The sequence below is a fragment of the Chanodichthys erythropterus genome, chromosome 17 (genome assembly GCF_024489055.1).
Source record: "Chanodichthys erythropterus isolate Z2021 chromosome 17, ASM2448905v1, whole genome shotgun sequence".
Classification (NCBI taxonomy): Eukaryota; Metazoa; Chordata; class Actinopteri; order Cypriniformes; family Xenocyprididae; genus Chanodichthys; species Chanodichthys erythropterus.
The window spans coordinates 8,478,954-8,538,217 of NC_090237.1; the positions used below are offsets into that span (position 1 = coordinate 8,478,954).

General features: G+C 39.2%; 5 protein-coding genes and 2 non-coding genes across 11 annotated transcripts; 6 read left to right on the forward strand and 1 right to left on the reverse strand.

The window, feature by feature from the left end:
- Positions 1–11,704: 11,704 nt before the first annotated feature.
- Positions 11,705–12,655, forward strand: or95a1 (odorant receptor, family 95, subfamily A, member 1). The gene has a single exon (XM_067366055.1). The coding sequence runs from the start codon at positions 11,705–11,707 to the stop codon at positions 12,653–12,655; it is 951 nt and encodes a 316-aa protein (XP_067222156.1).
- A 9,504-nt stretch (positions 12,656–22,159) lies between these two features.
- Positions 22,160–22,846, forward strand: LOC137005242 (odorant receptor 131-2-like). Its single transcript, XM_067366059.1, has one exon. The coding sequence runs from the start codon at positions 22,160–22,162 to the stop codon at positions 22,844–22,846; it is 687 nt and encodes a 228-aa protein (XP_067222160.1).
- Positions 22,847–26,277: 3,431 nt separating this feature from the next.
- p4ha3 (prolyl 4-hydroxylase, alpha polypeptide III) lies at positions 26,278–39,358 on the forward strand. Its single transcript, XM_067365877.1, has 13 exons — positions 26,278–26,459; positions 26,957–27,111; positions 27,244–27,467; positions 28,077–28,220; positions 30,086–30,137; positions 30,324–30,487; positions 33,491–33,667; positions 34,549–34,613; positions 35,053–35,212; positions 36,399–36,461; positions 36,630–36,698; positions 37,181–37,277; positions 39,238–39,358. Exons 1-13 carry the CDS (start codon positions 26,278–26,280, stop codon positions 39,306–39,308), a joined length of 1,623 nt encoding a protein of 540 aa, XP_067221978.1. The 3' UTR covers positions 39,309–39,358.
- A 1,312-nt stretch (positions 39,359–40,670) lies between these two features.
- Positions 40,671–40,760, forward strand: trnar-ucu (transfer RNA arginine (anticodon UCU)). Its single transcript is given in 2 exon segments — positions 40,671–40,707; positions 40,725–40,760. It is a non-coding gene; the product is annotated as a tRNA-Arg (tRNA).
- A 470-nt stretch (positions 40,761–41,230) lies between these two features.
- trnat-agu (transfer RNA threonine (anticodon AGU)) lies at positions 41,231–41,304 on the forward strand. Its single transcript has one exon. It is a non-coding gene; the product is annotated as a tRNA-Thr (tRNA).
- A 2,308-nt stretch (positions 41,305–43,612) lies between these two features.
- Positions 43,613–50,989, reverse strand: pnkp (polynucleotide kinase 3'-phosphatase). 2 transcript variants are annotated; one of them, XM_067365069.1, is made up of 17 exons: positions 50,868–50,989; positions 50,718–50,764; positions 50,354–50,608; positions 48,659–48,922; positions 48,494–48,573; positions 48,361–48,418; positions 48,151–48,258; positions 47,091–47,162; positions 46,743–46,791; positions 46,291–46,361; positions 45,944–46,036; positions 45,160–45,256; positions 45,009–45,070; positions 44,742–44,851; positions 44,571–44,658; positions 44,051–44,118; positions 43,613–43,940 (listed from the first exon to the last, which is right to left on the reverse strand). In XM_067365069.1, exons 1-17 carry the CDS (start codon positions 50,986–50,988, stop codon positions 43,820–43,822), a joined length of 1,764 nt encoding a protein of 587 aa, XP_067221170.1. In that variant the 5' UTR covers position 50,989; the 3' UTR covers positions 43,613–43,819. The 2 variants fall into 2 exon arrangements, with proteins under 2 accessions (XP_067221170.1, XP_067221171.1); XM_067365070.1 differs by lacking the exon at positions 47,091–47,162.
- LOC137004589 (TRPM8 channel-associated factor homolog) lies at positions 50,779–58,049 on the forward strand. 4 transcript variants are annotated; one of them, XM_067365068.1, is made up of 8 exons: positions 50,779–51,037; positions 53,144–53,769; positions 53,850–54,841; positions 54,936–55,030; positions 55,514–55,727; positions 55,822–56,061; positions 56,177–56,514; positions 56,771–58,049. In XM_067365068.1, the coding sequence occupies exons 2-8, from the start codon at positions 53,153–53,155 to the stop codon at positions 57,011–57,013; spliced, it is 2,739 nt and encodes a 912-aa protein (XP_067221169.1). In that variant the 5' UTR covers positions 50,779–51,037; positions 53,144–53,152; the 3' UTR covers positions 57,014–58,049. The 4 variants fall into 4 exon arrangements, with proteins under 4 accessions (XP_067221169.1, XP_067221166.1, XP_067221167.1 ...); XM_067365065.1 differs by having other exon boundaries at positions 53,016–53,769; positions 56,771–58,048; XM_067365066.1 differs by having other exon boundaries at positions 50,906–51,037; positions 53,141–53,769.
- The last annotated feature ends 1,215 nt before the right edge of the window (positions 58,050–59,264 follow it).

The window sequence follows — 59,264 nt, forward strand, 5'->3', positions numbered from 1 at the left end:
TCAGGGTCCATGCGTACTCCCTCAGTCGACACGATGTATCCTAGGAAAGGGACAGACTGTGCATGAAAAACGCATTTCTCCGCCTTGACAAAAAGCCCATTCACTAGCAACCTCTGAAGCACTCGTCGAATGTGCTGTACGTGTTCCTGGAGAGATGAGGAAAAAATCAATATGTCGTCCAGGTAGACATATAAGAACTGATCGACCATATCTCTCAGCACGTCATTGACGAGTGCCTGGAAGACCGCTGGGGATTTGGAAAGCCCGAACGGCATGACCAAATATTCAAAGTGCCCCCTAGGGGTGTTAAAGGCGGTCTTCCATTCATCACCCTCCCTGATGCGGACCAAATGATAAGCATTTCTTAAATCCAATTTCGTGAAGACGGATGCTCCCTGCAACCTCTCGAAGGCTGAAGACATTAACGGCAAAGGATAGGTATTCTTTACTGTAATGTTGTTCAACCCCCGGTAATCAATACAAGGTCGCAGGGAACCATCCTTCTTCCCCACAAAAAAGAACCCCGCCCCCGCTGGAGAAGAGGAATGGCGAATGAACCCGGCTGCTAGTGAATCAGAAATATATTTCTCCATAGCCTCTCTTTCGGGAACCGAAAGTGAATATAACTTGCCTTTAGGCGGAGACTTCCCTGGTACTAGATCTATGGCACAGTCGTAAGGACGATGCGGAGGAAGAGAAGCAGCCCTGGACTTACTGAACACCTCCTTCAGGTCCTGGTACTCAACGGGCACGGTAGACAGATCCACTGCTTCCTCCTGTAAGACAGAACCAGAAACAGACGAACAAGCAGAGACAAGACAAGACTTATGACACTCCTCACTCCAGGCCACGATGCAGTTCTGGACCCAGTCTACCCGGGGGTTGTGTCTGGTGAACCAAGGATGACCAAGGATGACGGGGGTGTGAGGGGAATCAAAAATAAAAAATTTAATCCGTTCAGAATGGTTGCCAGCGGTGATCAGGGTGATATCTTCAGTAATGTGAGAAATGGTGGGAAGACTCTGTCCATTGAGTGCGTGAACAGCGATTCTGTCGGTGAGTGGTCTGAAAGGGATGTGGAACTTGGTGGCGAAAGATTGGTCCATGAAGTTACCTTCTGCCCCGGAATCCAGAAGTGCGTTGCAGTTGTGAAGGTGATGTGACCATCCCAATCTCACCGGGAGGAGGGTGGATGTGGTTGAGGACTTTCCAGCGGAGATCCCACCCGACAGTAGCCTCAAACTTACTGCCGGGCTTGCCCTTTTAACGGGCAGTTGTAAACGAAATGTCCCGCCTTGCCACAATATAAACAAAGTCCTTGGGACCTCCGCCTCTCCCGCTCCTCCCGGGAAAGCCGAGCTCGACCTACCTGCATGGGCTCATGATCTTGAATGGGACTGATCGTGTCCCCGCCGCTGGACCTCCGGACTTCCTCACTCTTGTGGGCTGGACTTCTCCGCTCGGCCCTGGTCAGCCGAGCATCCACCCGGAGCGCCAGGTCAACGAGACCATTAAACGTGGTGGGGAGGTCCAACGCGTAGATCTCCCTTTGAACACGATCAGCCAACCCATGCAGGAACATGTCCCACTGCGCCTCCTCGTTCCAGTGACACTCTGCCGCCAAAGTACGAAATTCGATGGAATAATCAGACACCGACTTCTCTCCTTGGCGTAGTTCCGCCAACTGTCTGGCGGCTTCTCTCCCCGCGACTGAGCGGTCGAACACTCTCTTCATTTCTGCGGAGAGTGACTGGAACGAGGTACAGCAGGGGTCTTGGTTCTCCCACACCGCCGTTCCCCAGAGCGATGCCTTCCCCGTCAGAAGCGTCAGTATGAAAGCCACTTTGCTTAGTTCGGTGCTGAAAGTGCGGGGCTGCAGAGCAAAGTGCATGGTACAATGTGTCAGAAAAGCTCTACAAAATCCTGGTTCACCTGAATAAGCTTCGGGCACTGGAAGACGAGGCTCCGAAGCGGCGACGCTCGCTGGTGTGGGTTGGGAAACGGCCGGTGTGGGCGGCGCAGCGGGAAAACGAAGCAGCTGGACTTGCTGGGTGAGCTCGGATACCTGCGCCACGAGAGCCTGCACGGCTCTTCCCGTCTCGTTAAGATTACTCTCCTGTGACTCCATTCGACGAATGCTTCTGTTGACGAAATCCTCCAGTGAAGACTGCTGAGTGCTTGCTGCTTCCGCTCTTTGGTCAGATCGTTCTGTCATGATTGACTACAGGAAGCAAATGCAAGTGACGTCGTTTATTCAACAACAAGCAGTAACATAAACACAGTCAATGAAAACGGGCAGGCTTCAGGTGGCGCAGGGACTGAGATGGTCGGCTGGGGACGTGACGTGGTGACAGAAGAGTGGCGGTGAGATGATTCCAGGTTCCAGACAGTAGACAAGGCACGAAGACAGTAATCCACAGATAGACGACGAACAACTGGGACTCCGGTCAGGAACAGACAAGACAACCACAAACAGGACACCAAACAACGATCTGACAAGGAGAGATGAACGAGGTGAGTATAAAAAGACTGAGGTGATGAGCAGCAGGTGGGGAGAATAATGAGTGGCAGCTGGGTCCACTGATCACCCACGTGGCCTGGGCACACCCACAAACACACTCGCACACAAACACAAACACACCCACTGCTGTCATAACACAAAGCACGCGACAAGAAGGAAACAATGCATCTGCGAACCGTGACAGATTAGGGTTGGAGCTAAACTCTACAGGACAGTGGCCCTCCAGGGCCAAAGTTGCCCATCCCTGATATAGATCAATAGCATCAAGACCCTTTACATTTTCGACCAACTGTGGGATGCGAGAAGGTGCATGGTATCTTCAGAGAATCGTTAAAGGCATGCCAATATGAAAACAAAGCAAAAACTTGGAATTTTAGGTCCTGTTTACACCTGGTATTATAGATGAGTAGATGAGAAAGATGAGAAAGACACATTCCCGTTTACACCTGGTATATTTATCCATTACTTTTGTCCACTTTCAACCATTTCTGTCCTGATTTCTTCAAGGGGAGGGTTTATGGGCAGGTAACTGTATGGGGTGTTTCAGATCTTTCGATCTAATGAACAAAATAAGCTTGCCCAATTTACATATGAATAGACGGTGGATAAACATACTTAGAGCAGCGGCTTTTGTTTCTGCTCTGATAGCCACAAGCCCACACCGAATGCGGTGAGTGTGTGTTAGAAATCAGGAATGGTGAGAGAGCATTGTTCTTGGTATATTTTTTGTCTTCAAACCAAACTTGGTTCTCCAGCCAACAAAGTTTAAATCCCATCTGGTTAGAGCGATATCCGTAATGTTTATGCATTAGGTCAGTAACGGAGAGTAGGCGGTCTTTTGTGGCTGTTTGAACACATTTAACCACAAGAGTGTTTACACAAAGAAAGCAATCCGGTCTAATGAGTTTTCGACTACCTCTGGAAGTGGTCGAAAGTGGACAAGCTCAAAACGTTTTAGACCCCATTTACAGCTGTATTTATCGTCATTCACTTGTGATCCAATCGATCAAAACACATCTCTAGGTGTAAACTGTTACGGTTGCTGGTGTAAAGAGGAGGCAGATCACGGATTTCCACAAACATACGATACTTTAATACAAACGAAGGCAGAGTACACCACACAAACTCTAACAAAACAGAGAACGGACCAGGAGTGCAGGGAGTGAATGCAATATATGGGGAGTGCTGACAATAGAGTCCAGGTGCAGGTGATGAGTGCTGATGAGGAGCTGACGAGGGAAGTGAGTGCAGGTGTGGAAACAGGAGGATACTGGGAAACGGAGTCCAGGGGAACAAGGGATCTGTAACAGTACCTCCCCCTCCCAGTAGGCGCGTCCTCGCTCCGTAGATGTAACAACCGGGAGGGGGGCGGGCACCCTGGAGACCTCAAACCGGAGCAGGGGGATGAGTAGACTGGAGTGGAGGTCTCCAGGGCGGGCTCAAAAGCCATGGCGGGTCAGGAGCCGAAGGTGACCATGGCGGGTCAGGTGCGGCGGGCAGCCATGGCGGGTCAGGTGCAGCGGGCAGACATGGCGGGTCAGGTGCAGCGGGCAGACATGGCGGGTCAGGTGCAGCGGGCAGACATGGCGGGTCAGGTGCAGCGGGCCGCCATGGTGGGTCAGGAGCTGAAGTCCTCACGCCGTCAAGCCCAGTCGGCGCAGAAGGACCGGCGGGAGATGGCGGAACCAAAGGCTCTGCCGACCGAAGCGCAGCCGGGACTCCAGAAGGCCGCAGTGAAAGCAGTAGGACAGCCAACAAAAAGAACACCGGGGGAAGCCAACTGAAATTGAGGGACGGAGTGACGGAGCGGAGACGGAGGACTGTAGTCCAGAGGGAAGGGCAGGCTGACGAGTGCACAAGGTGTGAGTGGAGGCAGGATGGATACTGGTGACGCTGGTGGACTGATGGGTAACGGTGGAGCAGAGGGAGGTTGGAGCCGAGGTGTAGGTAATCGGCCAGAGGTCCGAGGTGGAGATCTGGGCGAGGGGGCTTGAGGTGGAGGTTCCGTGTAAACAAAAATGGATGGAGGTAGGAGAGGGAGGCAGGGAGGGAAAACAGTCTTAGAGCTGGCGGGTTCAGAAACACAGTTCATAGGGGCAGTAAGCTCGGCGGCGGCTGGAGCGGCTGACTCGGCGGCGGCTGAGACTGGCGCTGCTTGCTCGGCGGCGGAGACTGGAACGGCTTGCTCGGCGGAGACTGGAGCGGCTTGCTCGGCGGCGGAGACTGGCGCGGCTTGCTCGGCGGCGGAGACTGGCGCGGCTTGCTCGGCGGCGGACACTGGCGCGGCTTGCTCGGCGGCGGAGACTGGCGCGGCTTGCTCGGCGGCGGAGACTGGCGCGGCTTGCTCGGCGGCGGAGACTGGCGCGGCTTGCTCGGCGGCGGAGACTGGCGCGGCTTGCTCGGCGGCGGAGACTGGCGCTGCTTGCTCGGCGGCGGAGACTGGCGCTGCTTGCTCGGCGGCGGAGACTGGCGCTGCTTGCTCGGCGGCGGAGATTGGAGAACTTTGCTCGGCGGAGATTGGAGAACTTTGCTCGGCGGAGACTGGAGAACTTTGCTCGGCGGAGACTGGAGCGGCTTGCTCGGCGGCGGAGACTGGCGCGGCTTGCTCGGCGGCGGAGACTGGCGCGGCTTGCTCGGCGGCGGAGACTGGCGCTGCTTGCTCGGCGGCGGAGGCTGGCGCGGCGTGCTCGGCGGAGACTGGCGCGGCTTGCTCTGCGGCGGAGACTGGCGCTGCTTGCTCGGCGGCGGAGACTGGCGCTGCTTGCTCGGCGGCGGAGACTGGCGCTGCTTGCTCGGCGGCGGAGACTGGCGCTGCTTGCTCGGCGGCGGAGACTGGAGAACTTTGCTCGGCGGAGACTGGAGAACTTTGCTCGGCGGAGACTGGAGAACTTTGCTCGGCGGAGACTGGAGAACTTTGCTCGGCGGAGACTGGAGAACTTTGCTCGGCGGAGACTGGAGAACTTTGCTCGGCGGAGACTGGAGAACTTTGCTCGGCGGAGACTGGAGAACTTTGCCCGGCGGAGACTGGAGAACTTGGCTCGGCGGAGACTGGAGAACTTGGCTCGGCGGAGACTGGAGAACTTGGCTCGGCGGAGACTGGAGAACTTGGCTCGGCCCAGAAGTCTATCAGCCAGGCCGCATCACTGGGCGGCTTGTGTGAGGCTGGAAGAGGTGCCCAGTCCATCCCTTCATACATAATTAAAATGCCCGTAAGGACGGGAGCGGGCTCTGGAGATACTGGAGCGGGCTCTGGAGATACTGGAGCGGGCTCTGGAGACACTGGAGCGGGCTCTGGAGATACTGGAGCGGGCTCTGGAGATACTGGAGCGGGCTCTGGAGACACTGGAGCGGGCTCTGGAGACACTGGAGCGGGCTCTGGAGATACTGGAGCGGGCTCTGGAGACACTGGAGCGGGCTCTGGAGACACTGGAGCGGGCCCTGGAGATACTGGAGCGGGCCCTGGAGAGACTGGAACGGGCTCTGGAGAGACTGGAGCCGCTTTCTTCCTCCTCCTCCGCTTACTGGGCCCAGTAGGGGAATGTGGGTCCAGCATGGGGCAGGCAGGGAGTTTGCTGGAGGGGTATGCGGAGGAAGACGGAGGTTGACTGACTGGCCCGGCCAACCGTGTTTCTGGACGGACGGGACAACAATACTTATCCTGAACCCTATCCACGAAGAATTTGGAGCCATTTAAACACAAAATTAAATTGATAGTTTCTCTTAAGGAGAAACAAAAAACAGGTTCATCAAAACGGATAGTGTCGTCATCCAATCCATCCAAAAACAGGGAGATCAAAACTGCTTCAGGCCAGTCAGACAAATAAGCGATCTCAACGAACTCCTCCACATACCTCTCCAGCGAACGACCTACCTGCAGGAGCCCGATAAGGCGATCGCTGGCTGTCAGGGTGAGAGGCGTTGGAGGAGCAGGAGCCAAGGAGCTGGAGGAAGTCTCCATTTTTTTTTCTTGTGAAAATCCAACGTTATGGTCCGTTCTTCTGTTACGGTTGCTGGTGTAAAGAGGAGGCAGATCAAGGATTTCCACAAACATACGATACTTTAATACAAACGAAGGCAGAATACACCACACAAACTCTAACAAAACAGAGAACGGACCAGGAGTGCAGGGAGTGAGTGCAATATATGGGGAGTGCTGACAATAGAGTCCAGGTGCAGGTGATGAGTGCTGATGAGGAGCTGACGAGGGAAGTGAGTGCAGGTGTGGAAACAGGAGGATACTGGGAAATGGAGTCCAGGGGAACAAGGGATCTGTAACATAAACAGGGCCTTAGTCAGTTTAGAAATTCTGCTCTGAAGTCTAAAAAAAATGTATCTGGGAAAAAGTTCCAGATTAAAAAAAAAAAAAAAGAATGAATAAATAAAATAAATGAAAATAAATCTAGCTCTATATTGATGTGTAAAGGCTTTATTTTCTGTAAAGTTGTTGATTTAAATTAAAATATGCATGTTAAAACTAAAAGGAACAAAGATTTAATATGTTTAGCTAATATAACTAAGTTTAATACTTTCATCATTACATCTCACATAGCTCTAAGAGAGTAGCAGCACTTCTAGTTGACATAAAACATGCAGACAGCTCTTTTTCAACCCCCCTAACTCCTATAGATGTTCTTTATGATAAAGCTTGCTGTTTACTGTTTGTTGTTCAATGTTTCCCTCTTCTCTCCACATTTAAGGTCAATGCACTTCAGAAAACAAGAAGTTGTGAGATACGTGTCTCACTGGCCTCATGACTGACGCATATGACACTGCAGATCAAGCTGTCAATGTACTTTCGTCTCTGATTTCTTTCTCTGCTGCACTGCAGAACAAACAATATGGTAAAATAAGGCAGAGCACCAGAGGTCACAGTCAATAATTGATAGCTCTGTTAATGAATGGCCATGTGAAACATAAAAACATTCTGAGTACGCTCTTCTAGGAGTGAATATTACACAAGTTATATAACAGATTATTAAAAAAGAAAAAGAAAAATACTTGACCACAAAATAACTTTATTAAAGATAATGCAATAATTTATCAATACTTATTTAATAAATAGAAAATAAATGTTTTAAAGTAATGAATTATTTCCTTATAGTTTAGATTATAGATTATAGTTTTGCCATAGGGTTTTGTTAACCAGATGAAGAATTAGGTCTACATATAAATCAGTGGATTCAATATTTATAAAAATTACAACACACACACACACACACACACTGGTTTCCATGTTTTATGGGGAATTTCCATAGACGTAATGATTTTTATACTGTACAAACTGTCTATTCTATCCCCAAACCCTAAACCTACTCATCACAGAAAACTTTCTGCATTTTTACATTTTAAAAAAAAATATTTTTGTATGGTTTATGAGATGTTTTCCTCATGGGGACCAAAAGATGTTCCCATGGGCAAAAATTACTATCCTCGTGGGGACATTAAAGACTACCAGATACATACACACACACATACAGGGGTTGGACAATGAAACTGAAACACTGGCCACTGGCCAGTAGTGTTTCACGCATATATTTAATTAAGGTTGGAGCTAAACTCTGCAGGACAATGGCCCAGAGATTAGACTTTGGGTGAGATCAGCAAATCAGGCTAATACATGACGACTAAATCATCAAAAAGAAACCATCACCATCTGGTCAGTGCTTCTTCACGCAACTTTTACTCTAACAAATGTGCTTCAGATACACACAGCTACAGCAACCAGAGAAACATTAAAGTTAAGAAGACAAAGGTCAAGAGCCCAACTAATGCAAGCACTTACCTCCATAACAGTGACTTAAAACTTTATTATTTTCAATGAAACAGCACTAAGGCTTTCTGGAGGCTAAGTGAGGGCTGCCCGTGCAGGGCCAGCGTAAGGGGCCAACGTTTTGCCAGCCCTAAGTGGGCCTGTAAAGGGCCAGTGCAGGCTTGTTTGCAGAGATGTGACTAGGACAGCAAGTCTTTGTGGTGTATGGAGAGCCACAGTATTCAGAGTAATGTCGGCATACCACCAAGCAAGATGAACCACATCCAACAGGAGTAACTGTCAATGGAAGAGGAAGCTGTCTGAAAGGGATGCCCAGGTACTAACCCAGATTGTATCCAAAAAACATAAAACCACAGCTGCCCAACTCACTGCAGAATTAAATGTGCACCTTGATTTTCCTGCTTCTGCCAAAAGTGTTTGTCAATATTCATGCTCGGGCTGCGATAGTCAAACCTTTGGCCACTCATGCCAATGCCAAATGTCTGTTTTAATGGTGTCAACAGTGCAAATCTTGGTTTGATTAACTCAAATGCAAAGTTTCCCATGGTCTGCACAGTCACCAAATCTAAATATTTTTGGGGCATTTTGGAGGAGCATGTCAGAAAACATTTTCCTCCACCAGCATTACATAGTGACCTGCAAGTAGCTCAAAATCCCTTTGGCCACTCTGCAGGAATTGTATCTGTCATTCCCAAGACAAACTGATGCTGTATTGGCCGCAAAAGGAGAGCCTACTCCATAAAAATTGTTTTAGTTTCATTGTCCAACCCGTGTGTGGGTGTGTATATATATATATATATATATATATATATATATATATATATATATCTCAATAATTTTGCAATAGCAATTGCTATCCAGTCACAATTAGTTCTTTTTATGAGTCTTTCGGGTTTTTGAGTCGTTCCTTAATCACGTGACATACCCATACGCTATGCTGTGTGACCCAAGCACATTATATTTATTAGTAAATAACATTAACTCTCCAGTTTTGTTTGAGTTTGTGTTACAACTGTTAAAGCTGAAGTTATTATAACCTTGATGTCTTAAACTAACATTAATAATTCAAATTCAAAATGTTATTTGCTTTTAATTTATGTCATTATGTCCTTTTTGAGCAATCTTCTTATACATATATTTCAGACAGGACCACTTTGTCAAGTTACTGAGTTTATTGAACACAATTATCTTTGGCGGTATGGTTCCTTACGGGGGTTCTTGCTCCAAAATTAATTGGACATACAAGAGCTTTAACATTAACCCCCCGGAACCATCAGCTTGGAAAACACAGACAATTAAGACACTAGTAATGTCTTTAAGAGTGAACGTGGTATCATGTAGATATGGCAGTAGGACGTCTATACTGTAGCTTGGTTATGAGGATGAGTGTCTCTCAGCAGTGAGGTCCATGCCGGCCGGGACTTGAAGCCTTATTGACTTAAAGGTAGTGATCTGGAACAAAGAAAACGACAACCAGAAGGTTCACTGTAATATGTTCTTGCTTATAATGGGGAGGGAGGGAGGGTTGCGAGCAGTTTGAGCATACTTACCGAGCAGCAATGCCACGTATATATGTCCCGTGTCTAATAGGAGAATGGTAATGATTGGAGCGATTTGACAGCTGACCGCGTCAGCTGGTCGCGGCACTATGCCTACGTGGCCTGACTGAACTAACGCTGCGCTCGATTAGACTAATATTTCAAGTCTGACTAGGAAAAGCAATTATTATAACAGCAAACTCAAAATTGGAGTAAAAATGAACAAACTAGGCTATAAATACTTTGTATTGTAGGCTTGGATTATTATATTATTATATAGCCTAGTGTTTATTTACAGATAGACAGTCAAAAAGATAAATTAATCAACACTTTATTTATAACAGGGCTTTATTTATTTATAATAACACACCACAGATCCTCAAGAAACAGTAACAAAAACAGTGACAGAAATGTCAGAAATAGCGTATGGGTCTGTCACGTGATTAAGGAACGACTCAAAACCCGAAAGACTCATGAAGAGAACTAATCAATTCTCTTTCCGGCTCAGAATGCATTGGTTTAGTGCATGGGTCTGTCACGTGTTTAAGGAACGACTCAAAAACCCGAAAGACTCATGAGATGAACTAATCAATTCTCTTTCCGGCTCAGAATGCATTGGTTTAGCATGGGACTGCCTGTCACGTCATTAAGGAATGACTTAAACCCGAAGACTTGTCAGACAAGAGGTGAGGTGAGCTTAATCAGCTTGTCATAAACTGAAGACCCAGGTAATGAATTAATCATTTCTGAATCTTATAGCATTGTAGTTTTGTATTGTTTGTAGTGGGATCAACGTTTGCATAAGTAGTAGATGTGTTGGGGAAGTAACACATAACATTTTAATTACATTTTGCTAAAATGAACGAAATGAATGAAATTATTCGAAAAAAGATTCGTTCATTTTGTTGAACGAGACTCAAAAGTCCGAGTCAGTAAAATGATCCGAACTTCCCATCACTATTATCAATTAGCTTCATTATTTTCCTCTCAAATAATGTTTCAAGCCCAAAAATAAACAAAACTACAGAGAAAACAGTTGTTTAAACCAATTTACCATAGTTATTTGACCATTAAAACATACAGAATACATACATTTTCCAAAAATGCCTGCAATTGCTGAAAAGCAAACAATTTAACAAAAGTCAAGGGTCAAGAGCCCAACTAAAGCAAATGCTGATCACCATGACGGTGACCAAGACATCAACATCTGAACCCTGTTAATTCTTAATAAGAAGTTCCGTAGACGTGAGACAGATATAAAGTCACAGCAGGTGTTCGAATGTTTAAAAGAATGTTTCAGGAACATCATATCATTCCTAGAATGTTGAATTTTAAATCAAAATTAAGTTTAAAGAACGTTCGAGGAACATCATACCTTTAAAACACTTTCCTCTAATGTCAAAAAAACGACATTTTTTACGTTCCCAGAACCAACACTGAATATTTGGAGAACGTTCTTATAACAAAATCGTGTTAGCTGCGTAACTTGACTTGTTTTGTTTGGATTGTTTGGTTAATTGCTGTAATGATGCTTTGTGTTCATATAGCGTAAAATTAAGCCATCCTATGGGAAAACAAATCCCATTCTTTTGTCATGAAGCAAATCTTCAGCGATATAAAAGTGGACTACCCATCTCTGATCATCTTTTAATTTCTCTTCCAACAGAGGCAGTGTGGTGAGTGAACAAGCGTGTGAAGTTTATTTTGTGAATAGAAATCAGATGCAGATTATTCAATTAATCACACATTCGATTAGATTGCATTGTACGATTACCTATCGTTTTCATTTTCCACATTCTAAACTAAATCAGTGTGACTTTGCAAACTTCCTTTCAGCCTTTGTAACATCAGCAGTGTTGCAAAACGCTCGAAAACATGCAGAATCTGACAGAACTCCCAGGCAACACGACATCCAGCAATAACCTCTCCGTCATTGTGAAGGTGTGTGTGGTGATCCCACTCTTCATTGCCTTCCTGTTCTTCATCCTCCTGACATTGTACACCTTTGCATCTCACAGGCAGTTCTTTGACAGCTCCCGTTATATCCTCTTCACCTACATGCTGATGAACGACACCCTGCAGCTGCTCTCCTCCGTATCCCTCTTCTTGCTAGCAATGGGCGGGGTGCAGTTTGCCATCGTCTACTGTGCTCCACTGCTGTTTGTGTCCACTGCTACCTTCCTAAACACCCCACTCATCCTTTCCACCATGTCACTGGAGCGCTACGTGGCCATTTTCTACCCGCTTCACCGTCCTGCCATCTGGAGACCGGAATGGATTTGGATCATCATATTAAGTCTGTGGATCATCAGCTGCATCCTGCCCACTGTCGACTTTGTCTTGATGCGGCTCAATCCGGGTGTAGATATCCATTCGACCCCTGTGCTCTGCAAGACCACTGTGCTCAGTGCTTCTCCTATTCAAGCTCTGTTCAAAGTGAGCCTCAATGGGATCTTCTTCGCAGTGGTCGCTGTGGTCATCCTCTTTACGTACATTCGGATCCTGCTGGAGACCCGTCAGATGCGGCAGGACCGAGTGTCAGTAAGCAAGGCTCTGCACACAGTGCTGCTTCATGGGCTCCAGTTGCTCCTCAGCATGATGGCTTTCTCACAACCTATCGCAGAACTCTTACTTGTCCAGCGTGTCAGCTTGTCTCAAGCAGATATGTCTTTTATCTACTATTTCTGCTTCATTCTGCTTCCTCGCTTTCTGAGCCCGCTCATTTACGGCCTTAGAGACGAGAGCCTTAGAAGCTATATGAAGAAAGCCATGCCTTGTTTTGGTGCACGTATTGACCCACATAAAGACGTCAAAATGACTAAATAAGATTGCAAGAACAATGGGTTTGTTTGTTATTGCTTTTGTAAGAGTGAAAGATAGAACTGTCATTGTGCATTCTGTTTTATATTTGACACGTACACCATCAAAAACCAAAGTTTAATATTTCGCCACTTTGGAATTATAAGGTTCTATCTGCATTCTGAGCAGTTCTGAGATATTGAGCTTCAAAGTTTTTGCATTCCATACTCCTTTGTAGATAGAACCTTTTTTTCTAAAAAAAAAAAAAAAAAAAAATAGCAAAATGTATGCAGCTTAAAAAATACATCACATAATGTAAATAAGTTTTCACAATATAATAATATGTGAATAATTTAATTTTGACAAAAATGTCAGATAGAACCTTATAATTCCAAGGTGTCGATTTTAAGATTTGATGCATAAACATATTTTAAAAAATGTCTAAAAATATAATCTGTTAAACCAATGTTTGCTCACTAACAGAAGATTTCAAATGTATTTTTTTCTCCACAGAGATGAGAATAATTATATTAGGATCTTGAGGTCATATTTATTTAAGATTTATCCCCTTTAACTGATGAAAATTGTTTTCTATAAATGCATCTTTTAATGAATAGATATTGAATTCTATGAAAATATGTAATTCAGAATTACATTTATAATAAAAATAAATAATAATGGAACAAAATATGTGGGTTTACAATTGCACTAATGTTTAAAAGTTTTTGAAAGAAGTGTCTTATGCTTACCAAAACTGCATTTATTTGATCAAAAATACAGTACAAACAGTTATATTGTGATACTGTTTTTTTATTTTAATATATTTTAAAATGTAATTAATTTGTGTGAATTTTTTTTAGCAGACTTTACTCCAGTTTTAGTGTCACATGATCCTTCAGAAGTCATTATAATATGCTGATTTGCTGCTCAAGAAATATTTATTAATATTTTTAATGTTGGAAACGGTTTTGCTGCTTAATATTTTTGTAGAAACAGTGATAATGTGTTTCAGGAATCTCTGATTAATAGAAAGTTTAAAAAAAAGGCATTTATTTCAAATAGAAATCCATTGTAACATTATAAATGTCTGTACTGTCAATTTCAATAATTTCCTTAAAAAAAAAAAATCACACTGACCCCAAAATTATGAAAGGTAGTGTATAGTGTATATAATCTGCAAATATATGTGTGTAAAAAAATGTGTACACAGTCTGGTGAGAATGTTTGGGCGATATTTTAAATTTCCTTATCTATGAAGATATGGAGGCTGTTTTATTCATACAAACTTATATCTGTAAAAATAATTCTGACCATTTATGATTCTCAATGTTGTTTAACATGCAGGTTTTAAAACAACAACCATTAACCACTCTTGTCTTTTTAAAAAAAGAAAAATTTAAACGGACAACCTACTTTGAATTTTGAGAATAATATCTACATTTTCTGTAAAATGTATCCTACATATTTTTTATTTATCCTATACATACACAACGTCTTATATATATATATATATATATATATATATATATATATATATATATATATATATATATATATATATATATATATATATATATGAGATTATAATTAGCACATCCCTATCATAGTGCATAGCAAATAGATGTCACAATCATGCTGGGCTCTTCCACACTCTACAGAATTACAGTCGCTGGAATTGTAATCACACACACTCATCACAGCCCATCAATATACTCAGCACTCAGCACAGGATTCATTTCGTTATCCTGTCAAGTTAGTTATATCCTGGTCTCGTCTGCTTCCCAGTGTAGTTTTGTCATCTTCGTCCAACCTGCAAAAGATAAGACTGTATTACTTCCCATCACATTATTCTGAAACCCTGACAGCAACCTAGTGTTGGCCAAGATCCGGCCCACATCTGGTCTGTGTGTAATCCACATGTACCATTATGTGGGCCAGATCTGAGCCACACTATGTTGCTGTCTGGGAAAGTCTCTACTCACCTGCTATTGTGTCTGTTCCTGCCGTTCCTACAATAAACTTACCATTTGTTGATTTTACATGTTATCATCTTTGTGTCTATGCCATACCTTGACAATAGTATACAAAAAGCACAACATTTCTGCAGTTTACATCTATGCATGCTTTTCAGCCCAACTATTGGCTTGACATATTGGCTCACCAGCCAATATGGCTTTCCAAAGTTACTAGCCACTCAGCATTTTCACTGGCCATAATTTTGACATCAATACCATGGGGAAAAACTGCCATATAGATATTTTTAATATTATCTCATAATTTGGCAGCAGGTATATTTGGGTGCTGTCACTTTAAGACCTGAAGCACGGATCCATAATAGTGTTACACATGTTTTCTTTTAAAGTAGTTTTACATTCACTTAAAACATAACTGACTGTATTTATGGAATTTTGACATTATTTTATGTGTATTTGACTGTTTAAACAAAATAAGCAGCGAAAAAGAACTCAATTTGGTACTGAGAGGCGGCTTTATGTGCGCGCACTTTGAGTGTGAGCACAAAATCTGCAGAAATTACTATATTTATACACCATCAATATTCATCCAGAGCAAATGAGACGAGTGAGTGAGGGGAGGCGGGTTTGTGTGTCATCTCTCTTTCGGAGAGATGAGAGAGCGAGAAAGCGCAGCTGGAATTGTGTTTCTATTCTGAGGAATATATCTGTTTTAGATATTTCATCGACAACATTTTTTTGACAACATTACATTGCACTTAATTTATTATTTCATATGCCTTTTTAAAAGACTACAATTGAAAAATGTATATTATATATAAAATTCAACCAGTCAAAGTGGCTAGTAGGAGTGATGTGTTACACACCACTGCTGAAATACACCCACATTTGGGGGGTGTTAATGTCAAGCCCTACCTATAATAACCCTTTGTTTGTGACTGGTATCTTTTGACATTTACAGTATGGAAGTCGAACAAACCTGCCATAGCAGTTTTTAAAATGTCTGAAAAACTAAAAGATAAATGATAATAATTTTATGAAAATAAATTATGCTAGAATCTAATGCATGCATGCAAATATGCAACAAGGGTGTCTGTGGTGTTAACAAGCAATTTCTGATGTGAATATCCCTTGCTACGTTCTGAAATGTACATACTTTTAGTGTGCAGTGTAAATATGCAGCAAGTATGTACTGACTACTACTTAATGAATTTTATTAGTAGTTCCAGTATATATTCTATCTGTATGTGTTTTCTGTGCTTTAATTTAAATCCATCTGTGTATACTCAATTAAACATAAACTCCTTTATGACAACTTTGGGAAACATAGTAATTACCAGCATGACTTTCTTAGGGGAAAGTATACAGCAAGTAAATCATGCATAAAACATATGCAAATAAAGTAATTAATAATAATAATAAAAAAAAATAAATAAATAAAGAATTATTTATTTGTTTATTTAAAAAATTATGATATAACAGTGCAATGCAGAGAGCAAATGTTTATTGACCGCACACAAAACAATAACAGTTTGTGCTTATTAGAAGTGTTATGACAGTTAGATTGTCTCCCTTGGGTCTAATTAGAGCACAGAGTCATGAAATAAACATGTGTTTTCATCCTGCTATGGGGTTAATTGTTAAAAGGCTTGGGTTAATCGCTTGTTAAAAGGTAACAAGCAACAATGAGTAGTCTCATGTTACATCAGTCCTAGGTGGCCATTTCTGTACAAGATGCTCTTCCAAACAACAAAATTGCCTCTGCTGAGCATAATTAACTTCAGAAGATGAACCATGAAGACTTCATTAACTTTGTTTATTAACTTTATTAGATATAATGCCCTGCTAATACTGTATTTAGTAACCAGCCATGACCATTTAACCTTATTATTCCAGCAAGCCATGACCATTTCAGGTCATTATATCAAGGCGGGACTAGTAATGACACATTTTAAAATAAAATGAAGTGACAAACATCAAACATTCTCACACTCAACCATAAGCTTCTTCTCCTGAACATTAATTTACATTTGGATGCATTAAGATTCAACACGTATGAATGTTATGCTGTAATAAGGCTCAACTGTATTTAACAATGAACCTGGGTGACTTATTGTAGCTGTGCCACAACATGTCTAATCTTAGATTTGCATAGTTCTTAATAATGATAAGCATTTCACTTCTGCTCATCCCTTTTCTAAACTTGCTCAGCATTTCACAAAAACCTAGGGTAGGCCTATGGCATGATTCCTTATTGACATACAACAATGACATACCCAAGTAATTGTAGGCTATTATATCTCTAAACAATGGACAAAAACCCACTATAGCCTACTAAAAGAATGGACAGAGTCCATGGATATGCACAAACTTAAAGGTGCCCAAGAATGCTTTTTCACAAGATGTAATATAAGTCTAAGGTGTCTCCTGAATGTGTCTGTGAAGTTTCAGCTCAAAATACCCCATAGATTTTTTTAAATTCATTTTTTTAACTGCCTATTTTGGGGCATCATTAACTATACACTTATTTTGGCAGCGTCGCCCCTTTAAATGGCGTGCTCCCTGCCACACGAGCTCTCGACTATATTACAGCGCATTTACAAAGTTCACACAGCTAATATAACCCTCAAATGGATCTTTACAAGATGTTCGTCATGCATGCTGTGTGCATGCTTCGAATTATGTGAGTAAAGTATTTATTTTGATGTTTACATTTGATTCTAAATGAGTTTGAGGCTATGCTCTGTGGCTAACGGCTAATGCTACACTGTTGGAGAGATTTATAAAGAATGAAGTTGTGTTTATGAATTATACAGACTGCACATGTTTAAAAATGAAAATAGCGACGCTCTTGTCTCCGTGAATACAGTAAGAAACAATGGTAACTTTAACCACATTTAACAGTACATTAGCAACATGCTAATGAAACATTTAGAAAGACAATTTACAAATATTACTAAAAATATCATGTTATCATGGATCATGTCAGTTAGTATTGCTCCATCTGCCATTTTTCGCTGTTGTTCTTGCTGGCTTACCTTGTCTGTGCACAGATCCAGACGTTAATATTGCCTTTCCTTGTTTAATGCCTTGAACATGGGCTGGCATATATGCAAATATTGGGGTCATACATATTAATGATCCCGACTCTTACATAACAGTCAGTGTTATGTTGAGATCCGCGTGTTTTCCGGAAGTCTTTTAAACAAATGAGATTTATATAAGAAGGAGGAAGCAATGGGGTTTGAAACTCACTGTATGTCTTTTCCATGTACTGAACTCTTGTTATTTAACTATGCCGAGGTAAATTCAATTTTTGATTCTAGGGCACCTTTAACAACAATATGAAATCAATGCAAATTCTGAAAAAGCAATAACATCATGTCCTAACCAATGAGAATTTGCATGTTAAGAGTTTTTTTTGTACTAACCAGCCACAATGGCAATACGCGACGATTATATTGTAAAAAAATAAATAAATAAATAATAATAATTATATTTCTGTGGCTTTGCGGCTGGAACAACAAAGCATGACAATAACAATCTCAGGTTCTGATTATGTGCTTTAATGTAAAAAGAATTTAATGTGAGTTTGAATATTTTTCATGACCTTTATAGTGTACTGAAAGCAGCAATGGATAATTCACCTCAGATCTTGAAAATAAATTACAGGAAAAAACCATGTTCAAACTGTCAACTCAAAGTGTAGGCTATTCTATGATTCATGTTTTTAATAACGTTAAAATGGTGTAAGATTTATGAATTTGATACTTATCCATTTAGTTGTGAATGCAGTGCTCTTGCTGAGAGAGAGCCCGCCCACATGCTGTTTTGATTGGCTGTGATTTTTTATTGATTTTGTCGCGTCTCCAGTCGAGTCTGGTTTGGACAGATAAATTGCTTGCCTCTGGAAATTTTATGACATTGCATCTGGTTAGGAGGACAGTATTAGGCTGTTTAAATTTGTTTTTTGAAATCTGCAGTTTCTGCCAAAGGCCAACTCAAATAACAGAACTAAGGAGCAGCATGATGAGCTCAGCTGTTTATTTCCCCTGTTTTGTCTGAATGCCAGGGTATGGCAGATATGTAAAATCTGCCCCTGAACTCAGTGTCCCGGCCAACATTTCAAGGTGGGGCTTGAGGTTTGGGCCCTAAATGGGTTTGTCCATGGGTTCCATGTCTGTAAACTGTTGAGTGAGATAAGAAGAGAACAATTTTGTGATTTTCTTAGCATTTGGATTTTTGGTAATACTTTCAATAAGATTAGTTAACTTGAACTAACAATGAAAAATATTTCTAAAGCATTCATTAATCTCAGGGTACGTTTACATGACAATGATGTAATAACGGAAAAGTTTTTCCTTTGCAATTTTCTATGTTGTCAAAACATTCCCCATTGTACTATATAGGCCAGTAGTTGGCGAGGTAAAAAAAACTTTTTTTGCGCTTATGAACATGTACGTATGCACGTGACATCTCACTTTTCTCAAATTTGCATTTTCAAAAGTTTGCATTTTCAGCTGCCCCAAAACACTGTTGTTATGTAAATGAATGGCCAAAATGCATAAAAGGTTTTCTGTTTTTAGTTGAAAACAGTGTTGTGTAAATGGACCCTCAGTTGATGGTAATTTCAACATTTACTAATACATTACTAAAATTAATAATTGTATCTGTTAACATTATTTAATGGACCACAGTTGACATGAACAGTTTTTTTTATTAACTAAGTACACTCTAACAAAAAAAATACACCCCTCACATTTCAGCAATCATTTAATTATATGTTCTCAAGGGACAATACAATAGAAATGAAAATTGGATATACTTTAGAGTAGACAGTGTGCTGCTTGTATAGCAGTACAGATTTACTGCCCTCTAAAAAGAACTCAACATACAGCCATTGTTGTCTAAATAACTGGCAACAAAAGTGAGTACACCCAAATGAACATGTCAAAACTGTGTCCAAAGTGTCAATATTTTGTGTGAGCACCATTGTTATCTAGCACAGCCTTAATCCTCCTGGACATGGAATTCTCCAGAGCTGCACAGGTTGTTGCTGGGATCCTCTTCCACTCCTCTATAATGACATCACGGAGATGCTGGATGTTAGACACATGGCACTTCTCCACCTTCCGCTTGAGGATGCCCCACAGGTGCTCAATATGGTTCAGGTCTGGAGACATACCTGGCCACTTCATCACCTTCAGCTTCAGCTTCCTCAGCAAGGCAGTTTTCATCTTGGCGATGTGTTTGGGGTCATTATCTTGCCGTTCGGCCCAGTTTTTGCAGGGATGGCATCATGTTCTGCTTCAGAATGTCACAGTACATGCTGGAATCCATGTTTTCCTCAATGAAGCGCAGCTCCCCAGTACCAGCAGCCATGCAGCCCCAGACCATGATGCTACCACCACCATGCTTGACTGTAGGGAAGACACAATTTTCTTGGTACTCCTCACCTGGGCATCACCACACATGCTGGACACCATCTGAGCCAAACAAGTTTATCTTTGTCTCAGACCACAAGACGTGGTTCCAGTAATTCGCGCTCTCGGACAGGTTGTCTTCAGCAAACTGTTTGCAGGCTTTCTTGTGAGCCACCTTCAGAAGAGGCTTCCTTCTGGGACGACGGTCATGCAAACCGACTTGTTGCAGTGTGCGGCGTATGGTCTGAGCATTGACAAGCTGACCTTCCGCTTCTGCAACCTCTAAAGCAATGCTGGCAGCACTCATGCATCTGTGTTTTGAAGCCAGCTTCTGCACCTGACGCTAAGCATGAGGACTCAACTTCTTTGATCGACCCTTGCCATGTTCTGAGTGGAACCCGTCTTGGAAAACCTCTCTCTATGACCCTGGCCACTGTACTGTAACTCAGTTACAGGGTGTTACCGATCTTCTTATAGCCTAGGCCATCTTTGTGGAGAGCAACAATTCTAATTCTAAGATCCTCAGGGAGTTCTTTGCCATGAGGTGCCATGTTGAACATCCAATGATCAGTTTGAGAGAATTGTACTCAAAGCACCAAATTTTAACTGCTCCAATACAAGATACACACATTTGTATGGTCCTGTCAAGCAGACAAAAACATAAACATGATGAATAGGACATGAGGCTTTGCATGGTTAAACAACATACAACTGTTATCATTTAGGGTGTTCTCACTTTTGTTGCCAGCTATTTTTACAATAATGGCTGTATGTTAAGTTATTTTCAGAGGACAGTAAATCTATACTGCTATACAAGCAGCACACTGACTACTAAAGTATATCCAATTTTCATTTCTATAGTATTGTCCCTTCAGAAGATATACTAAAATGGTTGCTGAAATGTGAGGGGTGAGATACTGTAGCACTAAAAGTGGATCTTGGCTTGTGATCATAGGGGAACCACTTTTGGTGCTATGTAACACCATACCTTTAAAGGTGCTCTACAGCACCTTTGTCAAATGGTGCTATAGAACCAACCAGGTTGTATAGAACCCATAAGAGGTTCTAAACAGCACCAACAGTGGTTCTTTGACTCATAAAGAACCTTTAAAAGGGCTTAACAGGTTCTTTGTACGGCAGTAGTGCTATATAGCACCTTAACCACCCCAAAGAACCACTGAAGAACCGCTGAAGAACCATACAGGGGCTTAACAGGTTCTGTATACGGTAGCGGTGCTACATAGCACCTCAGTTATCTCAAAGAACCAGTGAAGAACCACTAAAGAACCACTGAAGCACCAAGATTTGGTGCTATACAGCATTTAAAGTGGTTCCCCTATGATTATGAACCAAAGAAGCACTTTTAGTACTACAGTATATTGCACCATTTTTTTTTAGAGTGTATAACAAGGATTACAATAAATATAACAAATGAATTGCTCATTGTTCATTCATTTTAGTTAACGAATTAACTAACGTTAACTGATGAGACCTTACTGTAAAGTGTTACCACATATTTGCTGACGTTGAGGTGACGGGGACGTTTAACAAATTATATTTGCTATTGGGTGTTTTGACAACTGGATTAAAAATAGCTAACTGGGTGTTGTCAATTTGAATTCCTGAGTGAAATCCGCATAGACTATAAAACATGGTAATCATCTCCTTTCATTTTAGACCTTTCTTGGGCTTCATTGTATATTGATTTCTTATTCTCATTGTGGCCTATTGACTCTTCATTGAAAGGTGTTTATTTCTTTGTTGACATATACTGTGGTAGGCTACTTTTATGTCTTTGTTTTTCTTTTTAACATAACTTGTCATTTATAATTCTCTCTCTCTTTGTTATCAATTGCATTGATAACAGTGAATTAGAAACAATGGTACAAAACCACTCATCAATTGACTCTAGCAAAGGCTTCTCAATTCCAAGAGGCAGAGAAAAAATCATTATAGCGTGTACACTGTCTGCATGCTTCCTGTATGTGAATAGTGTATTAATATTTACGTTTTTTAAAAAGGACTATTTTCGCACCAAAATGCGTTACATATTTTTTATTCACACCTTGCTTTGTGATTGGCTGTTTCTGTTTATAACCAATATTTGCTTGATCCTAATCTTTCTCAATGCAACAATGCCTATAGGAATATGTCTTGTCATTTGCCACATTATGGAAGTGCTGAGCTATGCTACTCCACTCACTCTCACAGCTATGAGTCTAGAGCGCTACGCGGCCATCTGTATGCCCCTGCGACACTCTCAAATCTGTAGTCTGTCCAGAACGATCCACAGCATTCTCATCATCCATGTTATTTGCTCCATAGAGCCCACTATGATCTTTTTCATCTTCATTGCCTCGGTTCCACTTCACATCTATATGAAAAAAGCACTTTGCCAAGTGGAAGTGCTTATTGTTCACACGTGGCAGGGTCAGCTGAGGTCAGTTTTCACACAGATATTCTTCATGATGATTTTTTGCACCATTTTGTTTTCTTATGTCAAAATCATGCGTGTTGCAAAAATGGCAAGCTCTGGTAATGGTAAATCAGCTGTAAGAGGCTTAAAAACTGTGGTATTACATGGCTTCCAGTTGTTGCCTTCAATCATTCAGCTGTGGTGTCCGTTTGTAGAGCAGGCCCTCTTAAATGTTGATATTTACATATATATGGAGGTCAGATATTTTAATTATGTTGTGTTTATGCTGGTCCCACGGTGCTTTTGTCCACTTGTGTATGGATTGCGAGATGAAAAGTTTTTCATTGCTTTGAAATATTATGCATTCTGTGCAGTAAATAAGAAGATTTCACCTAAGATTTCATGATGCAAACTTCTGTTAAGGTGATCTGAACTGTGCTACTAACATTTCAGACTTGCTGTATATTTAGATGATATTAAAGCAAAATATGTGTATATGTGCTTTTTAAAATGAAATTTCAATATTTTGTGTCTGAATGTAAATCAAAATAAAAATAAATATATAATTAAAGCAGGGTTCCTCAAATCCGGGCCTGGAGGGCCCCGACCCTGCTGAGTTTAGTTTCATCCCTAACACACCTGAACAAGCTAATCAAGGTCTTCAGAGGAACTAGAACATTGCAGGCAAGTGAGTTTGATTAGGGTTTGAGCTAAACTATACAGGACAGTGGCCCTCCAGGGCTGGATTTGAGGAACCCTGAATTAAAGGATCAAAGGCTGTATAGTGCATATAGTTTTCTTTTTTTTACTAAAGCAAGATAGCACAACTAATAGCACCATCTTGTGACTGAAAACGGTTAGACATGTGACATTGTAATTACATAGTTGAGCTAACTAAAGCTAACACAAAATGCAGATCAATAATGATAGGCTATATAAATTAACACATCAAAACACTTCTGTAAGCAAAAGATTTAGGCAAGACACAAAGTATTGTTAATTAATGTTATATTAAATTATATTTGCTTGAAGAATTTTAACATAATCTAATACAAAGTTAAGCCACAAACTATAGATGAAGACAATTTAATTGAATATTAAACTGTAAAATTACAGTTTTATTGTTCTTTTTAATAGTCAACTTATTTTGGATCATCAGTCATGCTCGGTATGTAAACACTGTCAAAGACATGAAGATGTATCTTTAATTTCAAGTTGATTGCTCATTAAAAAAACCTGCAGTCATCATGTTTTCATGTCATTTCAAGTTTGATTTTGATGTGACATAAAGCTAAATAAGTGGGTGAGCTGTTTACTTACTCTTTAATTAGTCTATTCGATTAGTATTCCCATCATTTTGTTCATTAAGACTAAAAGTGCACGTGGGATTTATCGCACAAACCAATCATATCCGATCATAACCGATCATATCCAATCATAGCGTGATGCAAGCACTGCCTCCTCTCACATGACTTTCCTCCATTCATTCTCTTTTACATCCCACAAAACCCACTGCAAACTTAGGGGTTCTGTTGATTCTCTACAGAGCAAAATCTCCAGAGTTAAATCAACTCTGCTCAGAGAACATATGGTCCCTCTTTACAAAGAGTTAAAATAACAGTGAATCAGAGCTAAAATTAATGAGATAACGTGCTGTTTGTGGAGTTGTTTAATCAGATCTTGAGAGATTTTATGTCTTTTATCTTCACTTGATTTAATCTTAGGCTGTGGCTGGAAGTCCTTTGTAGTTACTGTGTTTTTCTTCAGTGATTCTGCTTGTTAACAGCAGGTGTTTATCACTAATGCTCAATCATAACTTAATTAAACGCTTAATTATCTCATTAACTTTAACTCTGCTTCAGTGTTACTTTAACACTAAGTAGAGAGGGACCATATGTAATCTGAGCAGAGTTGATTTAATTCTGAGGATTTTGCTGTGTATGAGCTCAAGGGAGGCACAAGAGACGCGGACTGCTGCTGTAACTTTACCTGCGGGTGTCGCTGTTGAACAGTGTTCCTTTAGAACAACGACTGACTTATACACTTTTTATTGTCACATTTTGTAATATTTGGATTGTTTTATTTTTGTAAAATGAATTATTTTCTCATCCTAATTTTTTGAAGAGGCACTGCCTCCCTTGCCTCCTGGGAGGAAACGACCCGATACACACAGTCTGTAAAGCAGTTCTCCACACCTCATATGAATTACACTGTAGGTATAGCAATATTAACCCTTCACTGCACAATGACCCTCTAAAATGTTCCAGACATTCAGTAACACATTCAGTAACAATGGGATACTGGTAAGAGTAGGGATATTTATGGCCTGTTCAGTGGACATTATACTTAGTTTTTGAGAAAGATCTTATCCTGTGTTGGAAGTTAGAGCAGCAAAAGCAGTGGAGCCGAGACTCATAACACAGGCTTTAAAGCAGAATTAGTACACCTTCGAAATGCAAGTTTGAAATGTTGCATTAAAAAAAAGATGTTAACATTAAGCATAGAGTAAAAATCCTATGCAGGAACAAGCAAAATGGCTAAGTTGCAGCAAATAACAGACCAGACCTAAACTCAGGGAGGATTAAAATGACTCAGTTTCCATCACAGGACACCTTGACTCCACATGTTTGTGACTCAATTTGTAATGGTCATTAAAGGGTTAGCTCACCCAAAAATGAAAATAATGTCATTTATTACTCACCCTCATTGCGTCCACACCCGTAAGACCTTAATTAATCTTCCGAACACAAATTAAGATAAAATCCGATGACTCAGTGAGGCCTCCATAGCCAGCAATGACATTTCCTCTCTCAAGATTCATTGATGTACTAAACACATATTTAAATCAGTTCATGTGAGTACAGTGGTTCATTATTAATATTATAAAGCAACAAGAATATTTTTAGTGAACGAAAAAAACAAAATAACGACTTATTTAGTGATGGCCGATTTCAAAACACTGCTTCAGGAAGCTTCGGAGCGTAATGAATCAGCGCGTCGAATCATGATTCAGATCGCGTGTCAAACCGCCAAACTGCTGAAATCACGTGACTTTGGTGCTCCGAACCGCTGATTCGATACACTGATTCTTAACGCTCCGAAGCTTCCTGAAGCAGTGTTTTGAAAATAGGCCATCACTATATAAGTCGTTATTTTTTTTTGGCACACCAAAAATATTCTCGTCGCTTTATAATATTAATATTGAACCACTGTACTCACATGAACTGATTTAAATATGTTTTTAGTACATTAATAGATCTTGAGAGAGGAAATGTCATTGCTCCTCACGGAGCCATCGGATTTCAACAAAAATATCTCAATTTGCGTTCCAAAGATTAACGAAGGTCTTACGGGTGTGAAACGGCATGAGGGTGAGTAATAAATGACAGTATTTTCATTTTTGGGTGAACTAACCCTTTAAAACAGATTTCTGTTTTAATTTAATCATATAAAAGTTGTTTATAAAGTTTTCTCTATGATATTATTATATTTTTTGTCTAAAAATATATATATTTAGAGAGATCACAGAACCGTTTTTTTTTCTTTTAGAAAATCCTAATTCTGTCCTGTATCAGTCTGTACCTGACGTATTATTCAACCCACTCCCAGACAAGCCCACCTCTCTCTCTCTCTCTCTCTCTCTCTCTCTCTCACGCGCGCGCGCGCACACACACGCGCGCGCAGGCATTATGCTGATGGATCATCGTGGGCTGTGCGCGGTTTTTTCATGTCCTGCGTGAGAACATGAGCTATGAAGAGGAATTAAAAGCTGTGGAATAACACAGTCAGCGCATCATGTAAGACCGCTTAAACAATTTTCATAATCTCTCTTATAAGATGTCTTCATACTTTAGCCTCTTTATATTTATATACGTACTTAATATCTCTGACAAATCATTCGGTGAAATGTTCACTTCGATGATGAGCGTGAATGAAGCTGTTTCCGCAGAAAGACAACTAATCGATCATTTAAGAATATACATAGAACTGGAAATACAAAGACTTGACGATCTTAAAAGGTAAGAGAAAGCAATTTGATCATTTATATGAATGTATTAAAGTGGTGATTAGTTAATTAAGCAATCTAAATAGCCACAAAAAAGATGGCTTCAGGCACTTTGTCTGAAAATGTGGTTACTGTGGGAAATTTTATAAAGGATATTTCAATGGCAGATATTGGCATTTTATTTTATTTTATTTATTTATTTCTTATTTCAATGTAAAATAAAAATGACAAAAACTGTATATATCATTTCGGTTATACTTTATTTCACAGAACATGCACTTACAGTGAAGAAAGTATGGGTAATATATCATGGGTAAAGGTTAGGTTTAGGGGTAGGTTCAGGGTTAGTATGTTACTAGTTATTATCTAACGTAGTTTTTTGTAGTTACTATAATAAGTACATATATATGTATGGGGAACAGGACTGTAAAATAAAGGGTAACACTAACAAAATGTGTTATTGCGTTTAACCTTTAAATGAAATATTAATCATTCTTTTACATTTTTTAGGTTCTTTTCAAGAGTCAAATCATTACACAGTGGGGTATACAATGAGCCATCAGCTACCATAGCTAATCCAATTATTGCGTTCAAACTGGTCAAAAGACTTAAGTCTGAATGGTTGAATGTTGTCCATAGCAATGAAGCCGAAGAAAACATCAAAGGTAATGCTGACCTTCACACACAAGAGGCATTTAAGAAAATCCTTGATCTACAGCTTCATTTTTTTTGACTGTTGGTTTGCTTGTGTCCCACTTAACTCTAACCCTTCACAACCCCCGTTTACTTTCCTTCAGCTCTCAGGGAGGGCTACAGGAGGATGGAAGGCAGCTTACCCAAGCTGGAGGACCTTCAGGGGGCAGCGCAGGGGCTGATGAGGCTTCAGGATGTGTATGATCTGCGTGTGGGGGGGCTTGTGCAAGGGCACTTCCAGCAAATCACAAATGGAAATGCTGTTGATGTTTATAAACCCCATGTGTCTGATACACTCTCTGGGGATGATTGCTTTCTTGTTGGAAAGGTAAAACAATTTAATTTTTTCTATTATTTTTCAGTCTGCTTTTACATATGTCTGCAAAACATAGTGTGGCTGTAAAGTTAATAATTTCTTATTTGTCACAAGCTCAATTCTTAGAGGGGTCGAGAAACGTTACTGCCCACACTCCTAAAGTTTGGAATGTATTGTGAATCTCTGGGAAAGCCTCTGGAAAAATGTGTTCAGAATGTGTTCCCACTTGAGCACACTTCCTGATGTAGATTCCATACGTCTCAATTTGTTTAGTATCTGGTGCCTCTTTTGTGGTTTATGCTCCTCTTTCTTTGTGCATGAAGAAAAGCTCTGTTTTTTGTCTTCTTGTAATAAGCACCATATGTTCTCTTCACAATCATCCATACAAGTATCAAGTGAAATGTGCAACAAAGATTGGCAACTTCTTTTAACATTGCTAAAGTAACATATTAAATAACCAGTGACTAAATGGTTTTTGACAGAAATCCTTTTTTTGCTGTTGTGTAAGAAGTATTCTGAGCCCAAGTGTCAAACATGTGGGATGTCATCATCTTTTTTGCTTTTTTCCCCCACATGTCATATTTGTGTTATGTTTCATCTGTGAGAGCTTTGTGTTGGTAGGTGGCCTATGATTTGGAAGATTACTACCATTCTGTGCAGTGGTTTGAGGAGGCAGTTCGTCTCTTTCGAGGAACAGAATGGAGTCTGGAAAATGAAGGCACATTTGAAGATGCCCTTGACCATTTAGCTTTTTCTCATTTCAAGGTATGGCACCTCTCACAAAATATATATGAATTGAACTAAAACCCTGTGTACACCTGGTATTAAGATCCAATCTAAGGTGTACACGGGGTCCAACATATTTAGTCCGATCACATTTTGACCCCTTATTTACACTGCACAACTCTGTGGCGCATTAAGGCTCTGGCAAGGTTTCGTTCCGTCCTCTACACGGTGCCAACTCACACCAGGAGCATTTCAGAAGCGACGCGGCTGGATTCATGAGACCACAAGATTTGCCTGTCCTCTGTTGTTTTCCTTGATTTTTTATGTTTTTAATGGCTAAATGGTTATATTTTGTCTGGTTTAATTGTGTTTATTGCTATGCCCCACTTTGTTTTGCTGTAGCCTATAGACAAAGTTAATACACTTAAAAGTCCAGTTATGGACGACAAGGATAAAAGATTTTCAGGTTTTTCAACTTCAAATCTCTTGTTGTAAATTTCTGGTCTCCTAGTGATGTGAAATATGATTATTTTGACATAATTTTGTATTTAAACTGCGCGACTTGAACACGGCGTCTGTCATAAATAGACGTGGCGCGGCGAGCCGCTTCTGAAATGTGGTGTAAACACAAGCCTTGACTAAAGTGGCCGCGATCGACTCTGGTGGCCGTGTTGGAGCTGTAACGCCCCGCAAACATGTGCAGTGTAAATAAGAGGTGAAGTATTCAGAAATGCATGTGGCCACGTTTCAGTGTGCCATACCAAAGTGCTCCAGAAAATCTACCTATTAAAAAAGATTGTGGGTGGATTAAAATATTTTAATTAAAAGTTTAAAAAAATAACAGGGCTATTATAGTTAACTAAACACTTTTTAGTTAACTGAACATTTTTGTTACTTGAAATAAAATACAATTTAAATCTTAAACTTTATTTTATTTCAGCTAGTAACCAAGATAACATTTCTAATTTTCATTTAGTTTAACTTTATGTACTAAAATAACAAACACATAAATAAAATAATAATAATAATAAAAACTACTAAAAATGACAAAAGCACACTACAAAATTATTAAAACTTTAACTAAAATTAAAATGGTAAATAAAAATAATATAAAAAATACCCACGTAAAAGGCAACATTCTCAGGACCTTGCGCAATGTTGCCTAAAAGTTCTCTAAAGGTGACGAAGATTCCGAACCTTTACAGAACATTGGGGATGTTCCTAAAGCGTCCTCTTTTGGTAATGAAAGTGCTGCAGTTCAAGGTTCCTTATATGACTTTAGGGGGACGTTCCAATTTGGATATTTTATGGTCACATAAGAATGTTACAATGAGGACATTTGGGACATTAACAGAACGTTCCCACATGGTCCTCTGTTGGTCATTTAATAGCGTTCCCAATATGAGTTTAGGGGGACGTTCTATTTTGGTTATTTTATGGTTAAGCGAGAACATAACAAAGAGAACATTTGGGAAGTTAACAGAACGTCCCATAGTAATAGTCCACTAAACATTCCCAGAACCTCCTGAATGTTCCCTGAAGGTTCACCAAATAACGTTCCCCAAACCTCATTTGTAAGTCGCTTTGGATAAAAGTAAATGTAAACCTTAAAAGAACTCCACATCGTGACCGTCTCTGAACGTACTGGGAACGTTACGGGGTAAAAACGAATTCAAAATATTCATAAAAACTCTCACCTCAAATTGCAAAAGTGTTTTGTAGTTTTAAATGTAGCTAGTTTATCTTTCTTTGTCTTATCTTTGGTGGTTCTGTGTAATCCATCTCTATGCATCTCTATGTCTGTCTCTCTCTCTCTCTCTCTCTCTATCTCTATATATATATATATATAAAGGTAGAAAGATATAATTATATGAAATACAATGTTTGTTTGTTTGTTTTTTTAGACTGGAAACATATCATACGCCCTCAGTCTCTCTCAGGAACTATTGCTTCATGGTAAACTATTCCTCTGCAGTCTACTACCAACCAACAGCAATTAGTGAGACAGTGTGAGAGAGAGAAACATACTTGGCCAAACAGATCAATTTATTTTTAATTCATAAATAAGAATTAATTTAAATATAATCTATACAGAAATTGTATTATATTACATCACAATGCAATTTCAATCTTGTCTTCAAGATCCTATGAACAGAAGGGTACATTTCAATGTGGAGAAGTATGAGAAGCTCCTTGATGAAAGGCCGCCTGTTACTAACCAAAGCTTGGCTTTGAAAAGGCCTGACACCACTTATCTGAGAACCAGGAATGTCTATGAGAAGCTCTGCCAAACAAAAGGATCTCAGGTATCATTCCACACTATGCTACACAACTTGTGATCGAGGCAATGTAGTGTTCAACATTCATCAGAGGTTATATTTTTCTATTCCAATGTTGGAAGTATTATAAGCTACACAAATATAAAATGTTAGCACAAGTTAGAAAAGGGAAAGTATTCACACATTGCAAGGATGATTACAGTTTCGAAATGGAGTAAACTTCCATTATAATAATATGGTATCCATATGACTATTAAATGCTTCCTATCATAAAAAGAGCCAAAGTTAAAAGAAGAGCTATCCTGTGTGGATCTTGGTAGAATTACTCATGGGGCTGCCTGGAGAAAATTACACAGCAGCTTACCAAAGTGAATTACTTCAGTTTTGGATCATGAAGAAGGTCACATGAAATAATGGCCTGCTTTAAATCTTAAAGGGTTAGTTCACCCAAAAATGAAATTTCTGTCATTAATTACTCACCCTCATGTCATTCCAAACCCACAAGACCTTCATTCATCTTCGGAACACAAATTAAGATATTTTTGATGAAATCCGAGAGCTTTCTAATCTCCCTGATCTCTCTAATCAGTCAGTGCTTGAGTCAACTCAGGCTGGGCAGGAAGAACAAACAGCTGCCAAAAAAACAAAAACAAGACTTGGGTATCCTCCTGTCTACCATTGTATCAGAGAAAAAACAAAAAGAGGTGGGCAAGGGAGATGAATGTCAAGCCGGGAGAGGATGTCTAGAGATGCCAGCAGACAGACTAAACAAAGAGCTCCAAACGTTCAAGGCCATGGAAGAGACCAATGCCACATAAAACCCACTTTCTTGATGGAAAAGGCATGAATCAAGCCTCCCCATTCTTTCAGTGTTTGCCAAATATTACCTTTGCATTCCAGCATCAAGTTCAGCCTCTGAGAAAGTTTTCAGTACCTCTGGCCTCATCTGTAGCCCACTAAGATCCAGACTCTCGAGTGACAATATTGACACATTAGTTTTCCTGTCCAAAAATCTGCAAAGCTGGCAAAGGAGCTGTCAAAAAATAAACACTGAAAAGATGTGAGGATATGAACCCATTTTAATTGGGTTACTTCAGTATTATTTTTTCCAAAATCAAAATTTAACCTATGTTCCCTGTAGGTTTTTTGTTGTTATTTATTTATTTATTACATACATTTTGTTTGCACCATGCGATAAAAGAGAATTTTTTTTTCCAAAATCAAAATTTAAACTACAGTGGGTACGGAAAGTATTCAGACCCCCTTAAATTTTTCACTCTTTGTTATATTGCAGCCATTTGCTGAAATCATTTTAAGTTCATTTTTTTCCTCATTAATGTACACACAGCACCCCATATTGACAGAAAAACACAGAATTGTTGACATTTTTGCAGATTTATTAAAAAAGAAAAACTGAAATATCACATGGTCCTAAGTATTCAGACCCTTTGCTGTGACACTCATATATTTAACTCAAGTGCTGTCCATTTCTTCTGATCATCCTTGAGATGGTTCTACACTTTCATTTGAGTCCAGCTGTGTTTGATTATACTGATTCGGACTTGATTAGGAAAGCCACGCACCTGTCTATAAAAGACCTTACAGCTCACAGTGCATGTCAGAGCAAATGAGAATCATGAGGTCAAAGGAACTGCCTGAAGAGCTCAGAGACAGAATTGTAGCAAGGCACAGATCTGGCCAAGGTTACAAAAAAATTCTGCTGCACTTAAGGTTCCATAATCCTTAAATGGAAGATGTTTGGGACAACAGGAACCCTTCCTAGAGCTGGACGTCCAGCCAAACTGAGCTATCGGGGGAGAAGAGCCTTGGTGAGAGAGGTAAAGAAGAACCCAAAGATCACTGTGGCTGAGCTCCAGAGATGCAGTCGGGAGATGGGAGAAAGTTGTAGAAAGTCAACCATCACTGCAGCCCTCCACCAGTCGGGGCTTTATGGCAGAGTGGCCAGACGGAAGCCTCTCCTCAGTGCAAGACACATGAAAGCCCGCATGAAGTTAGCTAAGATGGTGAGAAATGTCCACAATTGTCAACAATTCTGTGTTTTTCTGTCAATATGGGGTGCTACATTAATGAGGAAAAAAATGAACTTAAATGAGTTTAGCAAATGGCTGCAATATAACAAAGAGTGAAAAATGTAAGGGGGTCTGAATACTTTTCGTACCCACTGTATATTCCCTGAATGTAGGTTTTGTTACATTTTATTTGCACATTTGTTACTGCAGAGTTTTAAGCAGTTATTAGTAAAATTGTTTAAATTCACTTATCTTATGAGCCTGGTTATTTGTCACCTATGGCATCGTTTTAGTATCGATACAGAGGTATTAGATTCTGGTATCGTACCGAAGCCAAAATTGTGGTATTAGAACATCCCTACCCTATACACATCAACATCATAACAAATTTCAAGGCACAGAAAGGTAGTAGAGATAGTAGTCCATGAGACTACAGTGGTTCAACCTTAATGTTATGAAGCTACGAGAATACTTTTTGTGTGCAAAAAAAACACAAATAATGACTTTATTCAAAAATGTCTTCTTCTTCTACAGGGTCAACTGTTTGGTTACCCACATTCTTCAGAGTATCTTTTGTGTCCAACAGAAGAAAGAAATTCACACAGGTTTGGAACAACTTGAGGGAGAATAAATAACGACAGAATTTTCATTTTTGGGTTATTGTTATTTTAAGGTGGGGCACAATTAAATGAATGGCAAAACTCAGCATTTTGTTTGCGTACCCCCTCTGTCTCCTCACATACCCTCATGGATACATGACACATACCTCAGTTTGGGAACCACTGGCCTAGATAAATGTACTTTTAACACAGTAATGTTAGAGTTTTATTGCATTCACGATGACAGCATTTGATTGAGGGTTAGAGGTAATTAGCTGTTAACTTAAAATATTTTTATGTTTATCAATTAAATCTTTCTTGTTATAAATTATTATTTGAAGCCTCTTTGGAATACTTATGTTTCAGAGCCTTAGAAATAATGACACACTTTATTTTTACAGCCAAAACATTTTGAGAACCCAAGGTTGTTCTGTGATTATTTCACCAATGGCAACCCTGGTTTACTTCTGCAACCAATTAAACGAGAGCTAATCAGCCTGCACCCATATGTTGTGCTCTTCCATGGTTTTGTCACCCGACCTGAAGCTAAAAGCATCAGAGAATATGCCGTGCCAGGGGTGAGTGCACTGTTTACATTAAGGCTTAATGTGGAAACATTCAAAATTGGGTATGGAATATGTAACTCTTGGACTTGTACCAAGATTCCAAAGTAATTCATTGTAAATTAATTGATGAACCATGAACCATGCTGTCTTTGATATTATGCAAAAACAAGAGTGAGTGAATTTGGATCAGAACTCTCCAAATAACTGAGAAAGCCTTTTTTTTTTTTTTATTGTGAATTGGATGTTATTTAGCCTTTATGTTACTTGGATCATTTTTGCATTGAGGGAAAAAAAGTTGGCAGAGGCTTCAGCTCTCACTTGTTGAAAGTTCTCAGCTGAAGTTGTTCTGCTTTCATTTTACTTTAAATAATTTGTCTTCTACTGAATAAGACATTTTTCAGACACTTTTTATTTTACTGCATGCCAGTTACTGACTGACATGTAGAGACTCTTCTGTATAAAGTCATTTTCTCAAGAGAGACACAAAATTTTGTGTGCTAGTTTTCCCTCATTTTCCAGACATATTTAACCACGGAACTTAAGCCAGCTTCAAACTGAGTTGGAAAGAAGATAAAGAGCACATTACTTGAATAAGTCATGCGGTCGGAATCAACTGTGCTTACAGCTCGTCAGTTATTCCACCCAGAGTGTTTTCGTAGGGGTAGACAGAGCATTAAATCACGTGTTTCCGTCATTGCTTTTTTTTAAGTCTTTGTCCCTGCCAGTAGTTCAGTAATTTTTTCTTTCTTTCTGAAATTCCCACATAACAGAAGCTGCAAGACATTTTGTTATTATCTAGTTCTCTTACTGTATCTCCCTTCAAATCTTTATTCTTCACAGTGACTGAAATGTCTAGAAAATATTTAAATGCAAATATTCATGTTTTCCTTCAGCTTAGAAGATCAGTGGTGGCATCAGGAGTAAATCAGGCCACTGCAGAATATCGCATCAGCAAAAGGTACAAGTCATGTTTTTCTAAAGGCCCCATTAAATCAAAGGTATATCAGCTCATCTTTAAGGCCCGGGTATACTTAATTTCCTGCGTTCTGCTCCGTCTTGTGCACAGTTGAGCGCGCAAGCCTTTCAAAGTATACTCCTTTGGCATGGAAAGATGTGTTCGACGCGTGCAAATTTTCTAGTGGACTGCTGTTTTCAAGCTCTCTGTTTGCAAGTCACTTGCACATGCGCTGTTGTATGCAGATGCAGCCAAAGTATACTTTGGGCTTTATGCTAGTGTACTTCTACAACTTTCAATGGTGAATAATACAACTACTCAGTGGTGAATAATACTAGTAGTAATACATCCAATTTCCAATAATATCCCATTTTTTCTCTTTCTGTACTGCTTTAGTTTGTGAAGTAGCTCTCACATTAGAATAATGTCAATGATCTTTCAGTGCATGGCTTAAAGAGTCGGCCCATGAGGTTGTTGGCAAGGTGGATCGACGCATCACTATGGTCACTGGGTTGAATGTGCAGCCTCCTTATGCTGAATATCTCCAAGTTGTAAATTATGGCATTGGAGGACACTATGAACCTCATTTTGATCATGCTACAGTAAGTAACAGAAATATTCTTTAATTCTGAATCTTCTAAAACATTCACACACATTTAAAGGTGCAATATGTAATATTTTCTATCCGCTAGAGGTCACTAGAGGCCTATTCAAAACAAAAGAGTAGCTTGATGACGCCAAGTTTGAGCTCTGAATCTTGAGTCTTCACCTCACAACCAGTGGAAATAATCGGGATAGGACTCGGGAAGAAATCATGTTCATGGATGTGATTATTAATGTTATTGTAGTATGAAGCAGAGCAGGACCGAGTGTTGTGGGAGCTGAACGAGGCCGCTGGAGCGATTGCACAACACACGCCTCACGAGCAGCGGGACTTTTATTATGACACAGTCGCCGGCACTGATTCCGCTTTTCCGGTCTTGAGTATGAGGTAACGCAGCTCTGTTTATCATATTAGATACATTTGAGCGTATTGAAAATGATATAACGTTACTCTGATCGTTCGCTCGGTGGCTGCTGTGAGACACTGTTACACACTGCAGTAAGATAGATCGATTTTACAATATATTAAATGCTGGATGGCTTCTGTTGATAAATGGCATGCAATTAATTTTAAAACGTATTGTATGACGGAAAAAATGCTGTATTACTGTTACTAAAAATAAAGCTGCATCTGATTATGCTATGTTAGCTACTTGACAAAATAGTGTTTTCTCTGAGGCATGGTAAAGCATGGTAATCGCAAAAAATCAAGAAAATTAGATTTAAACAATAAGACTAAATGTGTTGAGCTGTATAACAATAATTAGTTTTCTGTCTATACATGTAACCAAACAATTGTTCCCTTGTCTATTAAAACATTATATTAATATTAAAGCGTCTTTGGTGTTTCCATGGTTTCTACAATTGACAGGCGACTCCTCACACATCCCGAAGCCTTGGTTAAAATTGCAGTTTTCTCATGATTTACAAATAGTTGCAAACATTTGGGATATTTTAAGTACTCAAGTGAACAAAATATATAACACTGGCCTAGTGGTTTTTGGATATTTTACTGCAAAATTCTTACACATTGCACCTTTAAGGAAAAACATTTACAAAAATGCTTTTTGATGCAGAGATTTACTACTTATAATGTATCTTGCATATACAGTATAAGCCATGATGCATACACATTGTGTATAATGTGACATTTTACAGTTTAAAATGATTTTTTTTTATTGGCAGTCTGATTCGAGTCCATTATACAGGCTAAAAACTGGAAATCGAGTGGCTACATTCATGATATATGTAAGTGAATAAATAGTTCAGCTCTTGCTCGCTTTCCTTAATTAAATGAAAATATCTTGCCAATGAAGTTTTGAGTGAGAGAGCAAGTATGTTAGTTTTGGAAGCATTTAGCAGTAACCAAAATTAATTTAATGCTGCTTGAGTGAACCACATTTTTTTCCTTTTTAGTTGAGCTCTGTGGAAGCAGGAGGATTCACAGCCTTTATTTATGCTAACTTCAGTGTTCCTGTAGTGGAGGTACAGAATTACATACATCAGTCTCACAGATTCACTCAAGACAGAACACAACCATACTTCACTCTTGCACAGCTTGTTTCAGAATGCTATGTCCTTCAATGCTGAGTAATAACAGATTGTTTTCTATTGAGGTCAGACATTTCGTTGGATATCCCGTTACAACAAAAGCTTTGGGTTTGGGAGTCATTGTTGTTTCAGTTAAATGAACTGTTGGTGAAACCTGAGAGATAGCTATCTAGAAATGTGCACTTTCACCTCCAGGCATTCAGGTTTTCACCACCCTCTAAGGGGATGTCATCTCTGCACAACCTCTTGCAAAATAAAAAAGGAATATACATTAAACAATGTTCATAATCCAGGATTTTGGCTATTGTGTACACTCAAAGAAGCTTTTTGACTTAATAAACATAATAAAACTATATTGGGAGTTTTCTTTATTCTCTATAAGGAGTGTATTTGACTTTTTTGTGTTTTCTTTCTAGAATGGTGCTCTCTTCTGGTGGAATCTTCATAGAAATGGTCAAGGAAATGGTGACACTCTTCATGCTGGCTGCCCTGTCATTGTTGGTGATAAATGGGGTATGATTGCTGTATCACATGGTGTCTTGTTTACCAAAATAAGGAAAGAACTTTAATTTGACAGACAGTCATATCCAAAGCAATTTTCATTGCATTCATTGTATACATTTAAAGGGATAGTTCACCCAAAAATGAAAATTTGATGTTTATCTGCTTACCCCCAGGGCATCCAAGATGTAGATGACTTTTTTTCTTCAGTCAAACGCAAATTATGATTTTTAACTGCAACCGCTGCCATCTGTCAGTCAAATAATAGCAGTGATTGGGAACTTGAACAATAAGAGTCGAAAAAACTTCCATAGACAAATCAAAATTAAAACCTGCGGCTCATGACGGCACATTGATGTCCTAAGACACGAAACGATCGGTTTGTGCGAGAAACCGAACAGTATTTATATCATTTTTTACCTCTAATACACCACTATGTCCAACTTCGTTCAGCTTCCGGCTAGTGAGGTCGGATCGCGCTCTGACAACGGAAGTGATGTCTCGCGCTTATTGAAGTATATGGGCGAGACATCACTTCCGTCTTCAGAATGCGTTTTTTGACCTCACTAACAGGAAGCTGAACGAAGTTGGACATAGTGGTGTATTAGAGGTAAAAATTATATAAATAATGTTCGGTTTCTCGCACAAACCGATCGTTTCGTCTCTTAGGACATTAATGTGTCGTCACGAGCCGCAGGTTTTAATTTTGATTTGTCTAAGCAAGTTTTATTTACTGTTATAGTTGATGTTCCCATCTACTGCTATTATTTGACTGACAGACGGCAGCGGTTGCAGTTAAAAATCATAATTTGCGTTCGACTGAAGAAAAAAAGTCACCTACATCTTGGATGCACTGGGGGTAAGCAGATAAACATCAAATTTTCATTTTTGGGTGAACTATCCCTTTAATTCATTCCCTGGTAATTGAACCTATAACTTTTTTTGCTTGCACCACACACACACTACTGTAGTAATAGTAAAGTAATAGGTAGTAATTCTGTAAAAGAAGCATGAAAAAAGTGAACCTTCAGTGAATTGAGAATGGTTAATGAAGCTTTTATGGGATATTATTTACTAGAGATGTCCTTATGTGTGCTATATCAAGGCTTTTAACCCTTAAATGCATGAATCTTTCGCCAATCATTCTAAATATTCGGGTCTTTAGCGACCCGGATCTATATCTAACACGATATCTCGATAATATAAGAATTCCCCTAATTTAAGAATAACCATTACAGAAGAATAAAATAAAGCATATTTTGTTAACTTTTGGAGCTTGGAAGGGTTCATTTTGAGCAGATGTTTTATGCCATCATCACTGTCCTCATCAGAGCTAATTTCCCAATACATTTAGCAAAATTATAGTTTTGAGAATATGTTTGAGATTACGAATATGAGCCTATTCACGATCACAAACATATTCTCAAAACTATCATTTTCAACATGCTCAAATTCAATAATTTGATTGCTAACAGCTTCACCATATTTGACTGCATTCAGTACTTTGCAGTAAATCGCTGAAACATTTCATGTTTTGCCTATTCTTTCGTTTTCTGTCTGAATGAAACGTCACTTCATCATTATGTATCAGACATTGCTACTTTTTGGAATAAAGGTCAATTGCGCTAATTCTGGTATCAAAGATTCAATTATTGTTATGCAGAAAAAATATACGTACACTGATACACACCTCGGGTCGTTAGCGACCCTATACAAATATTACAAAAAGATTTAAGGAAAATAGGTATTCTTTTATTATTTTATGATTTTTTTCTTGTTCTATTCTTTATAATGAATTGATTGAGGAATACTAAGAAGGTTGATGTCTGATTTTGAAAAATGAATGAGGAGGAGGGTATTGAATGATGTCCTGGGTTGATAAAGACCCGAGGTATGCATTTAAGGGTTAAAGCCACATGCTTTATGTGAGGAACACACCAAATAAAGGCATTCACTGTCTTTTCTTTTCCAGTTGCCAATAAATGGGTTCATGAGTATGGACAAGAGTTCCGACATCGTTGTAGCCTTAATCCTGAGGAGTGAAGGAAGCATGAGACCATTTAAAGTACAAGAGTCGCCCCTTTTAAAGGGGCAATGATAGCAAGTGAGGAAGTGAAAGACTGAAAATGAAGGGGTAAAGCATTTGAGAGCTGAAATTACCTGCCTTCATAATTGATTTGAGTTCCCAGCATTGGGAAGAGAGGCACATGGATAATTTTCATGGATGTTTGAAGGACACAGTAAATAGAGAGAGAGATTTCAACTGTGTGTGTATGTTTGTGTGTGGGTTAGGGAATGGTTTGGTATGCAGCCCACAGGGCAAGCTGACCTCTTGTTCCTGCTTCCCAAGATAAACACCAGAACAATTGAAAATATAGCTGTTTACATGAGTAACTGGTGATGGTTTGTTTTGATGAGTAGTTTGTGGTAACATCTTTTCTGTTCTGACAGCAAACAATATATACATATTTTTATAATGAATTACAATACACATTGAAATAGGATAATGATTTGCCCACTTAGCTTTTAAATCTGGTGCAACTGTACATTGTTTATGGTTGCAAAGCAACTTCCAAAAAAGTTCCATAAATGTTGTAAACATAAATAAATAATAAAATGAGATCAACCTTTTCTTTGTAAACTTTTCTTTGTAAAAAATATTTAATTTATTGGCATACTGTGGTTGAATTTTCATCAAAACAATGTATTGCTATATATTACATTGCCATGACATAAAATAGCAAAATAATAATAGATAACTGCTTTAAATGTAATGTTAATATTAATAGTGGCCACCAAGTTTTCAAAACATCCTTTAGGAATTTATTGCTATATCTCCAGATTCCTGACAACATTTATGATAATATTTAAGCACTCCCTTTCTTTTAAAACTTTCTTTAAAAACTAATCCAAAATGTACAATCATTAAGTGTAATACAGACCACTGCTGTCCTCTGCTGCTGGATTAATGTAAGAGTTACTTGATTAGAAGCACATTTTATCCAGAGGATTGTTCCCACTATGCTACCGAGGTACATGCCTTTCTGAAATTTTCTTAAGTTATTATTATAATTATTAATGTGAGACTCTTGTAATTGCTGACCTTAATACATTTGTTATAAAAAATAATGTAATTCATTTCAGTATCTCAATGTGATTTGATGTGACACATTTGATGTGCTGATCAGAAGAGTATTCTGTTTTTGCACAGTCCATCACACTCAGAGCACAAAGAACTTGAGAGTGTAACACACTTGAGAGTCCTAACCAGCTGTCACTGAATCGCATGGATATTAAACATAAAGGAAAGAAGAACCTGACTTTGCTGCCTGTAGAGTGTGTAACCTCACAGTGTTGGATGTGCAAATGCCCAAAAGAAAAACCATAAGATGGCCTACCAAGGCAGGCTCTGTGGCGCAATGGATAGCGCATTGGACTTCTAGATTACGAAATGAGGCCATTCAAAGGTTGTGGGATCGAGTCCCACCAGAGTCATGAATTTTGGTATTTTATTAACCCTATACTGAACCATCCATTGAGGTATGAGAGTCAGTGTCTTGCATCACAAGGATGCAGGACTTTGGAAATGTTCATATATACAGTAGGCTACATCATATCGAATTGTAAATGACGCTCCAAAAACGTGTAATGGGGGTGCTGGGAGTCCTGCTAAACAAAGCTGGCCAACAAACACAGAGGCTTGCCACCCCAACTCAGTTGTCAACAAATTGTTTTAAGCTATCCATCGTATGCATATCTTTGCAGCTTTTGTGAATGGAGCTCCAAAAACATGTGTAACGAGGGTGCTGGGAGTCCTTTTAAACACAGATGGCCAACAAACACAGAGGCTAGCCAGCTGTGTCAACAAACTCTTTTATGCTATCTAGTGACTGTTCCACGATTTTACACTTTTCTGGATCTTTTGATCCTCTGGGTCGCCCTTCAAGGAGCAGAACATAGAGGTAAGCGCCGTGGCTTAGTTGGTTAAAGTGCCTGTCTAGTAAACAGGAGATCCTGGGTTTGAATCCCAGTGGTGCCTCTCCTCTGATGCCTTTGCTCTCTAGGTTTTTTGGACAAGAGGGCCTCACAGAGTCTTGAGAACATGTCTTTCCTGCCCGCAGAGTGTGCAATCTCAATTTTTGGATGTGCAAATGCCCAGAAGAAAAACCATCACATGGCCCAGAAGGACAACTGGGCAGGCTCTGTGGAGCGATGGATAGTGCATTGAATACCAGTTTGCAAAATAAGGCCATTCAAAGGATGTGTGTTCAAATCTTGTTCTCAGTGTATTCCGTTAAATAATGTCAAGTAAAAAGGCTTCAAATCATGCCCAAGAACCACCCATATGGGAGTCACTGTCTTGCATCTCTTGGAAATGTATATAAATCATATTGAATTGGCATTTCCATGCAAAATGCAGTGCAAGAAAACAACCATCACATGGAAGGGTCTGACCTGCTTGCTTCCATTATAAACCGCTATCTAAGTATCGGATCAAAAGGGGGATCCATTCGGTTAATTTTCTGCATGTGCTGAGGGAGAGATGGCGATGAAAATTGTCAAAAAGTTTAAAGTATTCATATTGTTGACTGTTCTTGAATTGTTCTTAAATGTTTCAAAACATTTTATTACTTTTTACTTGTATCTCTACATTTGCTTGCTTTAATAATTCATTAAGAAATTTCTGTGTAGTTTACTACCACATTTGCTTACGGAAATCTCTTGGCTCTTGCACACACGGACCAGCCATCACCACAGAGATGTGCCAGATTTCCTTTCGCATTCTGTAGCTTAGATGGTCTTTGCAGCTTTTGTGAATGGAGCTCCAAAAATGTGTAACAGGGGTGCTGGGAGTCCTTCTAAACACAGTTGGCCAACAAACACAGAGGTTAGCTGGCCACCCCCACTCAGCTGAAGTCTTTTATGCTATCCAGCACATGGTCCACGATTTGCCTCTTTTCTTGAGGTTTTGATCTTCTGGGTCACCATTTTGGAAGGAGTGTGTGGAGATTGGTGCTGTTGGTTAAAGTGCCTGTCTTGTAAACAGGAGATCCTGGGTTTGAATCCCAGTGGTCCCTTTGTTAATACTTGTGTGCCTCAAGCCTGTGAACCTTGGCAAATGTGTGCTTTTCTGATAATGGACCATGAACAGGGAAACCGAGGAGCTCAGTTGTCAGTAAACTCTATTAAGCTATGTAGTGCCTGTTCTACAATTTGGCTCTTTTCTGTATGTTTTGATCCTCTGGGTTGCCCTTCCTAGGACAACACAGAGTTTGGTGCCATGGCTTAGTTGGTTAACATGCCTGTTTAGTAAGCAGAAGACCTTGGGTTCAAATCCCAGCAGTGCCTTTGGTGATACCCTTTGCAAACCAGCCCTCAGCTTTTATCGAAGGACAGCGGCCCAAGCCAATATGTTGTCTTTTAATCAGGAGATCCTGGATTAGAATCCCAGCGATGCCTCCTCTCCGATGGTTTTGCTCACCGGCCTTGTTCTTGGACAAAAGGGCCTCAGCATTGTTTATTTTTGATACGATTATTAGAATGTGTTTGAACAGTCGCCGGTTCCCACCTCCTTCATCCCTTAACAACATACCTTGTTACAGTAACATATTATTTTTAAATTTACAACAGAATTAATTAATTTTTCAAATAAGTAATGCAAGTTCCTTTGTTTTCCCATTTATTGACTGACACCTCTCCTGTCCCCATATTGAGAGAAATCGGGACTGCAGAGGCATTTTGCATGCTGTGTGAACATGATGGTTATTCCAGACTAGTGCTAGATTAAATGTGAGCATACATTAACTAATTTCGTATTTCTCCTGTGACCTATTCTTCAGCATTCCAGAATGGCAGCACAGCTGAAAGGCTTGTTTGTTTGAACTCTGCCCTCTAATATACAGGCGTGAATTTGCATTTCCTTCGGCCTGAGACTTATTTCACTTTTGGTGTGAAAAAGCCTTTACATTTACCAAAAATATAACTTTTTTGTTGTTATAAAAACAAAAACAAATGAGTTACAAAAAAGTTACAAAAAAGTAACCTACGCTTTACTTTCCATAAAAAGTAACTAAGTAATGCAATTAGTTACTTTTTTAGGGAGTAACATAATATTGTAAAGCATTACTTTTAAAAGTGACTTTCCCCAAAACTGTTTATAGCACACAAACACAAAAAAAAATGAGCTTTCTGAGATTTCAAAAACAATCTCACCTATAAATAGTCTTGTTTTACAGACAAGAAAAACCTGAAAAACATATTTCACACTCAAACGATGGAAAATATTGAAGCACATTAACTGAAACAAGCAACTGTTTTCTCAATTTATAATACTTTAACAAGTCAGTTTTATTTCTACTAACTTTATAACAGCAGGTTTATTTGAACAGCTATGAATCAATTTACCATACAACATGTTTAAAAAGTAACAAATTAAAGACAGAGAAAGACAAGTGTAAAATGAAGTGGAGAACACATTTTCTTGTTTTTCTATGAGGTTCCAGAATTCTTCGTTTAGCCTTTTTTCCTTTCATTTTCCCCCTCAAACTTCAGACTCAGCCCTCAGAGAACTGCCTGAAGAGGAACTCTGATCTTTTGTCAGTGAAACTAGGCACAAAATGAATCTGCAGGATTTCAGAGAAGCCCTCAGACAAACTGGGTGCCACAAATTTTTTCCTACAGGGAACAAGAAAAGGGGTTGTATGAGTTAGCCAATAAAGATGGTGATTTCCCAGCAAAATGATCTGGTATGGTGGAATAAGCTCAGTTCGCGGCTGTTCACTCACTTGTAGCTGTGAAACACCATGTCATTGACGGGAACATGCTTGGTGGCAGAAGGAACCATCTCACGAAACTAAAGACAGCAAAAAACAAAAAACAAGATAACATCAATCAGTGACTCACTGTGCATTTCTGAGCTTCAATTCTGAAGAATTTCATATTTAAAGTCACTATGAAAAGGAAGTTGTGATATTCTTTTCTTCCCTATAGTGGTGTAAATCTGAGTGAAAGGGCTTCTCAAATGAGAAAAGATTTAGGGCGGGACTTGATTTTGTCCATGGGGATTTGATTGGATGGTTGTGGTATGCTATTGGTCAATCTCATGTGAGTGACAGGTTGTCCTGCCTTGCGCCAGTAAACACAATCATCATAGAAGAGAAGTGAATTTTCAAATTAATAAAAATAATAATAATAATAATAATATTTATAATAAATACAGAAATATTCCACAAAAAAATAAGTATTGTTCATTTCGATTTAATGGTGACTTTAAATGTAAGAAAAAACTACAGTAAAGACATTTACCCTGTTGTTATGCTTTGCTTGTTCCAGACTCACAGTGAAGTTGAAACACCTGCAGGGGACTCCAGCGTTTTGACTGACATCTACATATCTGTGGAGAAAATCATTGATGGTGCCATTTCAGATGAAAGACAAAGATAAATAAGCATCTGCTTTGGAAACAGAGGTAAGCACCTTTTTCTAGACTCGGGGTCAGGGTTAGTGTTGTCCACCACTATGCTCTGTCCTTCCTTCAGAGCGCGTTCACAGGCCGACACACAATGCTGCCAGGAGCCAAGCATGTCCTAGAGTTCATGTGCAGATGGCACAGCATTAAAAAGTAGATATTATACACATGTAGAACCTCCAAATCTTCTAAACCAGAAATGCTCGATCCTGCTCTATGAGATCTACTTGTTGTCTGTGGGTTCTCTGTTGTGTTAGCTATGTCACTCAACTCACCCTGTTCACATATGCATAGCCCTTTGGAATGATGTGTGTCTGGAAGAACGTGGATTTGCCCGCTGAAAAAAATAACACAGGGGTTATATAATAAAAAATGATCACCTGGAGGGAGTAAGAAGAAAAAACAAACACTGAAAAAAAGTCTCACATCCAGGGAATCCCACTGCTACAATCACTTCCTGTTTGGTAGATGTGAGGGAGGTGTCAGGAGGATCGTAAAGACGCATTTTAGAGTCTAATTTCCTCTGGACAAACATACAAAAACACAAAATATTATTACAGATGCTTAGTACAGTTATGTCCAAAAGTTTGGGGTCAGTTAGAGTTTTTTTTTTTTTTAAAAAGTCTCTCATGTTCACCAAGACTGCATTTATTTGATCAAAAATACTGTAATATTGTGAAATGTTTTTACAATTTAAAATAACTTTTTTATTTTAATATATTTTAAAATGTCATTTATTTCTGTGATGCAAAGCTGCATTTTCCGCATCATTACTCCAGTCTTCAGTGTCACGTGATCCTTCAGAAATCATTATAATATGCTGATTTGCTGTTCAAGAAGCATTTCTTCTTATTATTATTTTTAATGTTGAAAATAGTTGTGATGCTTAATACCTTTGTGGTAACCATAACATTTTTTCAGGATTTTTCTTTTTTTTTTTTTTTTCCAAAAGAACAGCATTTAATTATTAATTAATTATTGAAATTTTAAATATTGAAATAAATATTGAAATTTTGTAACATTATAAATGTATTTAGTGCCAATTTTGATCAATTTCAATCAATCTTTACTGATTAAAATAAAATCTTACTAACCCAAAACGTATTAAAGGTAGTGTAAAGTACCCAACTAAGGTACAAAACATAAATAACCATACATTAATACACTGCAGAAAATGACTAAGTGAAACAAAAACATCCAAAAAGTTTACAGGGTCAAACTCTGGCAAGCTGAACTGAGCAGGTTTCCAGCCCAAGAAGTATTCCTCTGGGGTGTAAAACTGAAGACCAATGTTGAGAGCAAACTGAGGGCACAAGAGATAAGAAGAACAACAAAAAGCCTGAAAGATGTGTTTTGCCAAAAGCCCATAACATTGTAAAATTTCCCTTTTTTGTTATACTAAAACGGAGCAAGAAAAACCCAACAATGCCCCCTTGTGGTCAGAGTAAGCTATTACACATGATTTGCATCAACTTATTATAAAATACAGTAACTCTTAATAACAGTAACACATTCAATCTGCTTATGTGTAATGAAGACTACAGTTAGCGTCATTACCAGTCTGTCACTGCAGGAGAAGTCTTTCTTCTTTTTTCCCGGAGCCCAGTTAGCAGGACGTCCTGCTGCATCTGCAAAATGAGAGGAAACCATAACTGAGCATCTGTTATTGGGTCATTTTGGGCTGTGCTGAAGAAAAAAAAAATAAATAAAATTGTTGTTAAAATAATGTTTTTGTTTGCACTTTATTAAAAAGTGTGGGTATCTGCAGGTCGGAGTAATGGGTTAAAGGGAGGGGGCTTTGAACGGTCTGTTAGAGTGTGGGGTAGGGTTGTGGGTGTACTTACCTATGAAAGTACCCAGTAATATAAACTAACTACATGGGGTTTAAGTTAGGTTTATGTGAAAGAATAATAAAAGGCTGCCAAATAAAAATACCATTAAACTACTCTTTAGTTCCATTAAATTGGCCTCAAATCAAAGTTCTGAGTCTTGAATTGAATTGAGCTCACCTCCTACATAGAAGCTCTGTGACACGTCTATAGTCACTCCACCATTTGCCTGCAAAAACACAACAGTGTCTTAAAGGTGCAATAAGCGAGCACTAAAACACACTTGTAGCCAATCATCAGTAAAGGGGCGGAGCTATCAAGGGGTGTGATCCTTTGGGTAGGGGCATGTTTGTTTTGGTTATTTTATATATCAACAGCGTTTCTCAAAGATCACTTACTGCACCTTTAATATACACAGGCTACTGTAACCAAACATGCTGCTTGTTGTATGTAAGTAAAGCAAAAGATACAACTTTATAATGCAATCCTTCTAATAAACAACTACAAATAACCACAATAGTGATTCACCTTCTCACACAGATGTTCCCACATTCCAATAACAGGTTTTCTGTAAATACCAGGGGCTGTGGAAACAAACACCTGAAAAACACAATGTATTCCCATTCCTAAATAAATAAATAAGGGAAATACATCTACTACACTCAGTTTTCAAACTGGCATTCAAAACTTTCTTTCAAAAAGTTTGGGGTCAGTAAGGTAATAAATTAATACTTTTATGCATTAAATTGATCAAATTGACTGCAAAGACAATTATAATGTTACAAAAAAAAAAAAAAAAGAAAAATCTATTCCAAATAAATGCTGTTTTTTTTTTTTAAACTTTGCTTTTGAATCCTAAAAAAAATCTATCACAGTTTCCACAAAAATATTAAGCAGCACAACTTTTTCAACATTGATAATAATTTGTAAGAAAAGTGAGCATCAAATCGTCATATTAGAATGATTTCTGAAGGATCATGTGACACTGAAGACTGGAGTAATGATGCTGAAAATTCAGTAATTTTTGCTAATTACATTTGTAATTTTTGCTAATTACATTTAAGGCAAGGCAAGGCAAGGCAATTTTATTTGTATAGCACATTTCATACACAATGGTAATTCAAAGTGCTTTACATAAAGAAGAAGAATAAAAATAGAACATAAGGAATAGAAATAACAGTAAAAACAGATAATTTTGCTATTTGGATTTAAAATGCATTAAAAGTCAGAATAATGATGATACATAAAAGATATAAAAATACATTAAAAATGAAATGAAAACAGGAAAAGAATTTAAAGAATAAAAAGATAATACGTATAAAATAAAGTGCAAACAGTTCGGACATAGCACAGTGCTCAATCAGCAAATGCATAGGTAAAAAGATGCGTTTTGAGTCTGGATTTGAATGTGGCTACTGTTGGAGCACACCTGATCTTTAAGAATATATTCAAATAGAGAATGATTATTTTAAATTAATGCAGACTTGGTGAGCATAAAATATTTCTTTCATAAATATATAAAAAAAAATCTTATAGACCCCAGACTTTTTAACAATAGAGTATGTTGAAGTGTGAATGTGTCATTAACCTGGATGGGCAACTGAAGCGTCTGTAGAATATCCTCTGCTTTTGACTTGAACACCTCTGGTCTGAGTTTTCCTCGAGATATACCCATCTGATTGGTGAAAAATACCACCTAAATGGAGTGAAGCAAAACCAATTGGACATTTATTGATGAAACACTATCACATATTGACAGCATCAACATAAAATGAAGTGATGGGTGATTAAGAAGCACCTTGTATCCTTTCTTCAACAGACTGGCCAGTCTGGGCTGAATCTCTGGGAAGAGAATCCTAAACAAGAGTAAAACATCACATTAAAGACAAAAAACAGCTGTAGCGTTTAGGAAGTTCTTCAAGCAGACTCACCTCCAGTCATCCGGACTTGTGGGAAACACTTTCCCAGATTTTGTAGTGATAATGCAGCCATCAATGTCAAAACCTGCAACCTGAATCACACAAAACAGCATTAAACATTATAAGGTTTTCCTGATTAAATGCTATGTAATTCCTGTAAGAAAGTTAATGTGTTACTTTGGAGCTTTCTGGAACCCCTGCCGCAGTGAACAGCATAAGGCTGCCGATTTGTTGCCAGTGACTCTGAGAGCAAGTGGAAGATGAGGCGCTGGGTTTGACTGTTGCTGAGTCCAGGCTGTCATCACTCTCTCTCTGAGCAAATGCTTGTAACTGCTTAAGCTTTTTCTCAGCTGAGGTCTGTTCATCTTCATCCTCCTCATCGTCACGCCCTCGTTTCGTGCGAGGAGCGTCCTCCTCTGGGCTGTGAGGACGTTTTGTTGCCTGAGAAACAAGGTTTTATGGGATATTTCAATTGATTTTATGGCATACAATAAACTCTAATGATATTAAAATGGGTTGAAAGTTTTTGAAAATGTCTGGAAAGATAATGTAAATTTCTCACCAATATAAAATATGTTTCTTTTATGAATTTATACATTTATACACTCCTTCAGACTCAAATTAAATTAACTTATCTTTATTAATGTATTCTTCAATATTTGTTTTGCTCAAGAAACATGTCTTATTATCAATGTTGAAAACAGCTGTGTTTCTCTTTGAAATAGAAAGCTTTTGTATCATTTTAAAATGTCTTTACTGTCACTTTTGACCAACTGAATGCATCTTTGTTGAATAAAAGTATTAAAGGTGTATTACAATATGTAATACAATATGTAATATTTTCTGTCTGCTAGAGGTCACTAGAGGCCTATTCAAAACAAAGGCGTAGCTTGATGACACCAAGTTTGAGAGAGGAATCTTGGGACATGTGATCATCTCAATGGACTGTGCAAAAGAATCGGGATAGGACTCGGGAAGAAATCATGTTCATGGATGCGATTATTAACGTTACTGTAGTATGAAGCAGAACAGGACCGAGTGTTGTGGGAGCTGAACGAGGACGCTGGAGCGACTGCGCAACACACGCCTCACGAGCAGCGAGACTTATTATGCCACAGTCGCCGGCGCCACTTCCGCTTTTCCGGTCATGAGTATGAGGTAACGCAGCTCTGTTTATCATATTAGATACATTCGAGTGTGTTTAAAATGTTATAACGTTACTCTGTGCATTCGCTCGGCGGCTGCTGTGAGACACTGTTACACACTGCAGTAAGAATATCATATTAAATGCTGGTGGATGGCTTGTGTTGATAAATGGCATGCAATTAATTTTAAAACATTTTTAAAAATGCTGTATTACTGTTACTAAAAATAAAGCTGCATCTGATTATGCTATGTTAGCTACTTGACAAACTAGTGTTTTTCTCTGAGGCATGGTAAAGCATGGTACTCAAAATCAGGAAAATTAGATTTAAACAATAAGACTAAACGTGTTGAGCTATATAACAATAATTAGTTTTCGGTCTATACATGTAACCAAACAGTTGTTCCCTTGTCTATTAAAACATGTAAATATTAAAGCGTCTTTGGTGTTTTCATGGTTTCTACAAAAGAAAACCGGAAACCGAGGGTAACGCGGGTATGACGCAATTGACAGGCGACTCCTCACACGTCCCAGAGCCTTGGTTAAAATTGCAATTTTCTCACGATTTACAAATAGTTGCAAACATTAAGTACTCAAGTGAACAAAATATATAACACTGGCCTACTGATTTTTGGATATTTTACTGCAAAATTCTTACATATTGCACCTTTAATTTCTTTCAAAAATATTTTCTCCTACAGTTCCGCTACCATGGATTATCTTGATACCTTTTTTGAAGATTTAGAAAAGTAATCCTGGATGCTCCTTTTGGGATCATTTGAGATTTTCTGTCTGTCTCTGCTTTCATCTGCTGCATTTCTATTCTTGTGAGGAGAGGAAGACTTTCCGTTTGAATTTCCAACAAATTCCACAGTGAACGGGTGGGACTGATTAACCAAGTACAGTGTGCAGCCAGACGTCAGACATCCAGACTCGCCACGACCCAAAGACTGACTGTCCAGGGAAGACGGGTTGGGCCCGAGCTGTGGAGACAGACTGATTTGTACTCACTTATGCTTTCCTAGATTTGTTTTCATCAAATTTACTGTGTTAGTAAATTGTAACATGCTGGGGGTTTTATTTTTGTTTTACCTGAGTAACCAGAACTTCCTGTTTGGCATAGTTGGCCACAAGTTTGACTGTGAAAAAGAAATGCACTTCCGTGATTCATTATGAACAGACGCAAATGTGACACGTACAACTTTTTTGCATAATTAGGATGGGTGTGATGTGAAAACCCACCCTGATGCCTCGAGCACTTCTTGTCTGAAATTCTGGATTCAGGGCCTCGACCTAACATAAGAGCTCGACCATCAGCCAGCTCCACCCGAGCTCCATTCACACTAACTAGTGCGCACTGCATCTCCACTCACGGACGACAACAACTGGACTGCAGAGGGAGAAAAGATACAGTAAGAAACACAGTAAAGATTCAAATAGTCAAAATGGATGGTACATTTATTTATCTGACTGGGTTCAGAGAGTTAATTATGAATATTTAACCAGCTGAAATGTAACTCATTAGATATATGACGTAACTTAACGTTTTAATACGTCTTTTAATGTTTCATGTGTAAAAACAATGAACTTAGTCGAACTTTGTCACCAGAAGGCTCATAGAGGCTCCACATAACTTTATAATCTGCGTAGCCTTTGTGTACCTACAAAGTTCCTCAAACATATATTTCAATCGGGGCGCTATCATTTTACTAAATACACCAGACAATATCGAAATGATACTTACCTGCTGTTTAAAACTTTACAGTTATTTCTTGCGATTCAGTTGTTGTAGACGCTTCAGGGGTCCGACATGTAAATATTTCCGATGTGGAACAACTGCGCCCATTGTTTGGTTCCCATCATGTCATTGGGAGTCATTTTGTTAGCAACCTCTGTCATTAACCAATTTAATACCATATTTTCTCAGTTGCATTATCGCATGTATTTTATCTGATAGCCCGCTCAAATAAACGGTACAGTTTGTAAGTAAGTTTTTAAAAACGCAGTTAGTGATATCGTGCTTTATTTTTGGTTCAAATTGCTCACAACCTGTGGGGAACAACAAAGAATGGATGGATGGATAGTCATTTAATTGATTAAATCGCTGGATGTATGTGGGTTTGCTATTGCTGTGATCTCATGTGAGTGACAAGTTGCCCCGCCCTCGCGCTAGTAAACACCATCAGAGAAGAAGAATAAATAAATAATGATGTGCAAAGATAAAACATTTATAATACTGACTTTATTCCATGAAATCAGTTTTGATTTTATGGTGACTTTAAGCTGGCAACATATTGCATTGCAGCAAGTAGCCTGCCTTTTTGTGCTGAAAGGGGGAGTTAACTCTTTGTTTGTGTAGTACCTGAAAATCAGCACAAAGTGCACACACAGAAGAACAGAATGAGTCTATTCAGTTTGTTTACACCTGTTAGATGACAAATCCTAAGTTTACATAAGTATTATCATGAGATAGGATATCCTGCTTATAATTATGGCTTGATAAACATAGTTTATTTACTCTGCATAATGCAGTACCAACAGTTTAGTTTAAACTGGCAAGTGTTTTTTGTCTTAAAGCTATGAAACCCTGCACATAACATATGGAAGAGAAAACATAAAATATTTCATAGTCTGAAGCTAAAAATCTGAGTCTGTGCCCATCACACACTTAGTAATTTTTTGTGAAATTTGTCAACAATTACAGCTGAAAATCTGCAGACTGTCTCTGACTTTCGACAACTAGTGTTGATTCCAGACTGTAAATCAGGGCAAAAATCTGAATCTGGGTAAAATTTGTATAGTGTATTCCTACCTTTTCCTAAAACAATGAAACAAATTAATAAGCTACCACCCACACACACATACACTGGCAAAAATCTGGGTAAAATTTGTATAGTGTATTCCTACCTTTACCTAAAACAAGGAAACAAATTAATAAGCTACCACACACACACACAAACACACATACATTGGGGAGCTCTGTACAAATCTACTCATCTCACATTTCTTTTTAATGAAAAACTAGTTCAGGCATCCAAATGCTGTAGAGGGAGTGGTTTCTAGATGAACAAACAAAAAGAAAAAAAGGGTGCATTTATGGGCGTGCTCCTAGCGTGTGTCCTTATGGGTGAGCCATTGGTCATAGCCACAAACACATTCACACAGTAGTTACTCAGAGCTAATAAAGAAAGTCATTTGAACTTGTTTGTATCTACAGATAAAGGTGAGTGTGTGCATATTATATATGTAGCCACAATTGGGATGGGATGTAAAGTTTAAATTGTTTATATCAGATTTTTGTATAATATATTAAGCTTTTTTTAACAAATGTATTTTTCTAAATATATGCAACTTGTTTTTTTTTTTTTCTTATTTTCTGTCTTTGTGTAGGACTGAAAGCCAATCAGTATCATTTTTCTGCATGCACAAGTTCTGGTTGAACAAACCCAGTGTTCAGCACCTGTACAATTGATTGTTATTTAAGAGTGATTGATTTGAATTCACTTACTAAACAGAAGTACTCCACCATGGCACGTGAACAGGACTACTACACTCTCATGTCTGGGCTGCAGGAGCTTGATTTCCAAGGGAAAGCAGTGCCCAGCGATCTTGTACTAATAGGTGAACATGCCTTTCCACTTGCCATGAATCCAAGAGGTCAGGTGCTGATGGCTGCATCTCATTACGGTCAGGGACGTATAGTGGTGTTGGGACACGAGGAATACCTAACACGCTTTCCTGGCCTCATAGAGAATGCCCTAATGTGGCTCATGCCATGTACCGGTGATGCCGGCATTGTAGGGATCAAGGGGAGTTTACGTTCAGTAGCTGACAACTTGAACTACTGCCCTATCAAGACAGAGCTAGGAGACTTTCGGGATGGATTAGCTATATATATCACAGATGCTAACAGTGTCGAGAACTGTGCAAAGGATCTGATTGCTTTCCTCAAAGCTGGAGGTGGTTTGATCATTGCTGGCCAAGCCTGGAGTTGGTCTAATGACCATCCACAAGAAAACACTATAAGGAACTTCCCAGGAAACAAGGTGTGCAGTGTTGCAGGAATTTATTTTTCTGAACACCCAGGAGAAGTTGGAAAATTTCCTGTTCCAAGAAATATCCCTTCTAATTGGCTTGCTGTATCGTAAGTTCAGCATACATTTTTGCTTTTTACCCATTCTTTAACAAACCATGCATTTCACCATCTGTCTTGTCTTTTTTCAGAATAGGCAAAGACTTTAAAGATGATCTAGAGTTCCTGCTGCATGGCGTGTCCGAGTTTGACACCCAAGGAGGGGCTATAGCATCTGAGGTGATGGTGCACGGACCATTAGCATTTCCCATTGCGGTCACTCCGGCTGGAAAAGCATTCATTGCTGGTGCATATTATGGACAAGGTCGAGTAATTGTGGTATCCCATGAAGGCTACCTGGGCCGGGACTCTCTGTCCACATTCATGATCAATGCTATCAAGTGGCTTGATGAGGGTCGGACGGGTGTTATTGGGATCCTACCCAGCCTCAAAGCAGCCCACACGGTACTGAGCAAATCAGGTTTAGATTGCCAGTTGACTGACTTCAGAGAAGATCTGAGCGTCTACGTCTGCACTTCCTACAGTGATGCCCAGTGTGCAGAGATCCAAGAATTTGTTGCTGAAGGTGGAGGTCTTCTGATTGGGGGTCATGCCTGGTATTGGGCCCAGACCCACCCTGGCTGTAATGTGATGACCGAATACCCAGGAAATCACATTCTTAACAAGATGGGATTATGCCTCTTAGGCAACACCTTGGGTGGAGGGTTATATAAGGCCCAAGAAATAGAGCATAGGTGTAGAGAGGGGTACCACTTTCGTAGCATGCTGCAGCGATTTGCTGAACATGTAAGCCAGGGAAAAGAACTGACTGATCATGAACAGGGCTGCTTGAAGCAGCTGGGCTGCGACTGTGCCAATTACCTTAGTATGTGTTCTCACGACAGTGCCGCCTACACTTCAGTGCTCTCACTTCTTACTGACATAGTGAAGGAGGTAGGTGTTCCACAGGTGTGCAGTAATTGTCCTGTTGAAAGTGCCAGAGACCACCTGATGCTCCACGTTGGGACTGAGGTATACAAAGTGTCGCCTAATCCTGATGCCCTTCTTCCATACATCATCAAGGACAGACCCGACTTGCCCACTGTGTCTAATGCAAGAGTCCGGATCAGTGCAAACACTGCGGGTAGGAAATGTTTCTTGCCAAATGCAGAAGGAAAATGTTACTCCTTGTTTAAGTTTTACAATTTCTGAGCACACTATAAAATTACTTGTTTCAGATTGTGAAGAATGGATAAGCACAGGCTTATATCTTTCTTCTGGTATGAAGACGTTCATAGCAATACCTCCAGAGATTGTTGGGAAAAATTGGCAGGTAATCAATAGTCTATATACATTTCTTGTTTCCAATAAAGGAATAGTGCTGTATGTAATATACTTGTCATTCTAGAAACAAGCTTAATGCTCATAGGGCTTGGAGAGCATGTTATTAACATGAGGAGATACTCTATATACATAGTAAAATCCCCATAGTTAAATCAACTCTGCTCAGAGTACATCTGGTCCCTCTCTGAATAGTGTTAAAATAACACTGAAGCAGAGTTCAAGTTAATGAGATAATTTAGCTATTAATTAAGTCATGATTGAACATTTGTGTTTCTCTTGTGTTTCTCTTTTCTTCAGTGATTCTGCTTGTTAACAGCAGGTGTTCATCATTAATGTCCAATCATCAATTAATTAATTGCTTAACTATCTCATTAACTTTAACTCTGCTTTAGTGTTATTTTAACACTATTTAGAGAGGGACCAAATGTAATCTAAACAGAATTGATTAAACTCTGTAGATTTTGCTGTGTAGGTGCAGCTTGGTTGCCAGACAGATAACATTGGTGGAGCAAACATCCTGAAACGGGCTCCTGTGGTCCATGAGCGATTTCCCTTGGACAAAGAAATGGTCCAGGTCTGGAATCTGTGGGGAGGGCTCATCTATCTAATTGCACCTCCCCAGAGCAAAGTGGATGGGGTGGAAATTGTTGTGCAGGTCTCAGTACAGGCTCCATACTTCAAATCTGGTAAGAATTCTGAATTAATATTCAGTCAGCAACACCGTAAGTTTTCTATTCAGAACATTTAAAGGTCTATGGTAAAACTTGTTATGTACCACAGGAGAGACAAGTGTAGCTGACTGGGTGAGCGGGATCCGTTCGGCACCTGCCCCCTGGGCCGAACTTGAGTTTGAGAATATCATCATCACATTAGAATCAGAGTTTATAAGGAATCTGGACCGCCCTGATGAGGTGGCTACACTTTGGGATACCATAATGAGAAGCATAGCTGACCTGGCAGCAAGACCTGCAAAGTTCCCCCGCAAGGAGCGGTTTGTTGCGGATGTTCAGATCTCTTGCGGTCAGTGGTACTATTGCTGAGATAAAGAACCATCACTATTAAAACAGAATCATGCCATTATTATTACATTCACACAAACCTAACGATAACACTGTTCCTCCTATTGCCCCCTCAGGTTTCATGCATGCTGGATATCCCATCATGATGCACTCCAACTCTGCCCCAGCACTAATAAAAGTAGAGGAAGCCTATAAAAGTGGTATTTGGGGAGCCATTCATGAGTTGGGTCATAACCAGCAGCGCAGAGTTTGGGAGTTCCCTCCACACACCACTGAGTGCACCTGCAACCTGTGGTCAGTGTACGTACATGAGGAAGTGCTGCAATTGAATAGAGCTAATGCTCATCCCGCCATGACTCTAGAAAACCGCCAGGCTCGTACCAAGATGTATTGCAGTGGTGGTAAGGATTTGAAAAGCTGGAGTATGTGGACAGCACTCGAGACTTACATGCAGGTAAACAGACTGCGAAAAAAGTTAACAATTTGTTTATTCGGTTAAATGCATGGGTTTATAAAAATTGTTTGATAAATTACATTTTTGGTTACATCATCATTGCCAGTATTGTAATTTATTTTTTCAAAGTTAATTTTTAAAAACAAATTTGAAATTTAAAAAACAAAACAAAATCTTGTTATATAAATATAAAAAATATTTATACCAATTTTTGTGTAATCTTCAATCATCTCTCTTTTTCTTTTCTTTTTTCAAGCTTCAGGAAAAATTTGGCTGGGATGCTTTTAAGAAAGTTTTTACTGCCTACCATAATATGAGTGGAGTGCCAAATGACAATGCAGGCAAGATGAATCTATATGCTGAGACCTTCTCCAAGGTGGTCAACCTGAATCTGTGCCCCTTCTTCAAAGCGTGGGGTTGGCCCATCCAGCCCAGCACAGAAGAGAAGATCTCTCATCTCCCTGAGTGGAGTGACCATCCTATGAGCCAGTACGCATAAGAACGTCTCAGATAGCTTTTAAATTTTGCAGTGCCAGTTTTAATGTAATTGAGGGGTAAGATTAAGTATAAAATGTGATATATTTTTACCTGGAGTTTCATGGACATTATTGTATTCATGAGCAATTGATTCATCCCAATGTGAGGCACAAACTTAGAAATATAATTTTAAAATTTCTGAATATTCTTGTTTTTAATAAAATGTAGCTATAGGGTAAGTGATTTAAGGTCAAGTACAGTATAACCTGAACATGCATGTTAAAAACACAACATATAAATACTAAAAACACTCCTGGGTGAAGTATTAACAATATCACATACATCTAACAATATAACCAATGTCTCTCTGCATACATATAATACACTCACATAAAGTGATATATACTATAGCAAATCTCAACTGCTTGATTGTATATTGATATTAAACGTAAACTATAATATTGCTCAGCTCTAAACTAAATCTGCACAATTAGGCATCAAAGTACTATAAACATTAACAGGAATTTCCATAATGCTGCTTACAATGCATATTGCAAATAAAACACTATACACAAACAATTGACTTGATGCAAAAATATGTATGCCAAAAATTTCTGCAAGCTCTGAGACCTCTAAAATTAAAAAGTATTAAAATCATAACAATGCTTTTTTTTTCAAGATACAAACATTTTTGATATATATGCGTTTCATTTCTGACAAGCAATATCAATATGAGATGTGTAACAAAAATTAAAGTTTACAAAGTTTCAGAAACAGTACTAGCTACATTTAACTGCTATATTTAATGTTGAATATAATGTATAATAATGCAATTAGGCAATATTTGTGGGTCCTGAATGATAATGCCAAATGTCTGATTTTTACCAGTAAAAAGGGCTTACATTATTTATATGAATAGATACATTTTCAGGTTCAGAATCATGAATATTTTTATTCTGGTGTCACCATTGTTTTACTGCTTAGTTCTCTCTTAGGTTCAGCTATCCTAATTCTAATTTTGTGTTAAAATTGAGTTTTATTGTTCAGTGACACACCTAATCAAATCTTAAAATATTGTAAATTCTTTATTAAGTTGCATGTTCAACAAAGTTATTGAAAATTGTTAATGTTTTGGAAATAAATCTTTTATTTGAATTTCAGTTTCATTTTTTATTTTTTTTTCAAAATATTGTGATACGTATCATATTGTGAACACAGTATGGTAAGCTGAGTGTATCGTTACACCCCTAGTAAAAGGCCATCCGTGTTTTGGACTTGTGTTGTTCCATTTCCCGGCACTAGTTTATCACCATGGTTACTGAGCACTCCAATCATCACATTCAGCTGTGTCTAATTGTAAAAACCTTGTTATTCCCTGTATATAAGCCCTGTGTTTCCTGTTATATGTGGTCTGGTATTGCTCATGTGTAGTTTGGTATATGTTCCTGCCTGTTCCTGTAGTCTACTGTGGATATTCTAGTAAAAGACTTGTTTAGATATATTTCTCCTTGTCGTGTGCTTAAAGCACCAGCTAACGTAACAGAATACCGGACCTTAAAACAGTTAGACAGATTGCGGTGTGTTTAGTGTTTGTTGTTTTCTGTTTCAGTGTTTTTTTCGTGTTTCACTTCTCATTCCCGTCAATATGTACACGGCCGCATTTCTGTTAATCTGCCTTGAGCAGAAGGACCACTCCCTCGAGGAACATTTGAATGACTTTTTGTTCCTAGCAACATTGACACATTTCCCGGACAGCAGCCTTTGCAACTTTCGGTTTGCCGGCCTGAACACCGCCACCAAAGCGCTGCTGTCTGGGGAAGGGCCTCGAGGGAGCTTCCCTGAATACGTGGAGTGGGTGCTGGCATCATGTGGATCGTCGACGTCGCAGAAACCCACGGTCAACGACGCCAGTCCCACTCCCTTTCCAGCGCCCAGCTAGGAACCATCAGACTGCGTGGAAGGACAGCGCGACCCCACCGAAGACAGAGCCCGTTTCCTCTGCGATGCAGGAGCCAGCGACCAGTGGAACGACTGAGCGTAACATCGCCGTGGAGACGGAGCCCAGCGTGTCTGACCAGGTGCGTGTGTTTGCTGTTAGTATCGCCGAGGGAGACCGTGTGGAAGACGAGGGGTTGGAAGGGAGCCACGCCCACACTCCCGCCACTGAGTGAGTTCCAGGCAAGCACTATGGATAATTTTGAATTTGGAGAGGAGTTCCTATCCCTGGAAAATTCTGAGACTGTCTACCCCATTCTTGATGGACTGGTCCCACC

What these genes read in the sequence shown, in the direction of transcription:
- LOC137005242 (XM_067366059.1), top strand. Translation starts at nt 22,160, where the DNA reads ATGCCTATAGGAATATGTCTTGTCATTTGCCACATTATGGAAGTGCTG.
- LOC137004589 (XM_067365068.1), top strand. Translation starts at nt 53,153, where the DNA reads ATGGCACGTGAACAGGACTACTACACTCTCATGTCTGGGCTGCAGGAG. An exon ending in GGCTCCATACTTCAAATCTG is followed by an intron (nt 55,728 to 55,821) that starts GTAAGAATTCTG and finishes TATGTACCACAG; the next exon opens with GAGAGACAAGTGTAGCTGAC. An exon ending in GGATGTTCAGATCTCTTGCG is followed by an intron (nt 56,062 to 56,176) that starts GTCAGTGGTACT and finishes TTGCCCCCTCAG; the next exon opens with GTTTCATGCATGCTGGATAT.
- pnkp (XM_067365069.1), bottom strand. Translation starts at nt 50,988, where the DNA reads ATGCAGTGCGCACTAGTTAGTGTGAATGGAGCTCGGGTGGAGCTGGCT. An exon ending in ACAAGTCCGGATGACTGGAG is followed by an intron (nt 48,419 to 48,493) that starts GTGAGTCTGCTT and finishes ACTCTTGTTTAG; the next exon opens with GATTCTCTTCCCAGAGATTC. An exon ending in GCTTGCCAGAGTTTGACCCT is followed by an intron (nt 45,257 to 45,943) that starts GTAAACTTTTTG and finishes ATGTTTGTCCAG; the next exon opens with AGGAAATTAGACTCTAAAAT.
- p4ha3 (XM_067365877.1), top strand. Translation starts at nt 26,278, where the DNA reads ATGTCTTCATACTTTAGCCTCTTTATATTTATATACGTACTTAATATC. An exon ending in CTCATTTTGATCATGCTACA is followed by an intron (nt 35,213 to 36,398) that starts GTAAGTAACAGA and finishes TTTTATTGGCAG; the next exon opens with TCTGATTCGAGTCCATTATA. An exon ending in TCAGTGTTCCTGTAGTGGAG is followed by an intron (nt 36,699 to 37,180) that starts GTACAGAATTAC and finishes TTTTCTTTCTAG; the next exon opens with AATGGTGCTCTCTTCTGGTG.
- or95a1 (XM_067366055.1), top strand. Translation starts at nt 11,705, where the DNA reads ATGCAGAATCTGACAGAACTCCCAGGCAACACGACATCCAGCAATAAC.